General features: G+C 33.3%; 3 protein-coding genes across 3 annotated transcripts; 2 read left to right on the top strand and 1 right to left on the bottom strand.

Moving 5' to 3' along the window:
- The first annotated feature begins 7,106 nt into the window (after nt 1–7,106).
- On the top strand, nt 7,107–10,975 carry LOC140445360 (endocuticle structural glycoprotein SgAbd-2-like). Its single transcript, XM_072537336.1, has 2 exons — nt 7,107–7,245; nt 10,512–10,975. Exons 1-2 carry the CDS (start codon nt 7,234–7,236, stop codon nt 10,932–10,934), a joined length of 435 nt encoding a protein of 144 aa, XP_072393437.1. The 5' UTR covers nt 7,107–7,233; the 3' UTR covers nt 10,935–10,975.
- Nucleotides 10,976–29,119: 18,144 nt separating this feature from the next.
- LOC140445359 (endocuticle structural glycoprotein SgAbd-2-like) lies at nt 29,120–34,821 on the top strand. Its single transcript, XM_072537335.1, has 2 exons — nt 29,120–29,278; nt 34,358–34,821. Exons 1-2 carry the CDS (start codon nt 29,267–29,269, stop codon nt 34,778–34,780), a joined length of 435 nt encoding a protein of 144 aa, XP_072393436.1. The 5' UTR covers nt 29,120–29,266; the 3' UTR covers nt 34,781–34,821.
- An 11,595-nt stretch (nt 34,822–46,416) lies between these two features.
- On the bottom strand, nt 46,417–71,723 carry LOC140446749 (endocuticle structural glycoprotein SgAbd-8-like). Its single transcript, XM_072539340.1, has 3 exons — nt 71,469–71,723; nt 59,778–59,976; nt 46,417–46,724 (listed from the first exon to the last, which is right to left on the bottom strand). The coding sequence occupies exons 1-3, from the start codon at nt 71,478–71,480 to the stop codon at nt 46,579–46,581; spliced, it is 357 nt and encodes a 118-aa protein (XP_072395441.1). The 5' UTR covers nt 71,481–71,723; the 3' UTR covers nt 46,417–46,578.
- Nucleotides 71,724–72,089: the final 366 nt, after the last annotated feature.

Raw genomic sequence — 72,089 nt, 5'->3', positions numbered from 1 at the left:
TTCGTTTACAAACATTTTTTTTTTTTTTTAATTATTGTAATTGCTTACACAGTGGAAGAAGAACTAATCGACCAATTTCAAGCTAGCAATGGGATAAGACAGGGAAATTTCCTGCGTTCAACCTATCTATGGATAAAATAAAAAAACAGTAAGAACTAAAAAAGGATGCCAAAATGGGAGAAAAACAACTTAAAATAATCTGCTATGCAGACGACGCAATACTACTCTCTGAAAGTGAAGACCATTTACAACGTATGCTGCACCAATTTAATATAACCGCCAGAAAATTTAACATGTTAATTTTCCCAAAAAAGACAAAAAAAGTAAATTGGAGCTAGAAGGTCGAATCACAGAACAAGTGATGAAGTTTAAATATCTAGGCATCACATTATCTAGCTACGGAAAGCTAAAAACTGAAATAGAAGATGCTACCAACGTCTTTGTCACTGAATATATCTTAAAGTACAGAGCAACCTATCTAAAACTGATCAAAACAACTAAAAAAATGTCCTGTCAGAATCTTCTGGGAAGCTCTAAAAATATTGCAAGAGAAACTTGGTCCATAATAAACGACCTTCGAAATAAAACTAACACAGCTCAAACGTTTTCTTTTCCAAACGCTGAAAACCTACATGAATACTTCGTTAATGTAAGTAAAAATATAACATCCACTATTTTGCCACAACAAGATCCTATATCCTATCTCCCCAATTCAAAAAAGGTCTCGAAGTCATTTTTTATAAGACCAGTTGATAAATTTGAACTTATCCAAATAATTAGTAGTATCAAAATCAAATCTTCCTGTAGTACTGATGGACTATTCATAAAAATTTTCTTAAATCTCCCAAAAAAATGTGTTGGAAGTCCTAGTCTCACTAATTAATGATTCCTTTGAAACAGGTATATTTCCAGAGTGCCCAAAGGCAGCCATATTATTTCTTTTCATATGGGTAGTGAAAAATCTAATGTCTGCAACTATAGACCTATTGCCTTACTACCGGTCCTAGCAAAAATTATTGAGAGACTTATGTCCTTTTTCGTTGAAAACAACATTTTATCACAAAGCCAGTTTGGCTTTTTATCCAAAAATTGTACCAGCGATGCTTTGTTTTCTGTACTACATGAGGTCTATCAAGCACTAAACAATAATCTTTATACAATTACTGTTTTTATGACTATGCCAAAGCTATTGATTGTGTAAATTGTGGGTATTTCTTTAAATTGCTTCCAATCTTACCTGATAAATAGCAAACAACTAGTTAGAGCTAATGATACTGACTTAAGTAACAAAAGCATTGTATGTGGAGTATCACAAGGTTTAGTACTGGGCCCTCTTTATCTTTATAAATAACATCATTAACTTAACAATAGATGGAAATTTTTTTCTTTTTGCTGATGATACAACTATTACCTGCAGGAACTCTAACATTGTAACTATTCGTGTGATTATAACATGCAAAAATAAAAACCTGGTCCGACTCGAATTTACTGTTTTTTAACGTGGACAAGACAGTCGCATTACCCAATAAAGGAGCTCTTCGACCCTTGCTTCTTAATAACAGCCAGATTAGTATCATTGATTCTGTAAAATTTCTTGGTATTTTTATAGACAGCAACCTTAAATGGTCCCGTCATATCGATTTGTTAAGTAAGAAACTAGCCCCAGCCTGCTATGCAATAATATCTGTTTCGAAGGAAATCAATTTAGCATCTTTTAAAATAACGTATTTTTCTTTGTTAGAGTCTCATCTTCGATATGGCCTTCCTTTTTGAGGTTCTAGTACAGCTGCCCAATTTGATATTATTTTTAATTTACAAAGAACAGCAATACGTTATCTTTTTGGACTCAGTAAAAATACGGTATCTTTATATATTCTAGAAACTGTTCGCTTAATTCGTAAACACCTACATGTTTTTCCAGCAAGACCTAATCATGATTACTCCACCAGAAATTTAAGCTTTGATGTGTATTTACCGATCCCGTCCACTGAGTTAGTTATTTTATACTTGGAAAAAAATTATAAAACCATCTCTCTTTGCAACTTAAATCTACAACTTCTTTCCTTAAGTTCCGTAAATTGAAATATATTAAATTTTCCGTAAATTTTTTCTGATAGTACCCAAAAGAGTTAAATTTTTGGATAAGAGTTCTTCAGATAAAGCAATGTCGGTAAAAAAATTATCAGTTGTAATATTTCCACCAGACCTATACCAATGTTCTGCAAGTGTTTTGACAACTCTTGGGCCTTGGTTACGTTCACATTGATCACCAATCTTTCCAGTATATATCTCAAAGTTACAGCAATTAAAATTTTCAGCGCCACATAGGGTCCAAGCCTTTATACCATATTTCTTCGGTTTACTTGGTATATAAATCCGAAATGGACAACGTCCCCTAAAATCAATAAGCTGCTCGTCGATAGTACCAAAAGCAGATGGTTCATATGATTCCCTACAATTTTGGGCAAATAGATCAGCGATTTCTCGAATAGGAGCTAATTTATCTCGTTCTCTTCTTTATGCTCTCGTATCCAAATTATCAAAGCGAATATACTTCAAAATACTTAAAAATCTATTCCGGCTTAGAGATGCTTTATAAATAGAACACGTAAATGCATTATTTGTATTGGACCATAAATTCTGCACTTTCTCATGGGACTCTCTGAACCTTCCACATAATATAAGTATACCAAAGAAAGCAAGCAGTTCGACTAGATCAACTTCAATCCAATCCTTCATGTTTTCCTCGTTCTTACTGTTATACGCAGCTATGAACTCAATAGCTCTCTTATTGGTATACTCGAGAATCATTGACATAATACTATCAGAAAAAAATAAATTAAAGGCATCCATGCATGTCTCAATATTTTGACTTTTCTTAGTTAGACCTACGTTTTTCTGTAATAAATTACATGCCAATGTCTTACCCTTTTTGGAGCTAAATAACGCCATGTTCGTCCTTCGCACAAAACATCAGATACGTTAGATCTTTCACTATCTATATTTTCAGAAGTTGTCGCTAAAACTTCCTCGTTCTCGAGTTCAGTAATTGATAAATTACCTTCATGTGCTTCTGGCTCACAACTGTCATTATCACTCGCTTCACTATTGCTTTCATCAAGCTCTGCAAGGCCATCTTCTTCACTATCTGATAGGAGTAAGGCATACAACTCAGCTTCACCCAAAGGTTTATTCTTTTTCCACATTTTGATATAATACTGCACACTTCAAGATCGATGCTTGATTTAAATTTATAAACAAACGTGAAATACCGCTTTACACCAAAGTTGGACCTCTCGTCTCGGACTTTCTTGTAGAATATGCCTATTAGACACTACATTTACTCCCAAGGTTAACTTCTCTCGACTAATATTTCTACAAACATAATCATTTGGCCTTGAATACGTTCACTGGTAAACAGAGACGGCTGCGTTTTACGTGTACCTACAAACATATTGAAAAATCCTTCGAAATCCCAAGAACGGGTCAGGACTGACCCGGCATCATAGATTTTACGTAGAGGAAAATCTGTAATTTGCATGTTCACGAATGATACACGAAAAAATAGATTGAAACAGATAAGGAGCACTTACGATCAATAGGATTTGTAAAAAAATTATTTCAGGAAATATTAAGAAATAAGTGAATTTCGGGTCACGCTTGACCCAGTCTTGGTACTCCGAAGGTTAAAACCATTTACCAGCATGCACCATCTCTCCTACAGTAATCACCAGGCAACTCACCGATAGTTAGAGTATGTTTCAACTGTAGTGGCAAAAATTTCTAGAAACAGTAAAGCCTCAGCCAACAAAGCAGTGGCGTTCCAAAAAATACTTATGATTTAAATTATATTGTTAAAGATAGATACACACAATTTATTAAACAATGATATTAGATTAATGGGATAAATAGATAATGGGACTCAGGTCAACCATCATTGACAAAATTCAAAGGAGACAACTGATCTGGTATGGTCATGTGAAAAGAATGGACGACGACAGGCTGCCAAACCAAATTTTAAAATGGACGCCAAGGGAAAGAAGGAAGAGAGGAAGGCCAAAACAATCTTGGATGGGCGGTGTTCAGAAGGCAATGTCGGAAAGAAACCTTCACCCTGGCGAATGGAATGACCGACGTAGCTGGAACCTGGGAACCGGAAGGCGGGGAACGCTATAAAAAACCGGGATAATAATAAAATAATATTATATTATATTTTTGGAGATATTGTACTACATTTTAATATTTTATATTGTCTGTATGTGAAACCATAGATACGTATTACAGATTACATTATTAATAAATAATCATTACAAAGATTGTTTTAACTTTAACTTTATTATTTATACTATTACTTACCTACTTAAATGTCACAAAGTTAAATAGAAGAATATACGAAATGATTATAATAAAGTAAAAAAATAATATATACATACAGGACAGTTTGGCAAACTTATATTCACATAGGTTACATAGGTACATCGTAATGTTAAATTATATTATTCACTTTCATAATTAGGTGCACTGATTTAAATCAATCCTTAATTCTTCAGTAATTACATCTATGCGACGTTCACTTCCCAATACTTATCTTCAACCTTGACAACATGTTCACACACTTTCTTCCAGTTATCTACAGTTACTCTAGCAAATTCCTGTTCCACTTTTACGTCTTCTAACTTAAAATAAACGTTATTTTTTGCAACTTCATTTTATATTTGCGCCGAAACCATTTCTATAGGGTTCAAGTCTGGATGATATGGCGGAGGTTCTAAAAAAACAGGTCCACATTCTTGCAGCACTTGTTTTAATATTGACGTTTCAAATGGTAAATTTTTTTCTGTCAACAAATATCATATCCATTTTTTTAGAATTACTGGTGGGTGCTTTATTAATTTCTACATTATGATATGACGCATTATCTGTAACAACAACAGATCTAACAGGCAAATTAACTGACAGAAGATTAACTGTTCTTTCATCCATTTTTCATAATATTCTGAATTCATATCATCATGATAATCTCCTGTCTTAGATCCTGACTCAAAAATCAAAAGGACAATCTGTATAAAACCCATCTCTTCACCACCATGTACAATAACCAACCTACTTCCTTTTGAAATGTTTTTGAACAATCCTTTGTCACTGTCGTCTGTACAGCTATTTGGCGTAGTGTGTCCTGCTTGTACATAGGTTTCATCAACATATATAATTGACATACCTTCGCTTCTGTAACATTTAATTTTGTCCAAATATTTAATGAGTAGAGCACGAATATCATTCCGTTCAATTAATAAACGTCGATTATCTTTCGTTTTCTTCCATTTAAATTCCAAATTTTTCACAATTCTGTAAAGAGAACTTACACTTCCAGTCCACTCGTACATCTCTTTAAGCTTTTTCTGTAAAAGCTTCAATGATACACGACAACGTTAAGTCTCATGAAAACGATAAATGATATTTCTAATGAACTGTTTGTCATACTCCCTCAAGTCTGTCACGGTTGCTTTCCTTGTAGCTTGTGTTGTAGCTGGAAATTTTAGTGTATTATTTGACTCTGCGTTTTTTAACATAATCGCTTGTTGAATGATCATTTCTATTGTTCGTAAAGACACTCCAGTAGCTTCACTCGCACGTTGTTTAATACTGGTTCGAATATCTTCAGGAAATAGTATTTGCATATATTTAAATACATTGTAAACTATTCCTTTGGATTCTGGTGTAAATCTGATCTGTTTACTCATACTACACTTAACTATTTTTGTTCGGGAATCCTTATTTCTTTATTTTATATTGAATATTATTATAATACTTAATATATTTTGGGTAGAATAAGTTTTACAGCTTTAATAATTATATTTTCTTGAAATGATGCAGAATAACCTTATGTGCTTGCTCAGATGGGCATGCTCAGATGAGTAGATTTTAACCGACAAGGTACGACTTCGCTTCCAACCTTCAACGAAAACGGTTAAGAATTCGGGACCTTACGTATCTGGCGGTACCGTCTCGCGTCCAACAGGAATTTCATGGAAGGCATCCATTAAAGGGATTGAGCAGTAATAAATTGAATAATCACATTTGGGTCTGCATAATTAACAAAATCCTAAAGAACACCAATTTAACGTAAGCGATTTTGTGCATAACTTGTAGAACCATATTATTTGAAACTCAATCTTAAATTTACCAATTCGTTTTCATATTTCCTACAATTACTAATCAATCTACATTCTACAAAATAGTTCTAATACGCGTGGTAGCACCTTTCTCGTTTGAAATCCAGTGACTAGAAATTCTCCGAAATAATTCTTATCAGTTCATTGTGTGTCCTTAACAAGTCGTTAAGGAGTCATTAATAATGATACGCCATCTCTCCTAGAATATATACTACCCTACCCTATATACAGTTGCCAAACTGGAACACTCTCAAAGTCATAAGCGAAAAAATCGTGGACGAACTTCCTCGGCGGTTCGACGGTGTAATACATTATTATAAAAAAACATTTTTAAACAAATAATAGTAAGAAGTTTACTATTATGTCTACGGGTTCATGCTGCATGCTAAAACAGGATATTAAAAAATTTTTGCCGCGGCCAACGTGTTAAAGATGCAGTAATTTTCACGTTACCTATTATTAATAATAATTACTTTGGTAAACTTTTTAAACTTGACCAGTAACCAGCTCTTGTACACTTTTTGCTATTGGATAAGGGAATTTATTATTAAAAAACATACAAGCAAACTAGATTTAGATTAATATCGACAATCCCTCTAACAATACAATGGTAAGAAAAATATACAGAGATCTTGATAACTGTTTTTATTTCATTTAAATTAGTTGGGAAAAATATAAGATCCAACCATTTGCAAGACTAAAAATGATTAAAGAAGAATTTATTGGAATAATAATTAAACAAGGTTTTTTGACCACTTTCGCGACGTGTCTCAAATAAGTCTATTTTAGTGAGACCAAGATCGATATTAGTCTTCTTAAATATCAATATATTATCTTATATCAACGGACGACAGATAAAATTCCATAATTTATTATACTTATGCCATATTATCTAACTATGCTGCCCAATCTTTGTGCGACCTTGAAATAAAAAGCGATTCAGCCTTGAGTAAAAAAATCGGCGAACTTTAAATCTGAATATTTGTGTCATCAATATGTGTATAAATTTGGTGGCAAATTAAAAATTGTCCATATCACGCCGAGAAGTGCATCTGATACGATGAAGACCATTGTGAGTATAATTTCATTTTATTACATTGATTTTTTGACCACTACAATAATGGCGTCATTATACAGTTAGAAAATTAGACAATAATCGTAATAAAACAAAGATAATGCATAAAGTAATAAAAAGATCATCAAATTTGGATCAATTTTTGAATATATCTGTAAATATAAATTTCTTTTTTAAAGCTTATTCTAAAATTGTTATTTAATTTAATCTCTTATACTATGTAACTTATCAGCTTTGAGTTTTTATGTTATATTCTTATTTTCGTTGAAATATTTATTATTTACATTTTACAATGACATATACTATTGTAAAATAGGCACGTCGTATAATTTTGCTTCCTTGAACATTTTTTATGTCATAGTTTTAATAATTTTTTGTAGTTGCTCTCTATTTAAGCTATCTTCGTCATTTGCATCTATTGCTAAACATAGAACTTCATTAATGTAGGTTACTTATATATTTTTCTATGAAGAACACCCATCGCTTTTTCTTTTTTGTGCCAGTTTTCCTTCCCAAAATTTTCATGTAAACTACCGTTTTGAAGTTGATCATACATAACCTGTCTACATTTACAATACGATGTTTACTCTAAATTTGTTTTTGTCGTTTAAAAGTATAATAATTTAAAGTACATTTTTGTTAAATATTAACGGCCTCCACTGTATTAAATACTTTAATGCTATAACTGCCTATTTTCTGTGTTATTTTTATTTCCCATGCCAGTTCTTTTGTTATTTCTATGTTATTTTCGATTATACTCCATTTATAAGCCTTCTGTTACACATCCAATAGTATAATTATTGTTAAAGATACTCGAGATCATCATATTCTTGTGTTGTTATAACTTGGTCATCTGCAAAACTGAATGTAAATAAGACGCAGTCACTATACGAGTTAATTGTTAAATTATACTATTGAATATATCGTATTGAAATTAGTATTTATTATATTATAGTTCCAAATTTCTATTTCCAAAGTCTAGTCCTCTATGTGTTGCTTTATACCCTGTCTTGCAGTATCCTACAGTGCATTAAAATCACCTGCTATTTCTACCACCTGCGTGTTTGAGGAACATACACACAACAATACTTCTTTATTTCAAAGTTCAAATTTCACTGAAAATATTTTTTTACTCATGCTTAAAATTTTCACTGACCCTTTATTTCACTGTCAGCAATTATAAAAACTGAATTACTAGTGATACTTTTTCCTACATACCTTAATTTGTGTCCTTCACCTAGTTCTCTCACCGTTTATCTTTTCCACCTAATCTCTTGCGTGCAATCAATTTGTATTATCCTTCTTTTAAGCACCTTTATCAACTCCATACTCTTACCTGTAAGACATCCAATACCCTATCCTAAGTTGTCTAAATTGTAATGGAGTTTTTCCTGAAATAGTCCTCACCCGGAAATCCGAGAGTAGTCTCATTTGACTGCCGGAACAGTTAACTTTTGATGCCACATAATGCAAGCTTTAACGAGCATACCACTAATACAACCAATGTGCAGTATTACACATTTTTACATTTTTACAGCTTACACAGCTGCTTACATTTTTTGTATAGGCATGGATCCCTATTGTAAGGAGTGCCCTATAAGCCAATGTATTGTTGCTCATATGACTCCATTAGAAGGCAAATACCTTTTTGGGGGTTTTGACTTTTCTTATTGTGATTTGAGTTAGTTTTTATTACTATCCATCATTTAGTTAGGGATATACTGCCATAGGTTTTCTTTAGATATACAAACCGAAGATATTTGTCATGATAGAATAATTTCCTTTGTGTAATCTGCAGCATTAAAAAAAATCTAGTCTACCTCAGATTTTTTTTCTCAAACTCCCTGCTATATTATCTGTTTGCCTCTGTATTTATTTTCTCTCTTATATTTACGACACTTCTATGCAGACTATTTAATATTTTGATTACTGCGATGTCGTCATAGTTTTTATATATATTTCTATTTCGTGTTTTAGTTGTAGGTGAAACAAAGCTTTTTTTCATTTACGACATTTCTTACTTGTAGGTAGATGGGGTAGTGCTAGAGACAGAGAAAGAAATAAAGAGAGAGAGAGAGAGAGAGAGAGAGAGAGAGAGAGAGAGAGAGAGAGAGTGAAATGTTCTCTATTGAAACTATGTACTAAAAGACCACCAATCGAAGACTTTCAGCTAGAGGGGCATGATTTAAATAGTGTTATCGATCGTTTAATTTTTATTATAAGTTCTAGCATCTCCTGGCCCTTGCTCTGGCCCCGGCATCCTTTCAATTTCAACGATTTTATATTGTACCAATAATATCAGTAACTCTTCTGAACTGACATCATGTTTTTTTACTATATTCTGCATATATATATATATATATATATATATATATATATATATATATATATATATATATTTAATGGCACGTTATTTACATTATATATACTATATGTCTCACGTCGTTTGATTTAACCTGTTCAATTCTAGGATTTGGCTGGTTCTTTACTTTTTTCTGTCAGAAACCTTCTTTTGGTCAATAAAACAAATTTACCTTAAAGTGTATCTATTCTCATCCATAGTGTCATGTGGTATCTAGTATGTCGCTATACGTTCATTAATAAAGAAGATGCTATCTAGTAGTCGCCTGTTGGTAGTCGTTTTGTTTATTTTTTTTTCCTTAATTATATTAGTTATACCTTTTCCTTTGATTTACTATGTCGCATGTTAGAATTGATTCAGTTGTTTATTTTGTGCTTAGTCAGAGCCCTTCTTTAAGTCAATAAATCAAAGTTTGTCTTATATTAAATATATTTTTCTCCATAGTGTCCTATGATATCCCGTATGTCACTATACGTTCATTGATAATGAAGATACTGTGCAGTGCCCTTTTTTTTACCTTATTATATTCGTATATCCTCCCCTTTTATTTAACACATTATACGCTTAAATCGGACCAATAACAATCAAGACATGATGTGATGCCTTCTTGGCAATACCGCCATGTGTGATTTTTCTGTCTCAACATATTCGCTACCCTCATTTCCAATGATGTATCATAAGTCACGATCCGACGAACTATTCTACTCCCATAACAAAACACTAACAACAGAACTAGCAATAAATCAACCGTATCGTTTTTGCGATGCATACAACATAATATATCTATTTATTAAGACATTATTAGAAAAAAAGTGATTTTCTACTAATTTTAACGTTGAAAATAAATATTTTTTTAACTATGTTACTATAACACCTATTTAAATGTTTCTTTTGTTCATAGATCGCTTTTTCGGCTTTTGTAGCCATAGCATTCGCCGCTAACCTCGAACATGCTGATCCCAAACACATTCCCATAATCAGACAAGAAAACGAAGTCAGCCTCGATGGAAACTACCGTTCCTCATTCGAAACCGGAAACGGAATCGTTATCCAAGAGCAAGGTGTTGTTAAAAATGCCGGAAGCCAAGATCCAGTTGCTGAAGTCGTAGGATCAGCAGAATGGAAAAGCCCCGAAGGTGTTCCAATAGTACTTAAGTATGTAGCTAATGAATTTGGATTCCAACCCGAAGGAAACCATCTTCCAACCCCACCAGTAGACAACAACACACCCCCACCAATACCAGCAGCAATCCTTAGGTCCTTGGAGTGGAACGCTGCTCATCCAGAAGAGGATCCAGAAAATCAAAGACCCCAACATCAATAAATTATAACCATAATCTGTAAATAAATGTTATTTTTTTACTATGTTACTGTTTTTATTAATATTCATAAGACCCATTTTTATGCTTGTTTACCCTGTATCTGGTCCTGTAGTTTTTTGCCTACATCTACCCTATCTAGAAAGGTTGCCTTTAAACTACAACGTCTTTTATTATTGTTAAGGCTGGCAGCACCATCTATCACAATGTTTGAGAAATTTTATTTCAATATGGCCGGAAGTGACCAGCTATGTGCGTACATGCTGCTTGAAATTGGATAAATATTGCATCATAAAAGTAAGCAAAAACCTTTTTTGTATATTATTTTGGCTTCACATTAAATATAAAAGTTCATTACTTTAGTTTTTTTAATATTTACAGTGTGCAACGTTATAAACGGCACATCTTTATTAATTTATATTTAAATAATTATTTTATTTTAATTTCTTTATTAATTTATTAATTCTCTTACCTTCAGTTTCGTTTTTACTATTTTTTCTTTAAAAAAGTAGTTGGCATCCTCTTTCTCTATCTGTCCCGTAGAATAAATATTTGCCTTCTCTCTTTCTGTCGGTTAGACTAAATATTCTGTTCTATGTTGACAAAAGAGCTAATTCCATCACAGGCATAGGTCCTATGGCATCTGTGATTAACTTTATTGCAGTCTCTCCCTACTTTCTGTCACTGTCAATCAACTTTTCTAATCGTGGTGGGATATTGTTTTTTTTGTCTGTAATTAAAATTTATAAAAGAAGGCAGAAATTATTATAAGGTTAATTTTATCATCTGCAGAATTCTCTTGGGGTGAGTACTTTCATTGTAATATATATTTCTGACAGCATTTTCAATATTCGCAACCTCACTTCTTATAATGCCACGTTTTTAATCCTTGTGCATGTAGGAATACAACAGAATTTAGCTAATTTTAATAGTAATCCTATTTCATTTTATCCTTGCCATTTGCTCTTTGTTTAATTATAATTTGGTAAAATAATTTGCAAGGAAGTTAAACCCTCTTTGATGTTTCTCTAATACAGGCTGTTTAGTATTCTAGTTTATTGGCTTTATTGTAGAATTTATGGGATATTTCTGAAACACTTTATTGAAGAATTGATGGGATATGACTGAAACATTTTATTGGAGAACTTATGGGATATTTACTGAATATAATACGGAATAACTGCATCTGCCAGGAGGACCTAACCACCTAATTAGGAGGCCACACAAATATAATAATTTTAATTTTTTTTTAATAATAATTTTTCATTCTAAATAAACAGTATCAAACAGTATTTGATGATCTGATTTCTACCTCATCTTACACCTTAGCTATAAAAGACTGTACCTCAAATTGGCAATGTAACTTTTTAGTTACAAATTTAAAAGTAACTTTCTTTTAGTTTTATGAGTTTTATTTGTACTGCTTATCGTTTGTGGTCTACAACTGGCACCATAAATCAAATTTCATATATTTTTTTATAATTTAACACACTTTGCCAGATACAGGGAAAATCATATACATTTTCTTAAAACTTAAATAAGGTTGCTTATCATCGATAGTATTATTCTATTCTTTGTTCTACTTCTCTAAAACATAATTATTCAAACTATTATAGTATAAATGAGCGATATTCCAAAAAATTTCTATTTAGCTCTGTTTAATCGCCCTAGTTATCAATGTCCTTCAAGCGTTTTCTTTTAAAACCTAATCCAAATTATTTTCTAGATAAGCCTCCTGCTTATCTAGAAAGTAATGTTCACAATGTTATTTTCTAAATGACCCTTTCTTAAGTTTCATATTTTTAGTAGCAGTTCCTTATTCACTTGATTGTTTATTTCTTACGGTACTCTTTCACTTTTTATGTAAGCATAGTAGCAGGTACAGTGATTGGTCACTTAAGGGTTTGCTAATTGAAGTAAAATTGTAAATTGGTATCTTTTAGAAGGTAAAATATTTTGTAAGGGTTTTTTAATATCAATGAAAGATCATATTTTATAAAAACTCAGGTTATTATAAGCAAACATTTTAATGTATACTAAAAATACACAAATCTAAAAAATTATAGAACTACACAGTTGTTGGTCATACATCCATAGCTATTGGCATATAAAACTACTAGATATTCATAAAATTCTTAATTTTTTAAGTACCTATTTCTTTGCTGTAAGGCACACAAAATTATCTAAGTTTTCGTTTTTTTTTTTTGTTGTTTCGTTACACAAGTGCCAATACCATAGCCCCCTAACATAAAATTGACATCTTATTCCAATTTTTGATTTATGTAGTTATGTATATTATATGAACAATATATGAATTATACAACAATATATGAACTATATAAAAAAGATTCTTTACAGATAAATAATTGGTGTCTTCTGATTGTTTCACCGTTATATCTGAGAGCATATGTATTTTTTCATATTCTGGATACCCCTTAGTTTCGTAACAAAACTTTTTTTAAAACCGACTTAACAGCATGATTTTCTATGCTGATTTCCAGATTTGTATATTTCCTGTGGGATTTATTCTTCCAATTCGAAAAATTTTGGACAGAATAACATTTTCCTCTACAGAATCAGGAAGTTGGTTCCGTGATAATTCTTGTACAGAATTATGTCTTATGGCAATGTTTTTTATTACTTTGATATTAGTTTCCTTATTTTCCTGACTTTTAATATTTGCTTTTGCGTCAATTAGCTTTTGTTTTCTTTCGAATTTGATCTTTTTTTTCTCTGCTTTTTCTTCAATTTTACGTCTTTCTGCTTTTGATGATCTGTTTGTTTTTTACCCTTTCTTTCTGGTGGTGTTAATTTTTTTAGATAATGAGTTATAATTAAGTAAAGGCAGATTATTGGACATCAATTGAATATCGAAAGTCATAGTATCTTCTGTGACAATAGTATTATATTTTACGGTTTATAGTTTATGGTGTAGGGGATATCTACGTTTTCTGCAAGTTAAACTCGAAAATTCAAAAGTATGTTGTCTTCTGCAATAATAGAAATATCTTGTATGTTGTATATATATCCATTACCACCTGAAGGCATAAGTGAAATATCTGAAAATATATGGTTTTCGGTGATGATAAAGATATCTTGTATATCATTTATGATTCAATCGTTCTCTGTAGTCTGAATTAGGGGTAGATCTATGGTATTTTGAAATAAATTAAATACACTAAACAACAATTTTGAATCTTCATCCAGTTCTTCGAAATTATTCAAACTTTTAAATTCTAATATTTTTGCAGCTCCAACTATGTGTACAAAATCTTCATATGTTACTGATTTTGTCACAGAAATAGTGTGATTAATATCTTTATTTATGTCTTTGATCTTTTCTAAACATCCCGATCCAGATGCTTTAAAGCCATTACTTAATTTTGGAATCTAAGTGCTGTATTTAGTACCAATGCAAAATTCTCTTTAGTAAGTACGGAGTTCGGGTTGTCTCGTCTAAATTTTAATACTGCCTGGTTCAGTTCCAGTTTACCTTATGTTTATGGCTTATGATTCAAATGCAGGAATATCTATAGGATGCACAATTCTGGTCGCGTTAGGATATAACGCCACTAAAATGATTTGTGACTTTGAACACAATTCATAGGTTTGACTGGTTAAGTGAGTGTTATGTCCATCAACAAACAAAATAATTGATAATTAAGTGTTTTTCGCAACTAGATAAAGACGTTTCTTATATATTCGTAGAAATTTAAAGACGTAAAAGTCCTTGAAGAATATCAATGTAAACTTTACGATGCAAGTATTCTTGAACACTGATGAAACATTTTTATATCTTTTCCAGACAAAACTAAACTTGCTGCTGTCACTGTTTTTGAAGTTTTTTCGCTTAAATCTGGGTGTCGTTTTAAAAAGGATCTATACTAACATTTTTCAGGCCGATTGCCAGAAGTCTTTTGTATTTTTTCCTCTCTCAGTAAAAAACATTTATCTTGGCATGTTATAATCCAATTCATTAACCGATTTTCTTCCTCCAAAGAAATAATCGGATTGGTACCAAGGATAATTTTTTTCACTAAATTTTTCACTTGGTCTAATCTGCCGTATTGCTCTTGGCACATTAAATTGTTTAGCGGCATTTTGCTGGCTCATGCAGTTTTTTATGGCCTGAAAAGCAAACTGAAGATCTTGTTCTGTATATTTTCGTGATGCGTTTTATTTTTCCGAACATTTGGCATTTTTTATTCTTAAAACAAAAATCAAGTATTAGTTATAAAGCTACAATACGCACAATTCAAATTTGATTTGGGTTGTCCACGTTGGCACTAATTTTATAACAACGTGAGTAATAATTTTGAAAATACGAATCCGGGCAAACAATATACTGTTACTACACATTACAATTATTGGCCATCCCATGGTTTAGTGATTAGCAGTCGACCAACCACTGGTTTTCCCCATAAAAAATAAGAAAAAATGCTTGAAATGTCTTGTCTTGGACCAAACTAGGCTGAAAAACCTATATTATAATAAACATTTTAAAGTTAGAGTAGGTACTGTAATTGGCCGGCAGGTCAATCAATATAACGCAGACGTATTAAAGATACAGTTCCTGGCCATTAAAAATTACCTTTCTATTAAAACCACCGATAATGTAGGTTCTATATTATCAAAATTAGATGCTATATTATCACACTTATCATCGTTTTTATTTTATAAAAGGTAAATTTTTCCATTTACATCAAAGAGAAAATCATATGATTCTCGCTTGTTTACCAAGAGGTTTTGTGCTTTGTAAAGGACACTTCGCTTATTTGTTTTCCCACATCTGGTTCCTGTGGTTTAGTACGAGTTTTGTACATAAAATAATGAATCTTTGTTGGTATATAAATTATTATAAAATACCCGATAACTTGTAGGTTCAGAAATTCAGTCTTACATAATTAAGTACTACTCTTGATCCTAGGGTCAATAATATCATTTTTGTTGATTGTTTTTCCAGTATAAAAGTCAAAGTTATTACAATATCCGACACTTCCACAAAGAACTCAAAATTTGTAGCCAAATCGAAGCTTTTCACATATAAATTGCTTTAATGAGTTATCTCAATATTATTTCACCATCATTTGGTTTTTCTTCCTATCAGTGCGGAGCAGATTTCGCCAAGCGTTGGATTAGACCATGGTCGTCGTGAGGTTGCAGGTTGGTTTTACGCTACTAACGAGTTTTACCCTACTATAGTCGTTGCGATAGTAATCCTGTACGAGAGAAACCGCCGGTTTGGACATTTGGTTGATGCCCTTAGTCGGGCAGGTAATGGTATGAAGCTACCATGCGTGGTATCCTTTCTAGTCAAAAGTGGCAACGATATCTCTTAAAGTTACGTGAGTCGAAAGACTCGAAACAATGTGACTGTACTAGAAAATCATAGTTCGCTTCGATTTTCGCACGAGCCCTTATATCCTTGACATTATCGATTTACACTGGGATCGATCCTTACCAGTAGACCAGATCTTTAGACGGACGAACATTGGTATTATAATCTTCTCGAAGTTGGAACTAGGATTTGTCTGTAGACGACTTACATACCTGGCAGTGTGTTGTACCTGCGATCTATTGAGAATCAGCCCCCAGCTTAGGAGTCGTCTTGTCGGTTGGACGAAACCCCTAGTATTAAAAAATAAAGCCGGCATAATATTCCTTAAAATTTTAGTTAGCTATTACTATTTTATCTCCTTAATACAAGCAAATATAAAACCTTTTATGCAAATAGCAATAAACAAATGTAAAATAAACAAAAATACAGCGACCTGTGCTCAGATTCACAATTAACTGAATACTGAAATACTGTGTCGAAAATATGTTTCCTACAGATGTAGTCTGTAAAATGGAGTTGCACCATATAAATAGCAGTAAGAAAGATGAATGTTAGGACGAAGTCAGCTTGCCACTGTCTGAAAGGTTAAACAACTTGAAATCAAAACGAAACAAAAAATAAAAATAAGTCAAAAATGCACTGAAAATTTTGTAATCATTATAAGAATCCATGGAAATTTACAAATTAAAAAATACAAGCATAATTTTGAACGACCAACTTGAGACAAAACAGTTCTCCCCTCTTCAACTTATTTAATTAAAGACTATAAAGTGTTTATGACATAAATACGCATAACAAAAATAGCTCACTTGAGAAAAGCACTCTGCCAAAACGAATGTAGTGATAATTATTAATTATAATAAAAATATGTGGAAGTGTTGAAAACAAAGGTTTTCAGTTTTTCATTGCTTGACTAAAAATTTTGTTGACACTAGTATTCCAGCAACTTCCGGTTCACCTGACAGTTGTGAAATTCTAAAAAATGAATTGGAAAACTTTACTTCAGTAGTTAAAATATTTGAAAAGCTGTTTGTCATCAAACATTTATGACTATTAGATACATCAAACAAATTTGTATCTATCACAAAAAATAGACACGACTTCTTTGTTTTAAAAGCTAATCTCGAACTTTTTGGAAGAAAAAAAAAATACCGTTCTGAAGAGACCTAAGATCTTGGAGTGCCTGTGGTGCCAAAAACTATGTTAAGGAACCAATTCTATGAATTCAAAAGGTATACTAACCCTTATCCGGGCAACCCATTTTACTTACGTTACCGGCAACTATCCTTTTTTGATTTTTCATTAAAGTTAAATTTAACTTGTCTAGATTAAAAACCTAAACCATCTCTAAAAAGAGATGTTTATATTGTTTGTTATACGTTTAGACTTTATTATTGGATTTCCGGAATCAAAAAAGTCGTTCAGATAATCCACAAAAACATTACCTGACTGCCAGAATAATTTCTGTAATAAAGATTTATACTTTAGGTATATATACAAATAGGGTTCGACGAGCCTGTATTGTCCCTTTACGTGACAAAATACTTTCGACGCAATAATTTATAAACAAATTCAGTGATGTATAAAATTCTATAAAAATTTTTTTAATCAGTTTATGACAACAGAATTGGCGTATCAGGCCCGTTGGATCCACCTTACCTGGATAAGGGTTAACTTAGTAGATAACGATAATCTAGATACCCATGACACAATGGCTAAATTGTGGCTACTAATATCACTTTTGAATCAAAGATTTTACAATGGGGCCTTTTACATAAAAAACTGTTAATCGACGAAGCCATGGTAAAGTTTTATTATCAGCATTCAAGTAAGCAGTCTATAACGGTATTAGTACACTTTGGTTATAAGAACTGGGTGCTGTGCAATTCCACATAATATTGTTATGCTTTTGACACTTATTCTGGTGGTAAAGGAAATCCTCAAGTTTACAATTTACCCTTAAGGTCTCGGGTAGTTCTTGATCTTGCAAAATTATTGCAGTGCCCTCTGATCATGTAATTTTTTTCGACAAATATTTTAGTAGCCATGGTTTACTAAAAATGCTAAGACATCATCAAGGATATTGTGCCACTGGTACGATAAGAGCACACCTATCAAAAATGTCCAATGACAAAACTACAAATATTCAAAAAAAAAAGAGAGAGGTTCTTTTCTACACTATTATAATAATGATTCAGCGCTTCTTTTTATTAGGTGACAAGACAATATCTAGACATCACATTATCTGGCTACGAAAAGCTCGAAACTGAAGTGGAAGATCAAGTAAATAGAGCAAACAGAGCTCCAGGTTGCCTTATTAATACAATATGGAGAAATAAAAATATTTGGAAAGAAATAAAATGCACAAGACGGACAAGTAAGACAACAGAGGACAAGTAAGACAATATGGGACAGAGCTAGAAGTACATATATACGAAGTAGATGCGTGGAGGAAAACACCAAAAACTGGGTAAAAAAATGAAAGAGTAGAATGGAACGATCATGTAAGCCATATGACATCAATAGGAACACGATTGGTAGGAAGACCACGAAATTGATGGAACGACAACTCACTGGAGGCACATTAAAAAACAGACAGACTCATTTATACATAAAAAAAAGAAGAAGAGGAAAAAGACAATAACACGGTCTCAGTTGTTACCAACTATGACAATCTGCAACCTATGAGCACGGTCAAGTGCTGGTGATCAGTAGCCAAAGAGAAAGTAGATGTAGAACAGCCACATATTTGCAGTATGTATAATAAAACATGTATGAGTGGAGTTGATTTATAAGACCAAGCAGTAAGCAACTGCAGGATTTCTGTTAGAAGTAGAAAATGATAATATAATCTTATTTTTAGAGTTTGAACGAATTATAGTGCTCTCTTATTTAGCTTGCAATGAAAAACATAAAACAACAAAACTGAAAAACCAACCTACTGCGCAATTATCACTAACTGTACGACGTCATGAGAGTGGTCATTTCCCAAAAAAATTAGTCTTTAGCGACGGTGTCACAAAAAGCTACATGGAATTGATCAAAATGAATAATGGCCCATTGTATGAAACGAGACTGTTTCAGAGTTTATCATTCCTAAAATGTTTGTTAAAAAAATTTCTGTTATTAATTCTGCTGTAGGTTCAGATTGATTTTTATTTAGTTTTAACCATTTTTAGATTTTAGTTTGTATTTGAAAATAATAAATAACATGTAATGTAAAACGTTATGTAAAAATGTAATATTTATTACAATCAATTGTGGCTAAACCTCATATAAACATAGTATACTCAGTGACATTAGAAGTGTTACACCCAGAAGGAACAATTTCTTAAAGTTACTTTTTTGGCAACATGGTAGATTTACATCAAGAATTAAACGATAACGTTGTCAAGAATTGTTATTAACAAGTAATCAAAAAAAATTATATAATTTATTTGGTGACCCCGTTGCTGAATACACTCCTGTATACATCTAGGCATTGACAAAATGAGATGATCGATGTCTGCTTGTGGCGTTCCAAGTAACTTGATCTTCATGTATTAACTGTGTCAGAGTCTGTGGAGGTTGGTGCAAAGTGGACAGTCTCCTTTCTACACATATGTCCAAAAGTTTGGAATATTGGAATATTTCATCTTTTTATTGATTTTTATATATCAACTCTTCTGAATAGTTAAACATCATTTTGTTTCAATTCTCAACAATACTAAATAAATCTTAAAACCAGATAAACGATATGCAAAAAAATTATTTATTCTCTTGGAGTGAAAAACTTACAATGTACAACTTACATTTAAAAATAAATTAGTATAGAAAAAAATAATTTTTAATAAAACTTATAATTAGTATTTCCTCCATTGGCCTGTGTGCATGCCTGTAGGCGGTTTGGCATGATACCGATTAACTGGTCGAGCTGTCCTTGCGGAATTCTTTCCCATTATTCACGAGCAGCATCTTTTAGTTCTCGAAGTGTAATACGGGGATTGTTCCGCTTCTTGATGCAGGTTTTGAGAATGTCTCAAGCATGTTCAATAACGTTCATGTCAGGAGAATTCAAGGGCCACTGTAATGTAGATATTCCTTCTTCTTTCAGAGAATTTTGTACTGCTGCTGTTCGATGAGGAGGTGCGTTGTCATGCATAAACACAAATTCATTACCTACCGACCCTCGGAATAGACGTAGGACAGGATTTAAAACTTCCTCGATGTACACAGCACCAGTGACTCTTCTCTCCAGAACCAGCAGTGGCGTCTGTGTACCACTCATAATACCACTCCAAACCATAATACTGCCACCTTCAAATGGGACACGCGGTTGGGCTGTTTCTAGTCGAGCTTGTCGTCCTGGGGCCCTACAAACCAGTGTTCTTCGCGAATCAGATACCAAGCCAATTTTTGACTCATCAGAAAACATTACGTTATTCCAGTTAGGACCATGATGCACCATTTCTCTAGCCCATTGCAACCTTACTATTTTGTGTTGGTAGGTTAGTTTAGGAATACGTAGCGGTCTTATACGATACAAGTTTACCGCATTTAGTCTGCGTGTTATGGTTTGCCGTGAAATATTCACGGCATATTTACGGCTTGAAGCCTAGAAATTTCTCTGGATATACCACTTGTAGATTCCAGACGATTTCTACGAGCTATCAATGTTATTTGCCAGTCTTGTGCTGCTGTTGTACATCGACTTCTACCACTTCTCGGACGATCCTTGACGTCATTTGTATCTTGGAATTTTTTTTAATTTTCGATACAGCACTCTGAGTAACATCAACAATATTCGTGATATAACTTTGACTACAGCCCTATTGTAACGAAGCAATTACTTTAGATCTATCAAAATGAGATATCACGTTTCTAGGCATTTTTAAAGGCTCAATTCAAATTTAAACAAAGACTGAAATAATGTGTAAATACGCTCATCAGTTGAATGTGACCAAAATCATACAAAAACGATTTAAATTTTTTATCATTTTCATTTAAAAACGCTCTAGAATGAATATCAACAACAGTTCTAAAACCACCATAGGCGTAGGTATATTATTTGTACGTATTCCAAACTTTTGGACATGTGTGTATTAAATGTCCATATTTTGACGAGAGCAATATGGGGACGCGAGTTGTCTTGCTGAAAAAGGACGTCTCGACGGTGGTCAAGATACAACAGTAAACTGGTTTGTCAGATATCATCAACATAACGCGCAGCTGTCATATTGCTTCGAATAAACACCAGTGGTTAGCGGCTACCATAGGCAATAGCCCGCCAAACCATTCTACGGTGGCGTCTTACCATCCTACGACAATTATGCAGTCCTAAATAGAATCGTGATTCATCGCTGAATGCTACATTACGCCATTCTGCCACACAATGCTGCCGTTCTCTGCACAAAGTCAAACGTTGATGACAGTGGTCCGCAGTCAAAGGAAGCACTAGTCGTGGGCGAAACGAAACCAGTCCAAAGGCTCAAATGCGACGGTATAGTGTACACATACTAACAGTTCTGCCTGCTACTCCAAACCATTGGTCAGAAATTTGACGCGTAGTAGCAAAATACTCTCGCAGAGCCAGTAATCTAAAGCGCCTATCTTGATGCTCTTTGGTACGCCTCGGTTGACCAGTCGGTCTTCTTCGTGTTACTTTACCTTCGTTAATCCACACACGACAGATACGCATAACCGTCATTGTCGTACAACTAACACGACGGCCAATTTAGTGATACGACAAACTCACATAAAATAAAAGAAATAAAATACCTGGGAATTACACTGTCTAGCTATGAAGACCTGGACAAAGACAGGATATGTGACATATCAAGTACAAAAATCGTATAGACTGGCAGAATGCCTTAATAACACTATATGGCGAAACAGACACATTGACACTGAGATGAAGTCAAGAATTTATAAAGCCAGTGTAAGACAAATAATGACGTACGCCTCAGAAACAAGACCCGACAGAGCAACAACGCAAAGGCTACTGGAAACGGCAAATATGAGAGTACTGAGAAGAATTACAGGAAATACGCTGAGAGATCGAAAGAGAACTGAAGACATAAGAAGAAAATGTAACGTACAGTGTATGAATGAATGGATACAAATTAGAAAAAAAGAATGGAATAACCACATAAACAGAATGAAGGAGATCCGTGTCGTCAAAATAGCAAGAGATAAGTCACCAATCGGCAGAAGAAGTATCGGACGACCGCGCAACAGATGGAGTAAAAACTTTTAATAGAAGTATTAATCCGCCAATGAACAAGCAGAATATTGTTTATAAAGAGAAAGAAGAAGAACAAGAAGACAAACCCATATCTCTATATAAAATATTTTTACCCCTGTCAAAAATCGTTAACATGATGGTAATTTGGTGTCTTCGAACTCGAGGCATTTTCTTACACTGAATACAATTAGTCTGAGGAATAATAACTAAAAATTTCTATACGAACCGGTTTTTACAAATCGGTCTCTTTACAAAAAATTTAAAGATAAAACTTTATTTTTACAAAAAGTAGAAACGATAAGACATTGGTATTGTTATCATAGCACGTTAACTATAATAGTCATTCTGTTGCCACAAAATAAAGTTTAAGAAATTATTTCTTCTGGGTGTAACACTTTTAATGTCACTGAGCATATTAAACTTGCCTTAAGAAAACAGTTTCAGAACCTTTTTATACTTCCAATATTTTAAAAACTGCGCCACTATGGAACCATGCGCTCATATATAAAGTTTTCCGTATTCCAACAGAAAAACTATAACCCTATGCGTTTCGTCCAAAGTTAAATGAAGTAGTTTCGTTGTAAAACAGAGTATTTTTGACGCACTTACTAATCAAGAACTCTTTATCGTGAATAAAATTGAAATCACCTGATTTATTAAAGTATAAACATTAGGGTGGGCCGATTTTTCGAAATTACTAAAATGGTAAAATGCAATTGAAAAAAAGTTAAAGTGTATAAAAACAAAATTTTTGATATTAAATATTAATAAAAAAAAATTATTTTGAACTGCCACATAAATGTCAAAAATCTAAATTTTTATATTAAAAATATTAAATTTTGAATTTTACCACATTGTTAAATAATTAAAACTAAAAGTTTTTTTACAATAAAGTTTTTGTTAATTTTTAATATTTCAACTGCCACAAGGACATTATGTTAAAACTAAATTAGGCGATGAACTAGATTACGCGCGAATTTGGCGCGTAACACCAGAAGTGAGTCCTATATTTGGAGCGTCCAATAATATAAACGAAACAGTTTTACCAACATATGAAGATATGAACACTTACTTCAACTATGTTGAACATGAATTAAAACCGAGTGCAACAAATCCACAACAAACCGCAACTGAGACAAGTCAAATTGTAGCAAAGAAAATTCAGGAAATTTGGAGTTGTGCTTCAATTCCAACCGTTCAGCAGTGCAGTATTATAAAGCTAATAACAAGTTATCGTCTTAAACTTAGAAATTTACTAAAACCTTATAAACAACGCAGTGGTGTTGCAAGTTATAAAAAACAGTTAAATGATTTCAGAACACAATCCAAAGTACTATTTGATGTGGCTGCTTGTAAATGTCTAGATTTAAATATTTGTTCTTGCGATAAAGTATTTAAAGTGCCAGCAGCTGAACGAGCATTTTTAGAAGACCAAAGAACTCAAAGACGAATGGTAATTGGTGCCATAGATATAACAATGTCCAAAAAGTTACAGAACCGAGAGGAGAGAAATTTATTGCAAATTCAAAAACAATTAAATGAGAATGTTGTTCACTTACCGAAAAATCGATCTCGGCAGAAAAGAATAGCGACGGAAACACTTACACATGAATCGATCAGTTCTGCAGAAACTTCTACTGTGCAGCAAAAATCATTAGCTTCCTATAATGTGTTACAATTACCTGTGCTTGCAAGAACACTCGATCGTTTTGGTATTTCTGATCGAGCTGGTACTGCAGTCGCTTCAGCAGTACTACAAGACGTCGGTATTATAAATGTGGAAGATAATCGCAATATTATAGATAAGAACAAAATTCGTCGTGCTAGAACAAAAAAACGTGCCCTTCTTGAAATGGACGATCCTTCACAGTTACGTGGCTTGTTTTTCGATGGTAGCAAGGATAATACGTTAAAAATGGAAGATAATCGTCGAAAGTTAATTCGAGAAGAACATATTACAATCTTAAAAATGCCTGAGTCGAGTTATCTGGCGCATGTTACTCCTGATTCTGGTACTGCTGTGAACATTTTAAAAAGCATTTTAAAATATTTTGATGACTCTGACGTATCCACAGATGTCTTAAGAGTAATAGGGTATGATGGGACGAATGTTAATGTTGGAAAGTTTAATGGTGTTATTGTGCAATTAGAAAAACATTTAAATCACCCGTTGTAGTGGCTTATTTGCCAGCTGCACTGTAATGAATTACCTTTGCGACACCTTATGAATTTCCTTGATGGTAGTACAACTGTACCTCGTCACTTCAACGGACCTATAGGACAAGCACTCATTGGATGTGAAAATCTACCTGTTGTTAAGTTCAGTGTAATTGAATCATATGTAGGTAGATCGGGGCTAGTTGTGACAGGGGCATGTTGTGACAAATAGTTTTATAGACTAACCATAGGTAGCAGCGTCGCCCGGTTACCCAGAATTCCACGTCCGCATGTCCTCAGTCTGTTTGTGTAGTTTGGTTGTGATGCTATGCGTTTCTGCCGCTTTATAAAATTATATGTCATTTCGTTGTAACGAAGTAAAATTTTGCTGTTGTCTTTGAATTGTTATTTCACTTTCAAACCACAAGGTAAGAAACTTATTCTAGTTGTAGTAGATAGTTTGTTTATTTCTCTCTAGTAAGACACAGTTTGGTTTCTATACGACGTGTCAAGGTCTGTGCAAGTGGCTTTATGTAAAATGGCGTACGGTGGGGCTAGTTGTGACGAAAGGCTTGGGGCAGATTGTGACAGTGTCACAACATGCCCCTACTAATTTTAATGCATGTTTATGGGTTTGTTACAGATAATGGTGAGAAATTATAAAAGGAAAACGGAACGTGGTCGGAGTAATATAAACAGTTACGAGTCGGCTTCGTTAGATGTTAAGTCTGGATCGTGTAGTTTAAGGCAAGCAGCTGAAAAATATGGCGTTAACCGGATGTCCTTACTTAGATATATAAAAAAACAACAAACCAATCCAGATGGAGTGGTAGAAATGGGTTACAAAAGACCTCGAATGATATTTTCACAACAACAAGAAGAAGAGCTCTGTGAATATGCTGTTCAGGCAGCGAAAATATTTTATGGTATTAGCCCAAAAGAAATGAAAAGTTTAGCTTTTGAATTTGCTATAGCGAACAAAGTTCTTGTGCCTGAGAATTGGGTAGCAACAAAACACGCCAGTAATGATTGGTTTACAAAGTTTATGCAACGTAACAATAATGTGTCTATTCGTGTTCCTGAGGCTACCAGCTTAAGTCGGAGTACAAGTTTCAACAAGCACAATGTCGGACTCTTTTTTGATAACCTCGAATTAGTATTAAGTCAAAACCATTTTACAGCTAATGATATTTGGAATATAGACGAGACAGGGACTGGGACTGTCCAAAAACCGGTAAAAATCATAGCGAAGAAAGGCGAGAAAAGAGTTGGTGGTGTCACTTCAGCTGAGAGGGGGACCAATGTTACTATGGTTCTTGCTATTAACGCAGAGGGTAACTCAGTTCCTCCTATGTTCGTTTTTCCACGTAAGTTTTACAAGGAGCATTTTGTACGTGATGGGCCAGTAGGTTGTTGTGGTACTGCTAACCCAAGTGGCTGGATAACAGGCCCGGACTTTTTGTTTTTTATGAAGCATTTTGTAAAAAAAGTAAGGTGCTCAAAGAAATCACCGGTTTTAGTTCTGTTAGACAACCACAGTGCTCACCTATATATCGAAGTCCTTGACTATTGTACAGAGCACAGTATTACTCTCTTATCGTTCCCTCCCCATACAACAAATAGACTTCAACCACTGGATGTTTCCGTTTTTGGTCCATTTAAGAAGTTTTTAAACGACGCCATGTGTGGATGGATGAAATCTCATCCTGGAAACACAGTCTCAATTTATGACATCCCAAGTATAGTGAAAACAGCATTACCTAAAGCTGTAACACCAACAAATGTTCAGGCAGGATTTCGTTCTACAGGAATATGGGAATTCAATAGAAACATTTTTAATGAAGAAGACTTTCTGTGTTCTTCGGTGACCGACCGACCTTTGAATAGGCCTATTGACATCGTAGATGGTAATGAGGAAGCCAGTGCTGGGCAGCTTAAAGAGTTTCAGCATCTCGATGAACCTGAACCGTCGTCATATTATGCTAACCAGCCAGGACCCTCCCATACCTATCAACCAGGACCATATCAACAAGGATTATCGCAGGCCAACCTACCAGGATCATTCCATGCCGAAGTTCTGCCTGTCAGCCCTATGGATATAAGACCTCTGCCAAAAGCTGGTCCTCGAAAAAATAAAAAACGCAAGAGCTTAACATCTGCAATTTTGACTAGCACACCTGTCAAGGAGACAATTCGCAGTGAAGAGTTAAAGAGGAAGGAAACAATAAAGTGCAAAGAGGATAAAATAAAGAAAAAATTATTTGACTCAAAACAACTGTTGCCTAAGAAAAAAGCAGCGCCAAAGAAAGAGACCGCAACAAGAAAAAGAGAAGACAGCTCAGAAGAAGAGGAAGAAGATTACTTTTGCTTAGTTTGTATGGGACCATATAAAAAGTCTAGGTTAGGAGAAGACTGGGTGCAATGTATGGAATGCAAGAGGTGGGCTCATGTAAAGTGCACAAAAGATGATCTTTATTATGTTTGTATAAACTGCCACTCTTCAGAACTACAAGTAGAATCAGCACAAATTGACGATAGCGATTAAGTTTTTTATTTTACTTTAAATTCACTAGATGTTTTTCTACACATTTGTTTCTTACATAAACATTTATCAAACATTTATGTATCTATACTTAACTATAAAATAAATTTATTATGGAAACTTTGTTATTATTCTCCAACTAAAGTTTATTATATTTAAAAATATTTACTGTCACAACCTGCCCCAAGTTCGTCACAACTTACCCCATATTGGGGCAAATTGTGACAATATGTGCATTTTGTAAAACTATTTACATACTGTAAGGTATTGCTTAAAAATTGCTGATGTTCCCAAATAATGATTCCCAATTAAAAATAGTACCTCATTAAAGTAATCTAACAGCCCTAAAAATTACGAAAAAAATGTTAAAAATTATTTTGTCCAAAGTGGCACAACTAGCCCCAGTCTACCCTACAGGAGAATGTGGATAGGTCTGATTTAAGTACAGATCAACAATATCTTCTTGACATGAGTGTTGCAATCTCAGAGGGAAGTATTGACAACAAACTTTCTAAACGGTGCCCAGGTAAAATAGTGCATTCCCGCTGGTTAACATTGGCTAACCGTATACTACGTTTATATGTTTCCACTGTGGTTCCATCAGATAATTTGATTACCTTAGCAACCTTTATTTTAAAAGTGTATGCAGTATGGTTCCTTATAAAAACCAGACCGTCCTGCCTACATGGACCCTTTAATTTTTGGAAAATGATTCAGTTATCTAGGTATTTACCACAACCCCTAAAGGATGTAATGGATCCAGTTCTATTGCGAAATAGTTTTTTTGCACATCCAGAAAATATGCTACTTGGAATCCAAGAAACATATTAGAGAGCTTGCTGTTCGCCGTATTTTTAAAGCTCGAACAAGTAATATAAACCAGCGACTACGAACATTTGAGGTACCACCTGTGCTTAATATGAACGCTATGGATTATATCGATATCATAAATTGGAGTACAGTACCCTTAACAGAACCACCATTAACAATTGGAAGTTCGAATTAAACTTTACAGGAAATTGTGGTTAATCCGGAGACATCAGCATTGTTATCGGAGCTTAAGTTATATCTGTCTCACACGCAAGCCGTTGAACGCATGATTAAACTTGTGACAGAAGCTTCAGCAAAAGTTTGTGGTGCTGATAGCAGAGATGGTTTGATCAGAACCAAACTGGAATCACACCGAATTATGCCTTCTTTTAGGTCAAAAAAAGATAATAAGTTGTAAGAACAGTTGTTTGTTTATTTAATTTAAGCATAAAATTTATTTTTAATGATTTAATGATTTTTTTTAAATATTAATGTGAATTACGTTGTGGCAGTTAAAATATTAAAAATAAAAACATGAATAATTAACAGCATTTGTTTCATTTTATGTATTATAACATTTTCAGATATGCAAGTTGTAACACTAGTAAAATTTTAAATTCAAAATTTTAGTGACCTTGTGGCAGTTCAAAACAGCAAATATGAAAAAATTGATTTTTACAAAAAAAATTGTTTTCCTACTCCACATGTTTTTTTGGATTGGAAAATCTGAAATTAAAATATTTTTGAATTCAAAATTTTAGTGACCTTGTGGCAGTTCAAAACAGCAAAATATGAAAAAATTTATTTTTACAAAAAAAATTGTTTTCCTACTCCACATGTTTATTTGGATTGCAAAATCTGAAATTAAAATATTTTTGAATTTGGTATACAAATCGGCCCACCCTAATAAACATTCCGTTTCTTTCTCTCTCCTGTAAAAAAATACAAAGGCTTTTGTTAACATTGCTGCGTTTTTTGTTAACAGAATGAGCATTTTTAATACTTAAATATGTATAATTTAAACATTTGCGAAAATTTATTTTTATTAATTTTATGATTTTATATAAATATCCCTAGATTTTGCCAATATAATATTAATAAATGCATGTTCGAATCCTTGTTCGTCCTTGAAATAATAAAATGGACCAGCTTTGCCTCAACAAATATCAGCAACTCTAAATCTGAATATTTGTGTCATCATGGTGTGTATAAATTTGGTGCCAAAATAAAGAGTGACCATAACACGTTCAGAAGTGCATCTAGCAAGATGAAGACCATTGTGAGTATACTTTCGGTTTATTACACAGATATATTTTCGGTCGTCATTACAACACACGCAATTAGACAAAAACAAAGGTCATTGAATCTCGTATTTAAATGCCAAGTAAAAATTTTACAATTAATCATATTTAGTATGAAAGTAATAGAGAAAAAATATAAATTTTTTTTATCCAATTTATTTTCCTAATATATTTATTGATTTTTTTTATTATTCCAATAGTTAGCTTAAGATATCTGTTATTATTTGAAATACATAGTGCAATTATTTCTCCTTATAAGACGGTTACGATACTCAAAACTACTACTAATGATAATGCAGCTATAGTTGAGTTGATGAAGCTGTAGTGGCCGTTTGTATTTGTCTTCGTTGCGGCTTTTTAATCTTTGTCACTTTATTTACAGTCCTAATTTATCGGCTGGAGCTGTATATTTGGTAACAGTTTAGCTGCTTCTTTAGACCTCTTTTTTCCTGAACTACGTTTTGCAGATCGTGAAAACGAGATACTGCACAATTCAGATTTACCTAAAATTTTGACAAACATTTTTATTTACTTGTGCATTCAATGTCATAAATAATATCCACTAAATATTTCACAATCCCTTATTCACCAAGATATGAAACGTTCTGCTTTTATTAATTGGTATTTAAATATTTATTTGTTTACTAATGTTTCATCACTTTATCAATTCTTAAATTTTCTGAAAGAACGATTTCAGAAGTGGAAATACAAACGTTAAAATACAGTCGAATTTTCAGTCAAAAATTATCATCGAAATTGCACCTGCCAAATGTGCTAATTTCGTGGTAATTTTGTTAGCTATGACTTTTGGTGAGTTTCAAAATAGTGTCTTTATTCAAAAACTTAATATTTTTCCACTCCTCAGGAAATAATAACCCAACAAATTTCATTATAGAAACATTTCTGTCAATAATTTTTTTCTGCTTATAGGAATTAATTATTTAGTTATATCTCTTCCTTATCCTTCATTTTTTATTAGACACCAGTTCGTAAGATGTTTTACCTTCCTCACCTTTTTGTTCTCACCTTTTTGCTGTTTAAACAGTTATGTATTATGTAATGTTATACTTATACTTAGTACCTAAAATGCAATATACGTTTTTTCTATACGGGGAGACTACAGCATTTGGCGCATCTCACGTTTTGATCTACTACTTCTCTCCATTCTTCCTCATGTATTATCTATGTTCTATTCTAGTTTGATTCCTTTTGTTCGTTCCAATGCCGATCTCCTTTTTTTTTCCCTATATTTCTTGGAGCAGAACTTAATGCCCATTTTGTTTATGTTGTATCATTAATTCTCAATATATTTTTAAACCAGATAAGATATCTTGAACCTATTGTAGCTACAGTGTTGTATATATCTACTGTTTTTTTATCTTATGTCTTGGTTTGATATATATTAGTTATCAAGATACGACACGACTGCCTTCTTTTGCTACAAAATTGTTCTTAATAGTAAAAAAATATAATAATCGTATTAAAAAATTAAGTATCTCTTTATTCGTCCTTTATTACAAGGTTTTTCACTTCCCCTTCTAATTATTTTTGTGTACACATGACTCTGTACATTTCATTTCTGATTCGTTTATAGTGGTTGTATGCTGGTTATGTTTTTTGTGTTTTCTTTTACTTCTTCTTCTTTCTCTTTATAAGCAACTTTGCTTGTTCATTGGCGGAATAATACCTCTATAGAAGGTTGTCACCCCATCTTTTGCGCGGTCGACTGATACTTTTTTTGCCGATTGGTGACTTATCTCTTGCTATTTTGACGAGACAAGTCTCCTACATTTTGCTTATGTGGTTATTACATTCCTTTTTTCTATTTTGTGTCCATTTATTTATACACCGTACATACAATTTTGTTCTAATTTCTTCACTTTTCTTTCGATCTCAGCGCATTTTCTGTATTTCTCCTTACTACTCTCATTTCTGCCGTTTCCTGTAGCCTTTGCATTGTGGCTGTGTCGGGTCTTGTTTCTGAGGCGTATGTCATTATTGGTCTTACACTGGGTTTATAATTTATTGAGTTCATCTCAGTATTAATGTGTCTGTTTCGCCATATAGTCTTATTGAGGCATCCTGCCAGTCTATTTGCTTTTTGTACTTGATCTCTAACTACTTTGTCCAGTTCTCCATAGATGGACAGTGTAATGCCCAGGTATTTTATTTTCATTAATTGTTTAATACTGATGCAATCAATTTCTATTTTACATCTGGTTGGTTCTTTGCTAACTATTCTTTTGCTCTTATGTTAAATCTATGGACCAGTATTTGCAGACTATCTTTATCTTGGGCTATCAATATTGCATCGTCTGCGTAACAGAGTATTTGTATTTTTAGTTTTCCATTCTGTATTCTCTTCCATTTTGATGATTTCATGCATAATTAAATTGAAAAGCATGAGGCTCAATGAATCTCCTTGTCTTATTCCGCTGCCTATTTCTATATGTTCTGTAAGTTGTCCATCTATTCTAACTTTCATTTTATTGTTTTTGTAGATGTTTTTGATAGTTTTTATAATGTTTAAGGAAACTTCTCTATTATACAGAAGTAATTACATCTTTCAGTCTTACTCTTTCAAACGCTTTCTTTAGGTCAATCCGACACAAAAATGTTGGTCTATTATACTCTAGTGATTTCTCATTAATTTGTTTAATTACGAATATTGCATCTATACACGATCTTCCACTACGAAAACCCTGTTGTTCATCTGTTAAACTTATCCTCTGATTTATTAGTACTTGTAAATATTTTTCATATTTTAGTCTTTTCTTTTATTACAATTTATTTCGTCTTATTAACCTTTAAGTAATTTTTGTATTTCTCACTCAGTTTTCAAATGGTATATTCCATACCTTCTCTGTTATTTGCTACAGTTACTTCATTATATAAAAAGAACAGGCACTGGTTCCCAATGTCTAGTCCCATTCCTGCGCATTTTTTTTCCAATTTGTTAATTCTTCCTGAATATGAAGAACATCCCGATCTTAAGCCTTTCGTAACAAGGAAAGGTTGTGACATACACTACAAACTGTAATAGTTTTGAGTATGCGTAAACTGGCTCAGTATGTTAATAAATATGCGTTATAGAGTTGGTGTATGTCTTACTTGGACCTTCTTTCGAGAATATTTTAAAATGGTCTTTTAATGGTCCAGCATCATGGACTTTGTCCAAAGTAATGAATTCTAAATAAATCCACTCTGCTCTTCTATTTTTATATATTACTTCTCGATTCTTTTCCTTGTATGTTATTTATACAACCTCTCCATCAAACTTCTTGTTCTTAATTTGGCCTTATCTTAATGGAGGTTGATCATTTTAATTGCCAACTTTTCGCTGTCTTTAGCTGTTCAAAATTAGGCCATGTATATTGTCAGATGGTTTTTTCTTCCTAGATAACTGTTTTTCTCGATCTTTTTTTTTACCATTACTTGAGCATATTGGTACTTAGGCACTTGGCATATTGATAATGTTTCTCAGTTTGTGACGTAGATGAAATATTTTTCTAACTTTCGCTGTGTTTAAATGCTCTGGTTTCTTCCTATTCTATACCGAACTTTTTTGATTTTCTTTTAAGGATTTTCTGCCCTGTTCCATTCTTGATCTTATTTCTAGATCTATCGATCAACCATCCCAGGTACTTAAACTTGACCTATCATTTTGGATTTGTTAATATTTATTTTCATAAAATAGAATACAAGGAAAAATAGAAGGAAATAGATGATCAGGACGCCGCCGAATATCCTGGCTTAAGACCTATTTCGAACAGCTACTAATAAAATACGATGGGCCAACATATTGTGGTAGCCAACATAGAGGATAGGCACTAGCAGAAGAAGAATATTTATTTTCATACCATGTTGCTCACGGACCGAGTTGATCCTGTCAATGACTCGTTGTAGACCCGTGTCGGAATCCGTAATCAACACCGTATCATCGGCGTATCTGATGCTGTTGATATTAACTTCATTTACGTTGACACCTTCCTTGGAATATTAGAGTGCTTCTTTAAATAGACACTCAGAATAAAGATTTAATAGCAGATAATTTATTGCAAACGGTTCTTGAACAATATTTACAAAAATGTATTACTTATTATAATGCTTTTATCTTGTTTGTTGACTCTTAAAAAAATATAACGGCATCATGCCGCGGTCGCTTAGATCACGGTTTTTTGTTTGCGTAGACCATTGACAATGATTCTTCTAGATTGATTTACCTTAATTGTAGAAAATCTTCCTTGTGAGCGTGTTCCACCAATAGTACCCTTAATTATTACGTTTTCTTATCATCGTAGTACTGTACTGTAAATAGGCAATTATTTCGTACTACGTAAAAGCATTTCGAAAACAAATAATTCACTAGTCATTGTAAGAACAAGTAAATGTCTTAAATGTATCTGTTTAAGATACTTAAGTCTTATGTTTAATATTTTGAAAGATAGTATGATAAGCGAGTGCTACTGATACCGTTTACTGTGAGATAAATCAGTAAAAATGCAGTAAGATTAAGAAATATGAAATTAGTTTTTTCAATGGAATATGTTTTATAGTTTCCTATATTTTGATATATCTTGTTGGTGTTATTAGTTTTCTAAATCTTTTGATTGAGCTTTAAGTGATTCAAAATCATAAGTCAATAAGAGTATTTTGTCCGGTAGCAATTGGTTTTGTATTTAAATTTAATAACACAAATGCTTTATTAAAATCCATAATTTTTTCGTAAAATTTTTTATTATGTACCTTAGAACAGATAAAAGAGTAATAATAACAACATTATTTACAATTTTTCGTATTTATCAAATCCATACTACCACATACATACTCTATTATTTTGTCTATATAACAAATATTTTTGTTGTTTAACAAAATTTGCCTGTTTAACAAAATATAATATTGTTGCATACATATTGCATATTTGCAGATAAAAAAAATTAACAAGTATCTTTTAAATTGTAGAGACCTATAATGTATTGCTAACTGAGTATGTTTAGATATGAAAAGTATTTCTATTAAAATGTTTAATAACTTGCCTTTTTATTTTTTGTTTACAGATCGCTTTTTCGACAATTGTAGCCGTAGCATTAGCAGCTAGTCTCGAGCGCGTCGATCCTAAGCATATTCCCATAATCAGACAGGAAAACGAAGTCAGCGTGGACGGAAACTACCGTTCTTCATTTGAAACTGGAAACGGAATCGTCATCCAAGAACAGGGTGTTCTTAAAAACGCTGGTAGCCAAGATGCGGCTTCTGAAGTAGTTGGATCAGCAGAATGGAAAAGCCCAGAAGGAGTTCCAGTAGTCCTGAAGTATGTAGCTAATGAATTTGGATACCAACCCGAAGGAAGCCATCTCCCCACTCCACCAGTAGACACCAACACACCCCCACCAATACCAGAAGCAATCCTTAGGTCTTTGGAATGGAACGCTGCTCATCCAGAAGAAAATGAAGAATATCAAAGACCACAACATCAGTAAATTATAATTAAAAAGTGTAAATAAATGCTATTTTTCTATGATTTGTCATTATCTTTATTTTTATCTACATTCTTTTAGTTGTTTAGAAATAAGCTGTCGATATTTTCGCTCCCAGATCAAAAACTGTTTGATAATTTAAAAACAGTTTCCTATTTAAATAATACTAAGTTTAAGTAAAAACTAAGTAAATTTGCAAATGATCATTCTTCTACTCAAAATTGCTGCACTCTGTTAGATAACTACAATAGCTCTGGTGATTGAGTGATTGCCGGTATAAGCAATATACCAATTACAAACCAACAGCTACAAATTAAGAAGCTAGTCAAAAGGCATTTTATTATTCTGGAATTAATAAATTGGTTCCGATTGTGAAAGAACTGACCATGTGAAGGGCAGTGAAATGTGGAAGTAAAGTAGGAAACCAACACATTAAAGATCAATAGAAAATATTAGCAGTAAAATTATCATATAATACAAGACGGTAACCCAAGATCATCGGTATTGAGGACGAAGATCCAGCAGAAAACCAGACGAAGACTTTTATGTCGCCAACCAGCGAAACTTTTTTAAAATAGAAACAACCAAAGATTAAAAATAGGTACGTACTATCTAGGAAATAAGAAGGTCAAATAGGAAACCGTATAATATATTACTCGGATATATATAACCCTCAGCATTAACTCAGAGTAAGCATAATATTAGACAACGAAAATGCTTTAAAGTTATTTTTCAATATTAGAAAGGGTAATTTTGTTAAAAATAATAACACAGAATGGAAAATACAAATAAAAGACTAAGAAACATTTGACAATGAACAGGACTAAATTTTAAACAGCTAAAGAGAGTAGTTGTTAAATTGAAGGCAACTTGGACGAGAAGATTCTTTTGCTTAAATTGTCCTCTCCTTAATGAAAGTTGGCTACTAAAAATTGTTGTAGCTAACCTCACTTTAAGAAGAAGAATCTTTATTTCTAGTTTGCTCGGAATTTGATACATAAAACTATATAAAAATAAACAAGTTTTTGTGTCTGCCTATGATACAGAATGATTCTATCAGCTCTATAGGAAGAGATATATCAAAACCAAAGACACGTGGCAATGTAAAGAAGAACCTTCTGTAAATATATTAGAAAAACCTAACAAGATAAATCAAAATAAACTTAACACCAGAAGGAGAGAAATCTACGACGGAATGTAAAAATACAAGAAACCAATCAAACTCACCAAAACTAAATTTTCGTCCCAAAAATTTGGATAATGAACATAACCAATGTCAGAACGTAAATCTGAGCAAATTACGAGTCCAATCACTATCTTGAGTGGGTAAAATGATAAAACAAAATTATATTACCAGCCAAAGACACAAACAAACGACAAAAAATAAAATAAATGTATGATCAAGAATCCATGAAAAAAGCAAAATGCCCTACAAAAAAAATAGAGGATACAGAAACAACTCACTGCACAGGAAAAATTGAAGTAAATGAAAAAAAAATTATTAAAAGAGAAGTTAAGAGAGAAAAAATCGTGAAATGGTGAGATGAGGAATGTATACCAATTTAAAACAAATCTATAATTAACCCAGATATGCCTTAAACTTACTTTGCAGTATTTTTTTATATTTTTCTCTAAATTTATCGCTAAAACACAATATTTATGCAAAATAAGTAAAACCGTCCTGTAAAAAATATGGTACACCAGGCGTGTAACCTACTATTAAGTTTGGGTATAGTATGAAACAAAACATTTGACATGTAAGCCTATGTTGCATTTTAAATATTTTATTTTTATTCTATCATGACACAAACCACATTGAGTTAATTCTTTCTGTGAACTTACCAAATGATCTAGTCGGTTATAGTAAATATCGACATTTTCATTTTCCCATAGACGACCTCGAGAATAGGAAGCAGGTTTCTTATTTTGTTGTAACAAAGATGCTGTAATTTGTCTTTTAAATGATAACTGATCCAATGTTGTAAGTAAGTAAGGGTCTCTGTCACAAGTTAATTATTATCATCTCTTTCATAGTGCTAAAGCATTCTCCTGCGGAGAATGTTGACATAACTGCTTAATATTAGATCTTCCAGAAAAGATTTGACATCATACTCCCGAACTTTATCTTAGCGATTCTTCTGTGTAGCATACTGACTAGTTTCTGACGTTACAAGCTTTATAAGTTCCTTATCAAAGAAAAGTAAATACTATTTAAGGGGACTTTTAGAATCATGTTCTGGAAGTTCTTCTACAATGCTATATTGAGCTTCTGCCTGAATATCCTCTTTTGCCTAGTAGTAGATTTTTTTTAGACTCATTACCTTCCTTTTTTATTTCAACTTTTGTTGAAATGAAATATTATCTGAAGACTCAGATAACAATGTGTCATTATTCTTATTTTGCACATAAACTTCAGTGAAGTACGCATCGCGATTATATCTTCATCACCAGAGTTTTCGTATGTTAGAACACCTCATGCATTTACTGGAGGCACCAAAGGATACTGTCTACAATTGCTACTAAATTTTCATGATCCTTATCAAATAAAAGTAAAAACTATTCAAGGAAACTTTTAGAATCATGTTCTGGAAGTTCTTGTACAATGTTATATTGAGCTTCTGTCTGAATATCTTTTTTTGCCTAGTGGTAATTTTTTTTTTCTTAGACCCTTTACTTTCCTTTTTTATTTCAACTGCTGTTAATGAAATATTATCTTAAGCATTGGGTAACAATGTATCATTCTCAATATTTTGCACACAAACTTCAGTAAAGTACCCATTGCGATCATATCTTCATCACCAGAGTTTTCGTCTGTTAGAAAACCACATGCATTTACTGGAGGCACCAAAGAATGCTGTCTACAATTGCTACCAAATTTTCATGATCCTCTTACATATCAAGCACATCCTCGAGTGAAAAGCCTCTAAACACAAATAGCATGGTATTTTCCAGGAGTACCAGGAGATGAAATAGCCCAACGCTATTTTTTTTGTTAATTAGTGTCTCGGTAACTATGGGCCATTGACACTGTTACAAATTTTATTACAATATGTTTATGTTTGCATACATTATACAATCTGTTTATATACAAGTTAAGATACATTAGCAACATCTTAATATAATTACACTAAGTAGTAAAAGTCTTTTAAGTAACGAATTATGGCACTGTACATGTTTGTAGAACCGAGTAGATCACCTAAATTATTTTGAAAGTTTTAGCAGTCTCTTTGAGGTTTGTAGTACACACATTCTAGTAATATGTGCTGGACTGTTAAAGACTCATTACAATGTTCACAGCGAGGATGGTTTTCAGATGACATCAGATATCCATGAGTAAGACGCGTGTGACTTATTCTGAGCCTTCTGATAATAATATTGTGTTTTTTGTTCATTTGAGGCATGGTGATGGAGGTAACAGTTGTTTGAATTGTGCGTAGTTTTCTATTTTGCACGTTCTGGTGTGTTTGCCAAGTGCTTAGTACGTTTTTCTTGATACTGGCCTTTAGGTCTTGGTGAAGTTGTATGTTTTCCATATTTTCTAAGGAGCAGGCCAGTTTTGCTGCATAATCAGCGTTCTTATTTCCATTGATACCAACATGGAATGGTATCCAGATAATAGTTACTGAAACACCATTTTTTGACTGCTGTTGGCAGATACTGTGGATGCACTGTACAATGGGATGTATGGAGTATATATTTCTGATTGAGTCAATTGCGGAGAGACAATGAATGCATATTGATAATGATTTCTCATTAGCAATGGACGAGTCTAATGCCTTGAGTATTCTGCACAGTTCAGCTGTGTGTATACTGCATCTGGGAGAAAGCCAGTATGATGCTTCTATTGTATTTAACGTACAGACGGCACAGCCGACGGCCTGTTCTTCTTTGAAGGCATCTGTGTAGAGAATTTTGTCATAACGCTGTGTCTGTATAAGTTCCCCAAATGATTATACCAAGAGAGTTCTGGGCGTTTCTTCTTTTTTGTATCGGTTCAAGCTGGTAAGGGCTCTAGATAGCTTTTTGGTCCACAGTGGAATTCTGGACGTAGTAAACGAAGTTGTGAGTTTTAGGTCTGTGTCTTTTAGCAAAGTTTTTAAAATTTGTGAGAGAGAATGTGCTCGAGGTTGACTATTATCTGGAACAGGGTGGGGAGTATTAATTAGTTTAATTACTGGGTTTTTTGGATTAGTAGAAATTCTAGAGAAGTAAGACAGTAGTAAAGGTAGCCGCCTTATAAAAAGTGGAGTTTCTGAAGATTCGATATAAAGACTTTCAGAAGGACTTGATTTAAAGGCGCCGAGGCTAATGCGTAAAGAAGTATTGTGAATTGTATTGTGACTTTTAACGTGAGTGTCGGAAGCAGATATGTAGAGAATGCTTCAGTAATCCAACCTAGAGCGGATCAATGTTCTGTAAATTCTTAAGAGGACTTTCTCTTCTGCCTCCCATTGATGATGAGCTAGAGTTTTTAAGATATTGATTCTTTTTACGCAGTTTGTTTTTGTATCCTGTATCTGATCTCTCCATATAAGTCTTTCATCGAATATTACTCCTAATAATTTGTGTTTATTAACCACTTGAAGAGGACATCCATTTAGGTGAAGTAGAGGAGGGTAAGTGGATGTCTTCTAGAGAAGTTTATGACTTTAATTTTCCAGATGAAAATTTGGCTCCACTTTTAGTAGACCAGTTATGAATAGTGTTTTGGAGTAAAGGGCATGTGCTTCTTGTAACTTTACCTTGGCAATAAAGAAAAAGATCATCTGCGTATATTGAGTATTTTATTGGAGGGAGAACAAGAAAGTTTATATTGTTAATGCTAAGAAGGAATAGTGTGGGGCTAAGAACTGAACCTTGGGGGACTATTCCATTTTGTGATATAATGTGATGTAGATGTTTTCCTATTTGCAACTACTTTGAATCTTCTCTCTTGTAAGAAATTGTTTATAAAGGTGAGGATATTACCCGTTAAATTAAGTGGCTTGAGTTTTGTAATAATAGCAGCTCTGTTTATTGTGTCGAAGGCACTTTCTACGTGTAAGGCAACTGTGATGACGTCATTCTTAGGTTACCATCGTACTTCTATTGGGTCTGACACCTGACTGTGCTGCATCTATCAGATTGTTTTCTTTACGAAACCAAAGAAAACATTTATTTATCATCTTTTCTAGTAGTTTGCACATTGTGCATGTTAGTGAGATTGGCCTGTAGGCAGTGGCAGCGTTAGAAGATGAGTCATTTTTTCTGATCGGTATTGTAAGCGACTGTCGTTAAAGTCTCGAAAGGCTTTGGCTGAATCATATCTCATTGTAGAGCGCAAGTAGCTTTAAGAGGGTTCCTGTCTATAGATTTTTGAGAAAGATAGACAGGATGCCATCAGGACCTGCAGATGAGTTTTTCATTAATGAGATTGCCAAATTTAACTCCACTTCTGTGAAGGTACGGTTTATTGGATTGGTTTGGATAAGGTCAGGTGGTGAGTGGTTTGTGGGGTACGAAATGGAGAGTTCAGACTTATATTTGTTTTGAAAGTATTTGGCTAGCGTTTTGGTTATTTGGTTATAATTTGTAATGACATTATCTCCATCTGTTATTGCGGATATTGTGCGATATGTGTTTAAACCTCTCATTCGTTTAATTTTTGTCCATACTTAGGTGGGATGTGTATCTGTAGTTATGCTGTTAACGAATTTTTTCCAGGATTCTTTTTGCTTCTCTTCAGAGTTCGTTTGGCTTTTGCAGGCGTTTTCTTAAAATGAATAAGATCTTCGATGCTACGAGTTTTGCGATATCTATTAAAAGCCTTCTTGTATTCTTTTATTGCGAGTTTACAGGAGTCGTTCCACTATGGGACGGCCTTTCTTGAGGAATTTATGGTGCATAACATTGGTCGGTCGCAGTTAGAATGCAATTAGTAAATTGATATACGGCAGTGTCGCTGTTTTCTTTGAAAATTATTTGGTTTGAAAGCTCTTCAAGAGTATAACTGAAAACCTCCAATTTGCATGGGCAATTTTTCATTTGGTTATCACTTCCACATTTTCAGTGATATGAATTAAGATTAAAACGGGGTAGTGATTGCTATCATATAAGCTATCTAGTGTTTACCACTGAGGCAGAGGAGCGGTTCCAGGATCGCAAAAACTTATGTCTATGCAAGAAGAGGTTCTAGACTTGATGTGGAAATATGTTGATGCTAGAGTTACTTATGATATCTTCGATATATTTACCTTCCCCAAAGGGCGCTGGGAACCCCATGTTGTGCAGTGAGCGTTAAAGTCCCCAACTAAGATGAAAGGGTTTGGCAGTTGTTTTATGAGGTCGTTTTGTTCTGAGCTGAATAAGTTATATGGGTTATCGAAATCGCTTATAGGCTTGTGTGTAGGTCAAACTCTTGATGGAAGATATAGTTGGAAACAAAAATAGACGAGCCGCCACTTGATCGTAGGTGTGTAGGTCTTAGGAAGTTGTAGCTAGTGTAGTTTTTAGGTAGGGGTTGTGAGCTTTGGTGAAATTGGTTTCTTGAAGACAAATAAAATTGCGCGAGCAGTTCGATATGAGCTTTTAAAAATATTTTAGTCTGGGGTAAAAGCCATCGCAGTTCCATTGAATTAGTCTTAGCATGGTGTTATTATTAATAGGACCTGAATTGAAAAGATTGGGATGATTGTGAGCTCTCAGAATTGTAGTTACCTTCATTATAATCGGCGTAAAGATTTAGACTGGGCAAACTTTTGGGTTCTTCTGGAACATTTTCTGTAAACTTAAGAGCTTCAGCGTAGGGGTCACTACAACTGAAAGTGTTTTCGACATAGGCTATCAAGTTTTCTAGAGGAATAACAAGTCATGCTGAGGTTTACTTAAAGGCTTCTGTGATAGTGTATTTTGCTAAATCGGAAAGGTAACGTTTTGAAGGTAAACTTGTTGTGGGTTTCTTTTTTGGTTTTTTAATATCTCTACTAGGGGAAGGCATGATGTTGTCCTCGGACGAATTTGCGACGGAGATGTTATCAGGAATATCAGAGTGCTCACGTGTACTCTCGATTTCAGAGTGGCCACGTTTATGTGTGAGAGTTTTAGTCATTATGGAGTTGTTTAGTTCTGAAGCAGACATATGTGGTAATAATACGGGTTGTATAGAAGACTGTGGTGGTGAGGGATCTGTTACCTGTGTTGATATTAATGGTTGAGGCTGGGATGTTATATAATTGATTGGAGGATTGGGACAATTTGAGGCAATATGCCCTGATTTCTTGCATATTAAGCATTCCATTTTGTCTGTGGACAAAAATATTTTGTTTTTTTACTTTCGAATGGGATAACTAATGAAGTTTGCAGATTCAAATTATCATCATAGGTAAAAACATACAGTTGCCTTCAAAAGCTCATGATGTGCGAATATTTATCGTCGGGGATACCTGCTCTTAAAAATGAGACGGGGGAGGCGAGTTGGAGCTCAAGTTCTTTTATAACATTTTCTGCAACATATACATGGATATATATATATATATATATATATATATATATATATATATATATATATATATATATATGTGTGGTATACATGGAAAAATATTGGATAATATTATTCTTTTTGTGGGTGAGACTAGCCTGCGAACATTCATCACAGAATTTCCTACTGTCAAAATTGGATGAGATTTTAGAAGTTTGCATTTTGTAATCGGACAATTTGTAATATTAAGAAAAAGATCTGAATCTGATGATCATAAGACCTGAAAATAGCATTTTTATGCTGACTAATTTTTATTACTAAGTGAGACAAAATCTCTACACGGGACCTATGGCGTAACGTAACTTAACGGGACCTATCCCGGGATAATAATAATTTAAATCAGTATATTTCCAATAAAATTTAATTGTTCTTACTCGCATATTTATATCCATGAAAGCATTAAATTCGTTTATTTTTATAGAACTATTTTTATATTAATATTTCTAAGTCATCTGTAAATAATATACTGAAGCAGTAAAATATTTGCCATATAAAAAACAGTAATCCTTTAAACGTTGTGTAACAACATGAGTAGTACACTCTTTTTCTACTAGATGTCTGTGAGTATACTTAATGCGAAATACGAATAAGTGTTTATTTTAAAATATTATTTAGCAGTAGGGTAGTAGCCAATGTTACTAAATAATAACAATTATTCCGATATTACTTTATTTAGTAAATTCAATTTCAACTGTTTAGTAAATTGGAAGTAACTAGAAGTTAGGGGAAGGCCGTGTAATAAAGGACTTACCCTTAAGAAGAAATTATGGTATTATAGCTATTGGATGTTTTCAATGAAAAGATATTAATTTTTTGCGTCCTTAACTTCTTTGTAATTAATATTACATTCCAGAATAAATCGGTATAATTAGATTATAAAATAGCAATAATTATTTTAAATAAAAAATAGTAATTTACATAGTTCGCACCGAATAACGACGAACATCCAATCATCCTCTTTGTTTTCTCCACAAGAAAGCAATAAGTTTCTTTCCCAGTGTCACATTTGTAGTTTGTCTTTTGTTTAAATTTTCTTTGCAGCTTGTCTTCTTTTTGGGTTCTTCTTTTTTCATTGATTTCCTTGTTGCTCTTCTCCTTTATCGCTACTAATTTTCGTTTATATGCATTTGTTTCTGGAGTTTGTGGAATTTCTTAGGGTTCTTTATAGGGTATTGCAGTTGGAACTACAATTGACGAAGTAATTCTCTGTTTCTTTCGAGGTTCCACAGATATAATAGTTGAAGATAAAGAGTGAATTATTTTCACCAGAATGACAGAAGAAGGACAGGCGTCACATAATCGCTGAAGTGGAACTAAGCTGGCCGTGTGACCAGAATGAATGACGGGCGGTAGACCCAAAAAATTACAGTGTGGAGACCACAAGCTGACAAATAAAAGAAGAGGTAGATCACCTACACGATGGACAGACGACGTCAAAAGAATTTTTGGTTGGTAATTGGCTGCAAGAAGCTCAATAGTGGGAGAACTGGAAGAAATTAGTTCAACTTTGGACGCAGATGGCTGGATGATATTGATAATAGTACTGACTAGCGGACCAACTCGACATCGAGTTTTTTAAATGAAATTTTTATTTTGCGAGAAAAATATACAATATATACAATGACCGGAAGTAAAAATATTTTTATCAATAACTCAAAAACTAAAAATGATAATTTCGTGAACTTACATTTTTGAACTCTACGTTGAATTCTCTATTGATTTGACTAATAAAAACGAAACCGGAAGTCGACCTCAAAACCGGAATGCAATTTTTAGTTCATCAATTGTCGACATGGATATCATTTAGCAGTTAATTTTGCATGCTGATCACGAATCCGGTGTCAGATTTGCTCTATCTTGACGTTTTATGCGCGTTTCGGGTCACTTCCGGTGTCGGATCGCAACCGGAAGTACATAATATTTAGATTCGTCTCGACGAGACCTTTCGATCCATATATACATTGTGGGGTCTAAAACTTAAAGTATATCTTGACAATCTCATACGTAATACTAATAATATTCCGAAAAAATATTTTAATTATCTAATATGGTTTTTGAGTAAAGTGGTGGACAAGAAAAGGGCTTAGCGTTTTAGTATATAAGATTCTGTACAGATTATTTATTTGAACTGGCACATTCAGACTTTTTAAAGGGAATAGTTTTAAAAAAATATTGTCAAATGGATGGTGTGTCTATAGGATTTTTAAAGCAGTATTTTCCAGGAAAGATGGTGATTTGGATGCAAAGATTATGAAAAAGGAACCATTTTCTAAAAAACGTTACATTCTAGCTTTAAAGTATCTTTTGTTGAATTACTATTTAAATGGGAATAAGCCACAATTAAAGGTTAAAATACGTTTCTTGACGTTTCAATTTCCACTTCGGAAATCGTTCTCAAAATCGTATTTTGAGAACGATTTCCGAAGTGGAAATTGAAACGTCAATAAACGTATTTTAACCTTTAATTGTGGCTTATTCCCATTTAAATATAAATTCATTTAAAATGCCACAAGAAAATAGCTTCAGAACAATATCTTTTGTTGTTTCTAAAAACTAATTGTCTGGTGGACTAATTAAGATGAAAGATGAAAGAAAGGTTGGTTTCATTTTGATCTGGATGGACCTAACGTTAAGACGCTGCTGTAGCTGCAAAATCTGCGTCGTTTTACACAAAACGGTCAGGAGGCCATATCCCTGTTCTACTAAAACGATTCAGAGCTGTTTTAATAGTAGCTGCTCTAGAAAAGGATTTGCCTACCAGTTCGCTGATGTTATCAACATTTTTTCCTAGTCTTTCATATGATTTTGTTGTAATTGTTAAAGAGAAGTTGGTATTTAGCAGTTGAATGCATCCCACATGTAAAAGTTGCATCTTATGCATGCAGTATAAAATGAATGAAATTATATTAATACGATGCTCATGAGCTAATTCTAAAGCTTTCGTGCTTTAAGTATGACTACTCTTCTTCTTCAAGTGCCATCTGCGCGGCGGAGGTCGGCAATCATCATAGCTATTCGGACTTTTGAGACGGCTGCTCTGAAAAGTTCATTTGATGTACATCCGTACCACTCTCTCAGGTTGCGCAGCCATGACATTCTACGCCTCCCTATCCTTCTCTTTCCTTGGATCTTTCCCTGCATAATCAGTTGGAGCAAGGTGTATTTCTCTCCACGTGTAATATGTCCGAGATATTCTAATTTTCTTGTTTTTATTGTATTTAAAATTTCCATTTCTTTGTTCATCCTTCCCAGAACCTCTTTGTTTGTGACGTGTTCTGTCCATGATATTTTCAGAATTCTTAATTCAGAATAAGTTTTTTGTGTACTCATTGACGCATTTTTTTATATCCGAGTGAGGAATTTGATTAGTTCTATCATCGGATCTCTCCATTTTACAAGCTTCTTTAACCATTTGATCAGCTATCTCACTTTCTGGTATCACCACATGAGATAGTATCCACACAATATGTAGTTGTTTATGATTATTTTTTAGATTTACAAGGTCTTTTTTAATCTGTTCTAAAATCGGATCATTCGGATATATTTTCTGAATTCCCTGGATTGCACTTAAGGATTCTGTGAATATAACTGTCATGTCTTCAGGTCGATTAAGAGTTTGTTGTACTGCCTTGGATATCGCAAAAACTTTAGCAGAATATATTGAGTAGTTCTTAGGTAGCGGAAACTTGAGCACAGAACCTTCTGGCGGATCCTACTGTTTCCAATTAGGGTGTTTTTAATACATCGGTATAAACTAGTTGACAGGATGAATATTTATTTTTAATTATGTAGAAGTAATTACTATTTAAATTTTGTTTTTTTGTTACTTAGTGAAAAATTCTTCTAATAATTTAATTTTATCTGACTCATCTATATTGACAATTCAGACATACATTATACATTTTAAAGTAGACGACTTTAAAATGATATTCCCAATATTGTTGAGTTGCGTTCCTGGGACGACTTTACTTATAAAATAGTTCATTCATAAGTCGTCTACTTAGTTTCTGATTTTGTGGTATGAATCAAAATGTTTAATATATAATTCTTTGTGATTTTTATAAGTTTTATTATAGGTTATTAAAAAAATTAAAAAAAAAATAGGACACTTCATATTTTTTTTTTTTAGATTACAATTCTTTTATTGTAAATTTTACTAAGACTTACATTTTAAAGTAAAATTATTATTCATTAACATTTCAAAAATAATTTTGTACTCTTGATCCCTACTTAAATTTGATATGTAATAAATACATATTATTATGTTTTAAAACAAACAAATTATTTAAGGCCAATTACTAAACGAAAAAGATGCAGGTGGAAGAGGCGGAGCGGTTGGCAAATGCGCACCTTGTGGATGAAATCCCTCTTCGTCAGCTGTGTATATAGTTCTTATGATTTCCCCATTCGGCCCAGTATACTGGTACTGTCCTAAAAAAGTAAATTGATATTTAAAAAACTAGTCATATTAAGTGTATAGATTTATATAAAAAATACATTGTAATAAGATAAATATATTTAAATCATACAAAAGATCGGAATATGTAACTGGCTACTTCTTAGCAAGAGCTAAGGTTAAAGTGGCATTTAAAACATCTACAAAATAAAGAACACAATAATATACCCAGAAGAAATATTACGACGATCAATGGCAGGAAATTCTGTAAAGTTTTGTTTTCTTCATAACTTTACATTACTTAATGGACCTTGGTGAGTCAGGCCGTAGAGTTGGGGTGCCTGCATTGTAAAAAATGACATGCACCCTTCCCTCCATGCTATTGCATGCTGGACGAGCCATACAGTATGTAGTCAATACCCCGAGATATGAGCGGGAACACAAAGTGTATTAATACTCATAAGCTTATGAAAAGCATCTGGCGCATTATAAGGGCTTTCACATTTCACTCTTTTTTTAACTTGTCTCGAGTGAAATGTCTTTAATCTTTCCTATCGGCCTCTCTTGGCTAACTCTTGTTCTTCCGACCCCGAATAGCTATTAGGTTACGAGGGCAGACGGGTCATTATACTTCTTTCTACTACATTCTCATTCACCGAGTGAGTGCCGGTATACGCAATCACCCACTAACTGACCAACGGCTTCGGGCGGATGAGTTAGTAAGTGGTAGGGCACTTTTTTGTCCTGGGGTTGAGAAATTGACCTCAAAGGCAGATGAACCTATATATGGTCAACTGCATAAGGATGTAGAAGGCAACGGGAAACCACATTAAAGATCGTCAGATTTCCCTAGACTAATGACCATGCAAAGCACAACCACACAATTTGTCCCCAGTCCGTGGCAGACCTTAGATGGTCAGGGGGTGTTAAGAATCCCCACGAAGAAGGCTAGGACCCACCCGAAAGTGGAAAGATTTAAAAATAAATAAATAGACTTGACAATAGTATCCTTGGCATCAGTAAGATGAGGTGGCCTAATTCAGGAACGATGAAAATTGACAACAAGACAATATACTACTCAGGTAACAATCAAAGGCAGCATTGGAATGGAGTTGGTATTATCCTAAGCAGAGGTATAGAAAAATTCATTAAAAACGTGGTCTACCACTCGGATCGTATGCTACTTCTACAATTACATCCAAGTCCAATCAATATTAATATCATACAGGTATATGCTCCAACAACTGATAAACCCGACACTGAAATTGAAGAGTTCTACGGAGACCTACAAGAACTAATGTAGCTTACAAAAAGCATGAAATATCGATAATAATGGGAGACCTCAGTGTAAAAATGGGAAAAGGTAGATCTGAGAATATCATTGGAGAACATAGATTGGGTCAGCAAAATGAAAGAGGCGATATGCTGTTTCAATTTTGTCAAGAACAGAATATTTCTATTATGAATACATGGTTCAAATTACCTGCGTGCAGACTATACACATGAAAATCGCCACAAGACAATGATAAAAATTGCGTCAGAAACCAAATAGATTATATCATGATCAACCAGAGATACCAAAATAGCATACAAAGCGCAAAAACTTACCCCGGTGCAGATGTCCCTTTCGACCACACCTTGCTTGTTGCCAAATTCAAAAACATGTTGAAAAGCATAAAAAGAAAGAAGAGAACAGAAATCAAAAATGAGCTTACTCAAGGATATAGAAACGAGACAGAAGATATCACAAGGACTTAACCAACAATGTCGAGAACTTAAAAACAGACAAAAAGAAAATGATGAACTAAAAGAATCCGACGACTTAAACCAAATATGGAAAGAACTTAAGACAGTATTTCTAAAAGCTGAAGACTACCTTAAATACACGAATCAAAGAGGAAGAAACCATGAATAACTTATAAAATATTAGAAATGATGAATGTGAGACGACAACACAAGAACAAAGACTGGAATAAATATAAAGAAATACAAAGACTAATAAGAAAAAAGATAGTGGAAGCAAAAGTACAGTGGCTTGTAGAAACTTGCGAAGAGATAAAAGATCTACAGAATAAACATGATGATAGACTTCTCCATAAGAAAATTAAAGAAATGTGTGGGATCAGAAATGCTAGGCAGTGTGGCACACTAACAAGCACGGATGATAGAGTCCTTACCACAATAGAAGAAATAAGCGTTGAATGGCGAACATACATACAAAACTTATTCTCAGACGATAGAACAATAAATATTGATAGACAAACAAACATCGAAAATAACGACTTGCTCATCTTAACATCAGAAATAAAATACGCCTTAAAAAATATGAAAACCGGAAAAGCCTCTAGACCTGACTGCATTCATAGTGAAAGTATACAACTTTTTCCATGGACCGACCGCGTTAGAACTGAAGAAGTTTTAGGGCGTATGAATAGAGAACGTGAACTCACAGAAATTGTCAAGAAGCTTAAAACGTCTTATCTTGGACACATATTTAGACACGACAGGTATAACTTCATTCAGCTTATTATAGAAGGGAAAATAGAAGGCAGACGCGGCCCGGGTAGACGACAAATGGCCTGTCTGCGCAACATCAAAGATTGGACAGGATTAGACTTTCAAAGTTTAATAAGGAAAGCTCAAAATAGGAAAGACTTTGCAGAGGTCATCGCCAATCTTCGCTAAGAAGACGGCAGCCAAAGAAGAAGAATGGACCTTGGCTTTCCTCAATTGATCTTTCTAGCGTTTATAACTTGAGACCAGAATTTTCCAGGTTCTTATTTTTAGTAGCTGTAGATCTACATCCATAAAGTCTAGGATGCATGCTTTTTTATCTTCTGGGTTGACTTTTAATTGAAAATTTTAAGTTGAAAATTATTTTACGGACTTAGATATTGCTTATAATATGCTATCTAATGGTTTAACAATTGCTAGCACAGTTAGAAAACATAAAAAGTTTATTCCTCCTGATTTTCAACCATATAAGAACAAGGAGCCATTGTCTTCTACATTTGGTTTTACAAAATAGGCAACATAGGTATCATACGTGCCTAAGCCTATGAAAAGTGTCATAGTGTTGTCAACAATGCATTACTCGAATAAGATTAGAAACAAGATAAACCATAACCCAGAGATTATAATTCTCGACTATAATAAAACAAAAGGTGGAGTTGACTCGCTCGACCAGATAGTGGATTAATATATGTGCAAACGTAAAACAAACCGTTGGATTTTCGCATATTTTATGAATATGTTAGATGTATGCTGTTTAGCATTATATGTTATTTGGATCAACCCGCATCCAAACTGGAACATAAAAAGACACAAAAAAAAGATGTTTATTTATAATTGAAACAGCAGAATAACTTATAAAGCCCTATATTATCCGCAAATCTAACGTAGGACTGTCTAAATCAACTAGATTCCTTATGGCGAACTTTGCAGGAGAAGCAACTACCACACCTCAGTCAATAGAGAAAAAAAAAGATGTTACTTATGTCCATCAAAAAAATTAAGAACAGAAAAAAAACTTGTAATCGTTGCAGCAAGAACGTTTGCAACGACTACAGCAGTGTAAAATATGAGTGTATTAGTTGCCTAAGAAAGTAATAAAATGTCATATCATTGTAGATACTTTAGAATTATAGATTAAGATTTGCGTTGTTTTTTATGTTTTATAGACCGAGCACTTACTAATTATTACTTTGTTAGCTAAAAATAAAAATTCAAATGAATAATGTCACATATTTTAATAATTATAACATGAAATACCATCATATTGTTACCGTGTGTACGACGGACACACTCGGTCCTACTACGTCAGAAAAAATAAGTTTCCGGATGACTGCAATTGTTATTTACAATTGATAGTTGGTGATATAGTTTTTATATAAAAAGCTTAATACTTTTTCTTCATAATTCATAGTCGTTTATGGTTTCACATACTGTTCTTAGGACTATTGTTACTTCAAAAGTTTCCACTTCATTTTTTATCTTTTTAACCCCCTAAGAAACTATCCCGAGATGCTCAATAATGAATCTTTTGATAGAAATACTCACCCAAGTCCGAAACGGTATAAGATCTGGGAAGTTTATGAATACCTAAATGCTAAGTATAAATCTTTGTATGATTTAAAAGGGGATGTAACAATTGACGAGAGCTTACTTCTCTACAAAGGCAGACTAGGATGGATTTAATACATTTCAAACAAAAGATCACGATTTGGTATAAAGAACTACATGATGTGTGAATCCTCCTTCGCATATATTTGGCATAACTTAATTTATACGGGTAAGGATACAAAATTTGACGAACAATACAAAGATCTTTCAGTGTCAACACGTATTGTTATGACGCTAATGAAACCTCTACTGTCGAAAGGTGACTGTTTGAATACAGACAACCTTTATACATACCCTGAACCAACTGACCTTTTATTAACAGTTTGCACAGATACGTACGGTAGTATTAGAATGCAAAAAAGGGTCTACCACCAGAAATGAACAACAAACTTAAGAAAACTATAGTTATCGCAATAGAAGGAATGAAGGAAAGGCAATAGTAATTAAGTGGAAGGATAAACGGAGGTTTGTGTGCTTTCAACGCTGCATAATGTTGAAATGGTTACTGAAGGAAGGCGAGGAAAGGAGTTAAAAACCTTGGATTGTTCAAGACTACAACAATACTATGGGTGGCGTCGACAGAGTCGACCAACCTCTTGCTGATTATCCTATAACAAGGAAACGTGGAAAGAGGTATTACAAAAAAATATTTTTCCATCTTCTGGAACATGCTGAGTGGAATGCTTTTGTGCTGTACAAGAAAAGCGGAGGGCTAGGAACGCATCTAGAATTTCGACTGGGTTTAATAATGCAACTTATTGAGGATTGCTACAAAGATTAAGCTGTGTGAAGAAAAAGTCCTTCGACGCTTCCAGACCCACTTAGACTTACCGGTCGACATTTCCCAGAAGTTGTTACTGCCACAGGGAAAAAACTTTATGTATATTTTGTAAATTTCAGTCATTTTCAGGGTCGGAAGTGACTGACCCTATCAAATGACGCCTCTGGTTTGATGGGAATGGCTTTTACATGAAAAACGAACATACAATGCTCTTAGCTCTCTATACGACAAAACGTTTTGCTCGTAGGCACATATCTTCACAGTTAAAACAGTTAAAAACAGTTAAAAAAAAATTAAAAAAAGCAAAATTTAATTTTGCAAGAAGTAAGTGCATTGATAAAAACATGGGTTTTTTTGGACCGTTTTTGGAAAAATAAATAATTTGTTAAGAGGTTAAGTAAGTTTACAAGTTCCTGAGGCATATAATTTTAAAACTGGTTTTATTACAGGTTTACATATTTTAGTTTTTATACTTTTTGGGATATTCCCTGATATTAGTTCTTTTGATGGACCAAAGTATAATCTGTAAATAAGAAAGATTCGTCCCTTAACTTTCGGCCAGGTGCGCACTAAATAATTACATCATCAGGCGCGCCGCAGCAATTTGCTGCCACGTAGTTTCTTATTGTTTTCGACACTTTTAATTATTGATTAACTGTATCGTTATTTATTTTGTCAAAAAATAAGAAAGCTTAATTAATTTAACTAATTTTAATAAATTGTACAGAAAAAAAACTTTTAATTTATTTGATCATTACAATTAATACATACAATATTAGATTTAGAATGTCTTTTACAAGTGAATGCACTACATTGTGTACATTTCATAGAGGTATACGACTTTATTTTTTCACTGTAACAATTGCAGCATCTACCACGTTTAGCAGGATTTTCGTCTTCTTGATGCGGTACTGGTTGCTTCGCAAATATCCTGGACAGGAACTTGGTTATATTACGTGGAATTGTTTTAATTTGTGATCGTGTATGAAGGTATTCTTTCATCAAGTTCATTGCAAGGTTTTTGAGAAAATGCCTCCTTTTGAGTGATTTTCCAAAATTTGCAGCGGAATGTAGAACAAAAGCATTTATGCCTCCAATATTCATTAAATTATAAATTATAACACTCGGCCATCTCTTAGTAATTCGTGAAACACTGTATGGTGAACATAATTTATCTACAGTATCAACTCCTCCTTTTGTTTTATTGTAATCTAAAATCAACTGTGGTTTCTTAGTATCCATGTCAACTGTACTTTCGTTGTGCATAGACGATAATAATATGATTGACTTACTTTTACGCGGCACGTAAGAGGTAATCATATAATATTTTTGAAATTCAAATATGCTAGATGGAACTGCCCTTGATTTATGTGGAAGAAATTCTTGAGGAATTTTTTTTTGTTTTTCTTCAGCGTCCCAAGCAGAGTAACTTTCTTCTGTAGCAAATATGTAGCTAAAGGAATACTAGTATAAAAATTATCTGTTGTTTTGTTTCTTCCTGTCATTTCTACGAACTATATTAGACTTTTTACAACGTCAAAGGCCGAATTTGATACGTCGTATGGGCCACTTGACTGTTTACCGCAATATATCTCTAAATTGGCGGTATAAAATGTTTGAGCATCACATAACGCGTACATTTTTATCCCGTACTTGGCAGGTTTGTTGGGTATATATTGTATCCAGCTACACCTACCTCTAAAGGGATGGAGCATTTCATAAATGGTTGTATACTCTGACAAATTATACTTATGAGTTTTGACAATTTTTTATAAATCTGTCAAAAAACGATCTAATGGCCGACAGCTTGTCTATTTTACATCTATTACTCCTTGTATGTTTATCATCAAATCTCAATGAACGTGCAATAAATAGGAAACGTTTGTAGCTCATTACTGCTCGAACAATATCAATCCCTGTGCCATCTTTATCCCAAAGTTCCATCACATTTGTGTGATTGCCGTGCTTTATGCCAATCAAATAGAGGAGTCCAAAAAAGATCAATAACTCACTCCTGTCCACATTTCTGCAATCTCTATCTCTCAAATATTGCGTTTTATCTCTATGTTCATTTATATATAAATTGGTAAAAATTAGAATTTCATCAACTATATCAATATTGATAATAGTAAAAAACGCATCAATTTCTGTTTTTATTTGATGTGCAGTTCCTTTTAATCCCGGTGGGACTCTCATTATATTTTGTTGCTTTGTCTTAGATGTGGCAAAAGAAGTTTCATACCACTTACTTGTTTTATCCTTGCCAATGAATGTATCTTCAACGTTTTCGTAAAACACTTCCTCCTCATCTGACATATCTTGCTCTAAACATGTATCGTCGTGGTTCTCCTCAATTTGTTCTTCATCCAAATCACTATTACTTTCCAATATTTCATCTGTTTCATCTTCAATATCTGTCATATTATTTAGAATTTCCTCTAATTGTGCTTGGGTTAACACTTCCTTTGGATTTTTACGAGACATGGCGTAATCTAAAATTATAAAATATGTTATAATATAGAATTCTACAATAATCTAATATGTTTCATATATATTATTAATTCTTATAAATAATTATATTATTAACAATTTTACTTACCAATAAAATTTCAATTTCTCGAAAAAGATATATAATATATTAGTTATTTCAAAAAAAAATTGAGCGAATTTCACTACCAGGCGCCTTGCAGCAATTGTCTGCCTCGATGTACTATTCACAATAAAGTACGATAACTAACTAATTAATATTAGCGGTAATAAGTGCGTTTATGCATACAAAGACTTAATGAAAAGTAAGTTACTGAATCGTGAGTCTAAGCTGAGAATCTACAAAACAGTAATTAGACCAGTGGTCACATATGGATGTAAAACGTGGACCCTCTCAACCACTGATGAAAATCAACTGAGAATATTTGAGCGCAAAATACTAAGGAAGATATTTGGACCAACCCAATGCAGCGATAGTTCGTGGAGAATTAAAATGAACCACGAGCTGGATGAACTAATGCAGAGCGCAGATATTGTCAGATTTGTAAAATCACAAAGACTAAACTGGCTTGGTCACCTAGAAAGAATGCCAGATAATCGAGCTGTAAAAGTAGTCCAGAGATGGAAGCCCCAAGGAAACAGAACAAGAGGAAGGCCCCGTAAAAGATGGATAGACGACGTAGAGAGGGATCTTAAAACCATGAACATCAGGCAGTGGCGAAGGAAAGTATCCGACAGGGCAGAACGGAAGAACATTGTTAAGCAGGCCAAGACTCACGAAGGGTTGTAGCGCCATTAGAAGAAGAAGAAGAACTAACTAATTGGATTTGGATTTCACAAGACGATGATGGGTACCGACTAAGGATTAACCGATAAGGGAATTTTAAAAATATCACGTACATAGCGTATCCCGTTAACACTTTACCTGGAAATATTGAGTTTACGCAGCAAATTACTGCGGCGCGCCCGGCTGAAGGTTAACTTCGTTGTTCATATCATTTTTTGTATCGACAAGAGAGCCCAGATATAGGTACAAATTTTTGAACAGGCAAGGTTTTTGAATTTTTTAAGGTATTTGCTCTGTATATATCTTTTATGTTTATATTATTTTTTGCGATGAATAACCTCGCCCTATATTTTTATTACCAAGTAATGATTAGAATCGATATTAACTCCTCCAAAGTTTACAGGACGAAAATATTGACTTACTGAAGAAAAATTGACAAAAAATTTATATTCTATAAAAAAATTCATAGAATAATTGTACAAGCATTTACTTGTATTGTATTTGGTTTATAACAAGAATCCTAATCTATATATTCTTTACATTTATAGATCACCTGATTCTGCCATGGAACTATTTTTTCAGAACTTGTTAAATTTGTTAGACGACCTGCCCAATAAAAGCAGAAATATGCGGTGACTTGAATATTAATTACGCTGTTGCTTTGATCAACTCAGTTATCCTTGGGCAGTATATTTGAATCGTATGGTTTCACAATGCACGTTAATTCTCCTACAAGAATTACGAAAACAACATCTACCATAATTGATTATATTGTCCCAGATTTCTCACTTCTTGATGTACATTCTACAATTATTAATGCAGGACTCTCTGACCATGAAGCAGTAACCTTTATGCTACACAAAGGGGAAAACAACTGAATATGTCCAAAGAAGAACTCTTAGTATTTATCAGTATAAACTTTTTAATGGACTACCTTATAGTTCCTGGACTCCTAAATTATGGGTCAGGTCAATATTATCTATCTGTTTTATTTGTTGCAAAAACTATGCCAGAGAATAGGTTTCAGACCATTTTTAAATTTTTGCATGTAAACGAGAACTCGCTAATACTTAAAAATAATACCAATTGGTTATATAAAATTAAACCTTTGCTGAATTGTCTAAATTCTTAATTTGGTAATTCTTGTGGTGGACAGAAAATGTTTGTCGACAAGTCAATTGTAAAATTTAAAGGCTGATCGTCCATTAAACAATTTCAAGTAAAAAAATATTAAGTATATCAAGACAAAAACGAAAAAATTCAAGAGAAATACTCTAAATATAATTTGGGAGAACGAGTTCTTTTATCTTTGACAGAAGCAGACTGGGAAAAACATAAAAAAAAATTTTTGATAATTTTTACACCACTATAAAACTACTGGAGAAACTTAAAACTAAAATTACATTAGCCTGTGGTACGATCCGAGCTAATAAAAAGAATCTTCCTAAGAACTTGCTATAAGATAAAAACTTGCTAGGGGTGAGTTTGACTACCGTATTTCTAATACAGGGTTTTCCTTTTTAAGTGGAAGGATAATCGCATAGTCACCACTGCTTCCAACTTTTACGAGAGTGAATCAACCACATTGTATTGAAAATAACGTGATGGCAAAAATATCAACATCCCAAGACCACAAATATTAAAAGATTATAACCAATCTATGGGCAGTGTAGACCATCAGGACCAACTAAGGCAATATTACGGTTTGGACAGAAGATCTAATAAATGGTGGCATCGACTTCTTTCGGCATGCCTAGAAATAAACCTTGTGAATAGTTTCGTTATAGCTAAAAAAGTATTGGAGCCACCTCCAAAAAATTTGTTGGATTTTCGTAGAGACCTCACTAGTAGCCTCTGTTTTACTTCCCGCCACAGACCAAACAAGATTCCAAGAGGAAAAAAACGACGACATAATTTTAGCGTTTCTTCGAAAATAAGATCGTCCAATAGAGAAAATCACGGGACAAAATTTGTCAAACTGATGTCAATTTGTTCTTTATGTTAAGTTTTTTTATGTATTAATCAGAATAAACACGGTTTCACAGAATATAATGAGATAAATATTTATTGAAATATATAGTTACTATATTATGCCATTTTTTCCATTCTGAATTTATCCCAGCGGTACTTTTCAGTATCGTATTGTAACAACACAACATCAATTATGAAAATTAAATTGTTTAACACTAGAAAGTCGGAGGGGCCAATTTGTCCCTTGTTGCGATTTGAAGTTATTGTAGTTCTTTTATTTGACACAATAATAATTTCATATTTTATGACTTTTAATTATTTATGACACAATAATAATTATTTTGATACAAAGTCTTATTTAACGCAAAAAAATATTGTTTACTAAATTTATTAAATAGATTTTCTAACAAACCTACCCTAGAAGTCTGAAGGGGCCAAACTGGCCCTGTATTAATAATTATCGTTTTCTCGGAAATTTGACGATTTCTTTTAACTTTCTGTCGGATAGATAAAATTATGTTTATGTACGTTTATTCCTTGAAAGTATTTTGTTTATTGAGCGGTTTATTAGGTTCTGCTGACCCTCGTTTCTAGAATATTGAAACATTCGTTCAATTGTAAAAATTCAAGACGACTGTAAAGATGTCTCGTCGTGGACTATCAGAGCTTGAACTTCTTGAAGAAATACGAAAAATACAAGAAGATGTTTCGGGAGGTGAATCTGAATTTGCAGAAAATAATGAGTCAGACGATGAACAATACGTACCACCACAAAATAATGATTCAAGTGACTCTGATGCTTCAGAGCAGTTAGAAAGTTTTATTGTACAAGACTCACCAATTTATGTAAACACTGCTTCTACAACTCAACAGCACGAGTCAGCTAATTTTATAGTGAATCCAAGTGCATCTAAAAACTATTTCAATCGGAGACACCGAACAATCAAAAGACGGAACAACGTGGAAAGTTATTGATTCTGGATCAGTACCTGGTAAGATTATGATTTTTAGTATCTTCATATTCATTGAATGTTTGCTCATTACAGGACGCCGCGCTCAGCGCAACATTTATCGAGAGGAATCAGGTCCTACGTCGTATGCAAAAAGGAACGTGAGGAACAATTGTGTGGTAAGTGCTTGGCATCTAATAATCAACGACAGCATGTTACGTCATATAAAAGAATGCACTATTGCAGAAGCACATCGATGTTTCAAAAATGACACATGGACTATAACTTTGGAAGAACTGGAGGCTGCCCTTGCTATTATGTACGCAAGAGGAGTCTACGGCGCCAAAAATTTCCCAACCAACAGCTTGTGGTCAACAGTATGGGGTCCTCAGTTTTTTAGGCAAACTATGCCACGAGACAGATTCAAGGATATTGTAAAATATCTCAGATTTGACATAAAGCAAACGAGATCTGAACGATTGAAAACCGACAAATTTGCTCTAGCCTCTGCGGTTTGGAATGGATTTATAGAAAATAGTGGTGCATGTTACCAACCGGGAATAAACCTTACTGTGGACGAACAACTACTGCCTTCTAAAGCCAGGTGCCCGTTCACACAGTACATATCAAATAAGCCGGATAAGTTTGACATACAGTTTTGGCTTTTGACATGCGTGGAATCAAAATATATTGTAAATAGTTACCCTTATACTGGGACTGATCATCTACGCAAGAAAGATACAAGTGTTGGTGAACATGTTGTTTGCGGTTAATGGAAAATCAACTGGGAAAGGGCAAAAATGTTACGACAGATAACTACTTTACATCGTTAAAATTGGCCAAGGCATTGCAAAAAAAAAATCAACAAGTCTTGTGGGTACTTTGAATCGCAACAGAAAGGAAGTTCCTCTAAGCGTAAAGAATAAAAATGGAGAATTATATGTTATCCATATATTCCAGAGCGACGAAAAGATAACACTTACTGCATACCAAGGAAATAGTCACAAAAATGTGCTTTTGTTGAGCTTATTACATCAATCAGTGGATGTTACTGTCGATGGAAAAAACTTCCTCAAACAGTAAGTTTTTATAATAAAACAAAATACGGGGTTGATGTAGTGGACCAAATGGCGCGTGTTTATACTATAAAAGTTGCTTCAAGACGATGGCCAATGCACGTGTTTTATAACATTCTTGACTTAGGAGCAATAAATGCATGGATTATTTATAAAGAAGTTACTGGAAGTAAAATCAGTCGTCGTAAGTTTATTCTTCAGCTGTGTGAAGAATTACGGGCTCCATACCTTGCCTCCCGAAATCTGGTACTATACCCAGCACCACCGGATTTACCAACCACCAGCACTGTTACTAGCCAAAAAAGAAAAAAATGTCAGTTAAAAATGTTTTGTAAAAGAAATCATACTTCCAATGAGTGCCACGGCTGTAACAAGGCAATGTGTGGCAAATGCCAAAAACTGCAAACTGTATGGTGTTCCAAATGTTTAAAATGAAACTAAAAAATTAAATCAAATTCTATCGTCAAGAGTTTATATAATTTCATAAAACTGTTTATTTTTATTTTTTGTTTATTCCCAAAGAAATAGTTAATTCTAAACTTGGTTTTTATTGATTTAGGAACTTGGGGCCAAAATGATCCCTTCGGGCTTTCTAGGTAGGTATGCTAAGCCCGACTTTCTAGTGTTAAAATTTATTAACAAATGTTTATAGGATCTTCTATTCATTAAAAAGTATTATCTCTATAACATTAATATTTGGGATATAAGGATGGTTCCGGTTACTGGTACTTTTAAGTACCTCTGGGACTGAAAGGATTAATAACAAAGATCTGTTAATATGACTGTGACAGCATTTTCTTGGTACAGTATCAGTAAGTATCATTTTAGTAAATTTAATTTTTGTCCCTTATACCCAACTACAAAATTTGTGCCAAGACATAAAATATACAAAATTTTTATGAATAAAAACCCACCTTGTTTTGTTAACTTTCCCTCATTATCAAGGTGTCCCTCCTCTTCTAAATAAATTTCGTTTTCAGTTTCAAATGCATAATTATATGATCCTTCGGGAGTAATTTCAAAAGTTTGTCGTACTATAGCTGGAATTGTATTCGACTTGGTGCGAGTTTGAGTACTAATGGTCGAAATAAAGTTAAATAAAACTAAGGATACCTACAAATAAATAAAATGTAGATTAAATAAATGAATTTTAAAAAGTTCTTATTTTATTTATTAAAACAATGTAAAGGTTTTTTTACTTGGGTTTTTATGACTACGGGCCTTAGGGTTTATTTGCCAAATGTGAATGTTTAAAACTAAAATAATTTATAAAAAAAATATTGTAGTTTAACTTCCAAAAGAATTATTGAATGAACGAATGAAAAAGTCTACGAATTATGACGGATTATTATTAAGTAAATCCAAAATAAACAAAACTAGGATATAAGAAATTCTTGACAGAAAACGGGTTAAAATTGATATAGCGAAATATGAGTACAAAAATTATAAATTTGATGCTTAGAGAAAGAAACTAAAGACGTTCATGAAAAACAAAAAAAAAAGTAGTCCTTGAACAGCTCCACATTTCTGTTTCCATGCTTTTTCTGTACCGGAAAAGTAGATTTATGGAAACTATTTTATTCCATATATTAAATTGACATTGTTTCACTACTGCTTTAAGTAGGATTATCAATTTATAATACCATATAATAAAATTTCTATCACTCTTAAATAACAACTTACCAAGTTATTCATACACGTTGTTTAAAAAAACAATTCGAACTTCTGCTAACTGAAACCAGAGGCACATTATAGATTAATATAGTGAAGTCGTTTTACCCTGTCGTATTTCGGATTAACGCCCGAAAAATAATTTATGACTCTAGTTACAGCCACTCTGTTATGCTTTCCCTTTTCTACCTGCTTTGTGGTACCGAACCTCCTACTGGTCGGCTGTAGTACTTGAGGATAAATCAGCGCTACCAAAACAATTTTTTTATAAATCGTGAAAAAACGCAAATTGAATGCGTTATGATGCCACTTTGACTTGCCACAAGGTATTAAAATCTTAATCAGAAATATCATTTATGACATGTACAAAGCAAAAGAATATGTTACAAGAAAGACACTTATTCAAAAAATGAAGGACAGAGAACTTTGTGATATGGGTTTGACCAGTTTATCAAAAGTATTAAAAGCTATGGGTTTTAGATACAAAAAAACCAATAATCGTAAAGTGCAAGCTGTCCAATGTTGTTGGAAAAAGGTGGAAATTTATAAGAAACTGTTTAAAAAATAAGAATTCCGAATTGTCCAGACAATTTGTGTTTCTTGAAGAAACATGGATTTTTGCGAAAGGAAATAATACCAAATCATCCTGGCAAGATGATTCTACCAAATGCTATTCGAGTACTAGTGCGAGTAATGGCAAAAGATATATTATATTGCATGCAGGAAATACGGAAGGTTTTATACCCAATGCTAGTCTTATATTTTCTTCGACAAAAAAAACTGATGATTACCACGGAAATATGGACGCCGATATTTTTGAAAATTGGTTTGAGAAAAAATTATTAAAAAATCTGGAAAATCCGTCATTAATAGTTTTAGACAATGCTTCGTATCACACCAGAGAGGAGGAAAGGTTTCTCACAAGCAGCTGGAAAAACGAAGACTTAAGAAAGTGGCTGTGGGAGAAAAATATAGAACACGAACATCTAGTTTTAAAAGCTAAATTATTAAATAAGTGCAAAGAACACATTACTGAGAAAAAATTTGTCGTTGACCAAATGGCACTAAAATATGGTCATGAGGTCCTAAGACTACCACCATATCACTGCCAGTACAATCCAATTAAATTGGTGTGGGGCATCACTAAAAACTACTATGACAAACATACATGTAAGACCACCGACGAAGCCAGCGTTTTACAACTCTGGCAAGATGCACTAAACCAAGTCAATGAGGAACAATGGCGGAAATGTATTGAGCATAATGAAAAAAAAATTTTAGAGTCATATGAAATAGAACAAGTTATTGATGAAGTAAGACCTTTAATTATTCGTAATGATGAAGATTCAAATGAATCGGATAGCTTAACACGTAGATAGAAAAATTAACACAAGAGGGTACCAACCATCAAAAAAAAATAAATAAAAAAAAAAATAAAACAAAAACCGCATGCAGGAGAGAGCCGGAGGCACGCTGCTGCATGCGGTGCTCTTGAATGCAAGCACCAAAAAATTAGATTAGCAAGTAAGACAGATTAAGGGCATGACTGGACGAATGACTGGGTATTAGACGACGGATGAAAGGATTCGATGCTTGCTCGCTCTCGACTGCACTTGGTGCAGAAAAGGGAAAGCAAGTATCGGCACACACAACCATCATTAGATCGCCGAACAATTGCTTTGACCGGTACTGATAAAGCCAAATGGGCTAACCTACCACTTAAATGTAAATACACGGAAATCTCCCATTGCCTGACGAGGGATACCGCCAAATAGTCGAAACCTGGCTCCAAACACCAGGGGGCGGAGGAAAGCCGGGGCTGGTTGTACCGCAGGAGGACAACATACCTCGGTGGGTTTGGGAAGTAGGAATAAGTCTTTGTTTTATATAGATTTTTGTTTTTTCAGCATAAATATTAACCACAATATTAATTTTTGAAGTTGCATGTGTAATATAAAAAATTTTTCAAAAACTTTAAATATCTCAAAAACGCCTATTTTTTCGAGAATGGTATTCCAATAAAAATCGATCCGGAATTTTACGTAGATTCTAAAAAAATAACAAAAAGCACAGTTTCTATTTAAAATAAGTAACTTAATGGCGACTTCCGGTACAACCAAAAGTGCTAGAAGAATGCAAATATTTTAAAAATGAAGAATGCTTTGCAGAACCCATTATTCCAAGTTTGCAGAAACCAGTGATGACCAGAACTTTGAAAACTTTTAACCAACATGTTGCGTGAATGACCCTGTATATTTCATACTCAATGTTTATCAATTTACATTATGATAATCAATTATTATAAAACATAATACAATACAAAGTTATTAAAAAAATCCCTAATGTCGTATTATCAAATTAAGAAAACCGTACATTTTTAATTTGAGAACCGCTGACTACCTGAGGCAAATCTGAACAGACACTTTTATTACTTATGCGACAGGCTAAAACGATCCTACTTTAGCTTTGATAACAACAGATGAATCAGAAATATCAGGAATTTAAAAAGAAGTTGAAGAAGAAGAGCCCATGATTTTGGTAACATACCTTTCGAGCTAATTAAATATAGAAATAAGACGTTATTTCCCCTACTTAACCAATTATTGCAGAACTATATTAATAGAGTTGAAACACTAGCAGAGTAAAAACAATCTTATATTTTAACAATACATAAACAGGACAGCAAAAACTACTGTGAAAATTACGGTAGCGGTAAAAAAAATTTAATCAAATATAATGAAAAAAAATATATAATTAAACGAGTGTATAAAGAGATATAACAGCAGGATAGCAAGCAGGTTTTAGAGCTAAAAGATCAATGGCGGACCACTTATTTTACGTTACACAACTAATAAAAAGAAAACCGCCAGGAACAAAGAGATTTACTTTTTGTCTATCTCACCAAAGTTACCATAGTGTCCCCCTTAAATGATTCTAAGAAGCCTTGAAATGGGTAATATTAATACAAACGTTATAAATGCAATTAAAAAACTATATAGGAACATCCAGACTTAAGTAAAAATAGGAAATAAAGTCTCAGAAAACATCAAGATAACCAAAGGCCTAAAACGGGGTTGTTGCATCTCACCAACGCTTTTTAAAATTTACCTTGAACATGCATTGCAGGTATGTAAAGGAAAAAGTAAAGAAATGGATCTCCCACTAAACAAAAAACAACCCTTAAATGCATCGTTTTGCCTTTCGGCAACATGGGTAAACAATTGAACGAAAAGTCTATTCTGATTCGAATTTGAAGTAACTGCATGGCGTTGCCTGTAGTCTACATAGTGTAAATATAAAATAGTTTGGAACTTTTTGCACAGATGGCATAAGCATGCACTTCCACCCATTAAATTGTTTGACAGCTAATCTGTAACGTCGTGTTTTATTTGATGAAGTTTGTGAGTCGTATCTAGTTAGAATATTAGTGATTTATTATTAAAAAAGTATCCTAGTTAGTAGGTAAGATATATACTTTTCACTTTTATTATTCTCCCTTGTTATTTTTACCGCATTTATGAGAAACATGAAAACATGCTTTGTTGCCGTTTTGCTACAGTGTGCACTCAAGAATCCCTGACACAAAATATTAACATGTGATTCTTTATTACAGAATACATCATCAGAACTATTTGTCGAAAAAGGATCTGCAGGAATATTGGGCCAAATTTCACTGGCCTGAGTAGTGAAGATGAAAGTGATTTCTCTGTCACGGATAGTATTGCAGACCCTGAATTTGAACCTAACTATGGCGATGAATCTGATGAAGATGAGGCAATGGAGCTAAAGATATGACAGAGGAGATATGTAGATACAACAGAAAATATGGAAATGCTAGAAAGTGGGCAAATCATCCAGGAGAATAAAAGCTTGCCATCTACGAGTAACTTAAAAAAACAAACGGAAAACACACATGAAAAGGTTTCTAACTACGTAAATAAAAAGAATCTAAAATAAATAAAAAGAAGACTACTACAAAATATATTACTCGAAAGAAGAAGAGACTTTGTCCCAATAATAATCAATTGCACTTTCATGGAAACAAAACTCTGAATTAACGGTTATAATTGAATGAATCGTTGAAATATTAGAGCTGCTCCAAGTAATACTAGTATCATCATCAAATAGAAAAATTTTCCCTTTAATTTTCAAGTAAGTGATGTCATTAATGAAAAGTAAAAAAAGAATGGGACCTAATACTGAACTTTGCGGTACTCCACACTCAATGTCTTTACAACTAGAATCGGTGTCTTTTATTCTAACCAATTGCTTCATACCTACCAAGTAAGTTTTGAACCAATTCAAAGACATACCCCGAATTCCATAGAAAGTTAATTTTTTTAATAGAATGTCGTCATTTACGCAGTCAAAGGCTTTGGAATAGTCGCAGAAAATGGTGGCGGAGGAGAGGTTACTATTTAGTGATAGATATACCTCATGTAATACAGAAAACATTGCATCACTAGTACATTTATTAGACAAAAGGCCGAACTGATTTTGCAATAAAATATTATGTTTAAGGAGAAAAGGCATAAGTCGAACTTTTATAAACCTTTCAATAATTTTTGATAGTGCTGGTAACAGCTGGTCTATAGTTGCAGGCATCAGATTTGTCTCCACCTTTATGAAGAGGAATAACGATGGTAGTCTTTAGGCAGTTAGGGAATGTACCTTTTTCAAGGGAATCATTTACTAGCGAGACCATGACCTCCAATACATTATGCGGAAGATTTGAGAAAATTTTAATAGGTAATCCATCTGTACTACAGGACGGTTTGCTTTTTATACTACGAATTGTTCAAATGAGTTCAGTCTTATTAACTGGTCTTAAAAAGAAGGTATCAGCAATATTTTTTGAATTGGGGAGATAGGAAAATAGATCTTGTTGTGGCGAAATAGTTGAGGTTATATTTTTACCCACATTAACAAAGTAATCATTTAGATTTTCGGGGTTAGGAAAAGAAAAGGTTTGATTCGCTGCACTGGTTTTATTTCGAAAATCGTTTATTATTGACTAAGTTTCTTTTGAAATATTTTTGGAGCTTGTTAGGCGATTATGAAAGTAGGATTTTTTGGCTACTTTGAGTAGTTTTAGATAGCATTTTCTGTACGTATTGATATAATCAGAGATGGAGATACTGTCATTAAATTTTTTAATATATAGCAGAAAACGCATATTCTTCGCAGATATGCGAATGCCTTTGGTAATCCAAGGTTTGTGATGTTTTGGCCTGGTGTTTAATAGAGGAAATGCTTTATTAAAAATAGATACAACTCTATTAAGAAAATCACTAACATTACAGTCAATGTTCCCGGAAGAAAAACTCCAGTCAGAAGTCAAGCATGAATTATAGAATTTACGAAAGTTTTGAGTGAAAAAAATCCTACCTAATCGTCGGGTTTTTGAGTGGGATGTTTTTAAACTGCTAAACTTCATAATCAGAAAGCCCCCCATTAATAACTGTAGAATGGAAGTCAGCGGGTGGAAAATCAGAAACCACATAATCAGTTGTCGAGGATGATGTTTTTAAGATTCTTGTTGGAGAATTAACGTACATTGTGAGACCATATGATGTAAAAATAGTTACCAAAGACAGTTGGGTCGCACAAACAGCAGCGTAGTCAATATTAAAATCACCACATAAAATTTTTCTGCTTTTAATGGGCAGAATATCTAACAAATTTAGCAGGCTCCGAAAAAATAGTTCAGTATCAGAGCTAGGTGATCTGTAAATGCAAATAATGTATAGGTTAAATTTCTGATTATAAATCAAAGAAAATTCGAAGTAGTTTTCACCCAGCAAATAGTCATATTTCGAGACTGAAGAAAAATCATTGTTATTAGAAAGGATCAGAGTGCCACCATGAGCTGAACTTGGACGATCATACCTAGCAATTGTGGTATAGTCTTGAATGAAAATTGACTCATTAACTTCAAGCCAGTGCTCCGTCACTGCAACTAACTGGGGAAACCCTAATTCTTCCAGAAACAAAAATAACTCGTCTGTCTTATTTCTAATCGATCGAATATTAATAAGAACCATGCCAAAGTTGCTAGCACTTGAATATTGGGGAAAATTAAAAATATTGGGAAAGAAATAAAAGGCAAAATTTACAAAACAGTCATCAGACTAATAATGGCATATGCGACAGAAACACGACCCGATACAGAGAGGACAAAAAGGATGTTAGAAACAGCAGAGATGAAAATAATTAGAAAAATTGATGGTAAAACACTATGGGACAGAGCTAGAAGTACTAATAAAATGTAACAATCATACAAGCCGAACGAAAACAAATCGAGCAGTAGAAACGGAAAAAGACGCCCCAATAGAAAGTCGATCAGTAGAAAGACCAAGAAAACGATGAACCGACAATTTACTAAAGGTACATTGAAAAAAGACAGAATCATGTCTACATAATAGGAAGAAGAAGAAGAAGAAAAAGAAGAAATATCCAAAACTAACGAACCGTAATATAGCAACAGAAAATAACAAGAAAAATGAGTCATCACGAGCTGTGGAAAATAATCGTATTAATTAGAGAAACTTCAACAAATGATGAAATTAGAGGAAAAAAAAGCTATAAAGCTTAGTATAATTTAAAAATTAATCACTAAATATAGAAGATATAATATTAACACAAAAAACTGCCTTGTTTGAGGCCGTGTCCAAGACATATAGCTTTAAATCTGAAAAACATCTAAATAATTACTTATACTACGTAAAAATAAGGAACGACATGTAACTATTAGATTCATTTATATTCAAGAAACATTTGTTTGCATACACTAAGGGATTATAATATGACCGGGACTATATAAGAAATGCTTTTGCATATAGCATGTTAAAAGTGTAGAGAATCGTAAATGTTATTTGATAGTGCTAGATCAGAAAACACTTTGACACACAGATTTTTTTGTTTGGGCCAAAATGTGTCATATTAAATGTTTATAACGCAAGTTGATAAAATCCGCATAGGGTAACGGGTACAGTTGTTGGCCGGTCACTAGTGATTGGCCACTTTCACAAAAATCCGTAATATTAAGACTTTCAGAAAATATAAGGAAATAAATTTACTTGCATTAAAATCTGGCAACATTGCTGTATATTTGGTCTAGCTATCATGTCTCTCAGTTAAAATTATCTAGTTATTACGGTACGGCGTGTGTTGTTTGAAGCTTAACAGATGCATCCAGTTTTAAGAGTTTTTTAAAGAATTCGTTAAGGAAGGCTATTCACCAGGTGAGTTATATTGGCTAATAGTATTATGTATCTGGGTATATTAATATTTTATGGCGATTTAGTGGGGTACGTCTTACATTATCAGTGGTTTTAATATTTAAGTTATGCATTTTTGGCAATAAATTTGAGTTACCAAGCACTGTATCTTAAATATGTCCGTGTTATAATGATTGGCCTGCCGGCCAATTACTGTACCTACTTCGAATTAAAATATTTATTATAATTTAGACTTTTTCAGCCTAGTTTGGTCCAAAATAAGATATTCTAAACATTTTTTCTTATTTTTTAAGGCATTAACCAGTGGTTGGCCGACTGCCAATCACTAAACCACAGGGTGGCCAATAACTGTAATGTGTAATAAGAATATATTTTTTGTCCGGATTTGTATTTATAAAATTACAATCGTTTTAGTTGTTATAAAATTAATGCTAATGTGGGCATATTGAATCAAATTTGAAACGTCCGTATTGTAGCTAACATTATTACTAATAAATGATTTTTATTTTTAGAATCAAAAATGCCAAATATCCGGAAAGATAAAACGTATCACAAACAATATACAGAACAAGATCTTCAGTCTGCTTTTCAGGCCATTGAAAATGGCATGAGCCAACGAAAAGCCGCTGAACAATTTAATGTGCCAAGAGTAACATTGCAGTTTAGAGCAAGTGAAAAATTTAATGAAAAAACTACCCTTGGTCCCAATCCTATTCTTAGTTTGGAGGAAGAAAATCGTTTAAAGCATTGGATCATAACATGCCAAGACAAAGGTTTTCCGGTAAGAGTGGAAGATATACAAGACTCGGTTAAAGATTTTCTTGACGCAAATCCACGTGCAAATCCTTTTACTGACAATCGGCCCGGAGGAGGTTGGTATAGATCCTTTTGAAAGCGACACCCAGATTTATGTGAGAGAACTCCAGAAGCAGTAACGGCAGCAAGTTCAGTTGTGTCTGAAAAAGATGTAAAAAAATGGTTCACCGGTGTTCAAGAATACTTGCATCTTAAGGTTACATTGATATTCTTCAAGACCCTTCACGTATTTTAAATGGCGATGAAACCTGCTTCCTCTTATGTCCCAAAAATAAACGAGTGTTGGCTGTAAAGGGAGGCAAAAATGTATATCAAATAGAGCATCACTCCAAAGGTAAATTGACGGTTATGTTTACCTTTACAGCATGTGGAGAAATAACAGCACCAATGATTATTTACCGTTATAAACGAATTCCTAGCAATATTTTAAATACCGTTCCACGAGAATGGGGCATAGGATGTAGCGATACGGGATGGATGAAGAATGAAAACTTCTATGACTACATAGGAAACGTCTTATATTAGTACCTAGTTGGGAAAAACACTAATTTTCCAGTTATTTTGTTCGTTAATGGACATAAAACTCACTTAACCATTCAAAATAGTGAATTATGTTCAAAGTTACAAATTATTTTAGTGGCCTTATATCCCAATGCAACCAGAATTATACAACCCGCAGCTATTGCTGCATTTAAACCATTAAAGGCAAATTGGAGCCGAGCAGTATTAAAGTTTAGACGCGAAGACCCGAATTCAGTAGTTACCAAAGAGAATTTTGCATTGGCACTAAACACAGCCATTAGTCAATTAAAATCAGATTCCATAATTAATGGCTTTAAAGCATCTGGATTGTATCCATGGAACCCTGAAGCAATAGACTATTCCAAATGTTTAGGGAAGATCAAAAACCCGCATAAAAGTATTAATCACACTATTTCTATGACAAAATCAATAACATAATGAAGATTTTGTAGACACAGTTTGTAGAGCCGCAAAAATATTAGAATTTCAAAGTTTGGATAATTGCGAAGAACTAAGTGGAGATTCAAAATTGCTCTTTAATATATTTAATTTATTTCAAAATACCATAGATCTACCAACGATTCAGACCACAGAGACAAGTGGAATCACAAATGATATACAAGAAACCTCTATCATCACAGAAACCCATATATCTTTAGATACTATACTTAACCCTGTAGGTGGCAATGAAATCATATGCAACTTACAAGATATTCCTGTTATTACAGAAGAAAATCTACTTTTGAATTCAACTTCCAGAAAACGTTGATATTACATATAATATAAAAGATGTCACAGAAGATACAATGACAGAAGATATTCAACCGACATCCAATAATAATCTGCCTTTAGTTAATCAAGACAACTCATTATCTAAAGAAATTGACACCTCAATCAACAAATTCTTTTTTTTTGGCCAAAAACCCTAGAAAGAAAGGGCAAAAAGCAAACAGAAAGGTTGCCTTTCGTGCTCACTTCTTCAGATAGTCAAAATGCAGAGAGGCGTCAAATTGAAGAAAAAGCAGAACAAGAAAAAATAAAATTAGAACGAAAACAAAAGCGAATTGACGCAAAAGCAAACAATAAAGGTAAAAAACAGGGAAATCAAGATGAAAGTAATAAAAAAAATTGCCACAGGAGTCAATTTCGGGAGCAAAAAATGTCAAACTGTTGTGAAGAATAAGGAAAATGTTACAGTAAATACAGTTGATATTGCAAAAACAAATATTTTCAAAGCAGATGCACTTATTGATCATACAATTAAAAGCACTACTTTGAAAAGTGGAGTTAGAGTACATATACCAGATGTTGTTGTCCTCAAAGAAAAACAAGAATTGTCACGAAACCAATTTACTGATTCTGTAGAGGAAAACGTTAATCTGCCCACAATTGATAACATATTTTTGATGCCTGCAACAATATGAATTCATCAAATTTGAAGACTATATCCCAAAGCAAATGTACAAATTTGGAAACCAGCCAAGAAAAGCGTGCTGGTGAGTCGGCTAAAAGAAAGTTATTTTTTGAAACTGAGGGATATCCAAAACATGAAAAAATACAAATTCTCTCAGATATAACGGTGAAACAATCAGACGACACCAACCCACCTGTAAATAACCTTTTGTATACAGGATTGTGTTATTCTTGTTCCTATGATATATCTAAATCAAAAGTTGGAATAAAATGTCTATTTTGTGTTAGAGGCTACCATATTGGTACTTGTGCAAAGAAACAACAAGAAATTGAAAACTTAAATAGTTTTGTGTGCCTTATCTGCACGAACAAAAAAGAAAATTAGGAATTTTATGAATGGCCAATGACTGTAATTCTATATGCCAATAACTATATTTGTATGGCCAATAACTGTGTGGTTCTGTAAGTTTTCAAATTTGTGTTTATTTTTAATATACATTATTATTTCTGATTAAAATAACCTGAGTTTTTATAAAATCTGATGTTTCATTACTATTAAAAAACCCTTACAAAATATTTCACTTTAAAAGATACCAATTTACAATTTTAATTCAATTGGCAGTTCCTTAAGTGGCCAATCACTCTACCCGTTACCCTATCTAAATAAAATTGAAAGTGACCGTCTTTTGTAAATAATGGCCGGTTTCATAAGTAATGTTGGTTTAACAAGTATTTTTAAATAAAATTTACTAGATTACCAGCATAAAATTATTTTTAAATGAGATATAAATAAGAATAAAAAACTAAATAAATGTTGAATAAATGAATTATATACGTTAATATTGACAAGGAATATACATAAACTACATGCAATTTCAATAACTTGCCTATAGCTAATTGTACAAAATATTTTTAATACATGTATATAACTTTCGCACTTACCACTACTTTCATCTTCAAGCACTTTAATCCGCTAATAAGCCACTTGGATTTCCTGCACTCTCTCGACGACTTTGTCAATTAAATTTAGTGTTACATAATGCCAATCTCTAGACTGAGAAACTTCTTTTGTAGTGATTTTAAATATATGCACAAACAATTTATAATATTTCTAATAGTATTTGTTTATAATACACCTTGCACGCTCGATTGGAAATTTAAAATAAAATAAGTAAGAATAAAGCTTTCGCTTATATAACATCGTATAGTAATTTGGGTGAAATGGGAATGTTAATTTCTTTTATAATATAATTTGTCTGTTACGGTAGTATTACTGCCTCCCTCCTAAAATAATTATCCGATTTTAATTCACTTCAAAAATTACGAATTTATCATATTTTTTTTTAAATAACTTGTTTTTATAATTCTGAGAATAAATGCTTTCGATATAACACTATGAGTTTTTAAAATTCTATATTGACAGCTAATGCAAAAATATTGTTTTAGTAACCAGGACATGGTTTTAAAGAATTTCGACCACATTTTTTACTTTAATTTTCATAATATTCTTTGGATAGTAGAATTGAAGTATATCTATGTATTTATATTTCTTATCTTATAAAT

Source organism: Diabrotica undecimpunctata, chromosome 7, assembly GCF_040954645.1.
Source record: "Diabrotica undecimpunctata isolate CICGRU chromosome 7, icDiaUnde3, whole genome shotgun sequence".
Lineage (NCBI taxonomy): Eukaryota > Metazoa > Arthropoda > Insecta > Coleoptera > Chrysomelidae > Diabrotica > Diabrotica undecimpunctata.
The sequence above is the reverse complement of the archived record's forward strand: the minus strand, read 5'-3'. Positions and strand labels throughout refer to the sequence as shown.

Bases quoted from the DNA above. Each gene is read 5' to 3' on its own strand.
- LOC140446749 (XM_072539340.1), bottom strand. The intron at 46,725-59,777 runs GTGGGTTTTTAT...TTACTTTTTTAG, and splicing joins GGGAAAGTTAACAAAACAAG to GACAGTACCAGTATACTGGG.